This window comes from Lissotriton helveticus, chromosome 7, assembly GCF_964261635.1.
Source record: "Lissotriton helveticus chromosome 7, aLisHel1.1, whole genome shotgun sequence".
Taxonomy (NCBI): domain Eukaryota; kingdom Metazoa; phylum Chordata; class Amphibia; order Caudata; family Salamandridae; genus Lissotriton; species Lissotriton helveticus.
This window is the reverse complement of record NC_136068.1, coordinates 1,242,752,606-1,242,824,694: the sequence shown is the minus strand read 5'-3', so window position 1 is coordinate 1,242,824,694 and position 72,089 is coordinate 1,242,752,606.

Below are 72,089 nucleotides of genomic sequence, written 5' to 3'. Positions count from 1 at the left end.
CATCCCCACATCAATGAAGTGCTAAAGCAAGATTGGAACGATCCTGAAAGTATCATGCTTTTTAGATTTATGGCTAAACTTTACCACTTCAAGATATGTCTATGGAATTGCCTAACTCTATCCCGATTGATTCCTTTGTGGCTAGTCTTGCGGGTCGGACTTCCTTGGCTGAGGATTTGGTGCTTACAGATCCTGTAGACAAAAAGATGGATGCTTCCCTTAGGAAGGTGTGCTCTGGGCCTCATCTGGCTCTGAGGGCTGGCATTTATGGTACTTATTTTGCTCAGTCTCTGATCTTCGATATCAAGGCTTTGTATCAGTCCATGGATGATACATCTGACTGTTCTGGGCTGTTGGGGCACATTGAGTGGCAGGTGGAGTTCCTCTCTGATGTGTCTTTTGACGTGGTGATGGCTTCAGCCCTTTCCAATGGAGCAGGGGTGGTGATCCGATGCAATCTGGTGTTGAAGGATTAGAAGATTGATTTGTCTCAGAAGGCTTGCGCCTTGAGCTTGTCTTTTCAAGGGACTATGATGTTTGGGGAGGAATTGGAGGGCAAATTCCATAATCTGTTTAAGGAGAAGAAGCCTAAGTATTTCTTTCACCCTCCTTCTCGTCTGCAGTTTTCCAGGTGTCACAGGAGATTTTCTTCAGGTAGGTGTTGGGATAGGAAAGTGAAGACCCCCAAAAACCTTGTTCCTGGCTATATGGCTGGGGCTCCCATATTCTTGTTAAGAGGGTTTCTGCAGTTCTTTCTCCCAGCATGGCTGCAGTTCTGTTCGGACTTGTGGGTTCTGGATATTGTTTGTCAGGGATAACGACTCAAGTTTTCAGAGCCTCATCCGGATTCAGGGATTAATCTGACTCCTTGGCCATCCTGTCTGTTCAAGCAGTCAGAGTTGTCTCTGGGGGTCTAGTCCCTCTTGAAGAAGTGGGCAATTCAGGACTTTCCTCCTCTAGAAGTGGGGAGGGGTTTTATTCTCTGATTTTTCTGGTTCCCAAGGTGACGGGGGTTCCACTTGGATCTTGACTTGAAGACTCAACAAATTTGAGATCCATCTGCCCTTCCAAATGGAGACTCTGCAACAGGTGATTCAGTTGGTGCTTCCAGGTCACAGCTTGTCTACTCTCGATCTCCAGGACGCCTACTATCATGTTGCGGTTCAACCCAGCTTTCGTTGGTAGGTTTTGCCTTCGGGGTGTCATTTCCAGTTTAATTTGGCCTGAGGTCTACCCTGCAGTTGTTCACCAAGGTAGTCGCATCGCTGATAGTTTACTTGCATCTTCTGGGGATCCTTATTTACCCTTACCTGGACGATTGGCTGATACATGCTCCCTCTCTGGATCAGCTGCTGGTTGTTCAGCGTTAGGAGCTCATGGTTTTCTTTTGAATCTTCCCAAATGTCAATTGGTGCCCTCGCAGGGCTTGATATTCATTGGGTTGCGCTGGAGCACTGATCTGAACTGGGCGTTCCTACCTCTTTCTCAGACCGTGACTTTATGCTCCCTAGCTTGGAGATTCTTGGTGGTGTCGGCTTTCCAGTCCATCTGTGGTTACGGCTTCTGGGTCTCATGACGGCGACAGTGTTTATGGTGGGATAGGCTCGGTTTCATCTCAGGCCTCTGTGGTTGTATCTTTGGGCATGTTGGAATCCATTGTCCCGCAATCTGGTTCTTTTGGTTTCGGTGTCTCTGTCCCTCCTCCCTGCTCTGCGCTGGTGGACGTTGGCAGAACATCTTTCTCAAGGCCTGCCTTTGCAGTCCTCTCCACCAGCAGTTCTAACGATGGATGCCAGTGCCTTCATTTGGGAGGCGACTTTGGATTCCAGGTCTCTTCAGGGTCATTGGTCCCTTCTGAAGAGGCGGCATTCCTCGAACTGGAGGGAGTTGACTGCGGTGTCCCGGGCTGTCATGGGATTCTGCGACCAATTGTTTGGTCCTAATGTGGTGGTCTGTTTGGACAACATGGTTCCAGGTCCAAGTCTCTGAATGCAGTCTTGATTCCTTGATTTTCTGTTGGGAGGAGGGGCATCTGTGATCTATCTACTGTTCACATACGGGGTGGACAACAGTGAGGCGGATGCCCTCAGCAGGTTTCTCCCAGCAGCTCAGGAGTTGTCTCTGACTCCAGGGACTTCTGAGGCTTTTTGGCTTGTGTGCAGGAGATTTGGTCTACCTTATCTCCACCTCTTTGGCTCCCAGGACATGCCCAACTGCACCGGTTCTGCTCCTGGGTTTGGCAGGAAGGGTCTTGGGGGGTAGATGCTATGTACGTTCCTTGGCCTTCCCGTCTCATGTACGCCTTTCCTCCTCTGGCTCTGATCCTCTGGTTTTTGACTCGCCTTTGTCAGGTGTCCCGAGTGGTAGTTCCATTCTGGCCTCACCAGTCATGGTTCCCCAATCTGAGGTTCTTGTCTGTGCAGGGTCCCTAGTTTCAGCATTGCTTTCCGTCCCCTATCCGGTCATCTCCAATGTTGTTTCTTCTGTGTTTATGCCCGTTGGTGTGGAAGTTGAGAGTCAGGGGTTGCAATTTATGGGTTTCCCAGAACATTTAGCCCTGGCTCTACAGCAGTCATATAAACCTTTAACGTTGGCGTCTTTGGGGGATTTTCCAGTGCTGGGGTGGGGTTCTGAGTTTGTCCTCTCTGGAGTGCTCTTTGCGGGAGATGCTTCGGTTTCTCTGTGAAGGTTTTGAGAAGCGGTTGGCTGTTTCCACTTTGCAGGCTCAGTGGGCCATGATGAAGGCTTTTCGTTCCTCTTGGGGGACTTTATCGGATGTGGAGGATTTGGAGGAATTGCTCTGTCGCTTGTTGCGGAGTTTCTCATTGTTCCTTCCTGTGGTGCACATGTATTTTCCTTTTTGGGATCTGCTGCTAGTGTTGTGGGCTCTTGTGGCTCCTCCATTTGAACCTTTGTTTGAGATGGACGTCAAGTTTCTGATGTTGAAGGTGGTTTTCCTGGTGGCCATTACTTTGGCTCGATGCTTTGGGGAGTTGGGTACTCTTATGACCTCCGGTTGGATTCGGCCTTTGTCCCCAAGTTTTCTTCTCAGTTCCATAGTGCCCAGGAATTGGTGTTGCCTGCTTTAGGCGCTGCTCAGGTGTCTGCAGGTGATCTTCCTTGGTCTTTACTGGATATGTGCAGGGTTTTGCTTATCTATCTTGATCATACTGGCTCCTTTCGGAATTCCTATTCCTTGTTTGTCTCCTTTGGAGTGGCCTCTGGTGGGGGGAAGGATTCTTCTTCTTCCATTGGTTGCTGGCTGAGCGGGTCATTAAGTTGGCTTACTCTCTTCAGGTTCGAGGGCAGTCAACCCGTGGGGTGGTGGCTTCCTGGCGGAGATTTGGGGGATGTCCCTGTCCGATGTCTGTATGGCTCCTACTTGAGCTTCCTCTAATACTTTTGTGAGGCATTATCGGATCCAGAATTTGTTGGGGGATAATGCTAATTTTGGTTTCTGGGTTCTGCTGGCTGTGTGCTCCTGAATTTCTCAAAATGTGTATTTCGATAAATCACTTGATTTACAGTCTGTTTTGTCTGGGTGGTTTGTTGTTGATGAATGCCGGTGTTTGCTTGGGTATTGTTACTATTTTGTGAATGGAACGAGGACAGAAGGGACCTGGGAGGTAATGCCCTATTACTTACCGGTAATCTTCATTACTCCTGGTCCTGTTGTCCTAGTCCCTCGTCGTTCATTACTTCCCTCCCTCTCTCCCTCCCGGACTTACCGGCCTTCATCTGAGGCTTGGTATTTCAGGAGGAATGCTGGGATAGGTACTTTTTGTACTCCCGGGGGGAGGGGGTGGGGTAGGGCCAACATTCCTTCATTCTTTTTTTCTGTCATGAGATAGTATTACCTCACTATTTTATGAATGGGAGGAGAACAACGGGACCAGGAGTAATGAAGATAAACGGTAAGTAATAGGGCGCTGCCCAGAGACCCCTGCAAGAGCAGGATACCACCCTCCACTGTATTTACCACCACAAAACCAGTGTGCATGTGTATTATAATTGTAAAACTGTGCAGGGATACACAAATCACTTCACATGTACAGTATGTTTGTAGGACCATACTGTAGACAGGCTAAAAATTGGCCTTCCTACTCATCCATACATTTGGCTCAACTATCTATGTGTATGAACTCTTTAAAGGCCAGAGTTATGGCTCTGACAGCAATCAAGCATCAACATAGGGAGAGGTGAATTGAACACACAGTTTTCAAAGTTTTGAATAAATAGAATCAGCAGTGCAAACAGATAGCCCGAATGTAGTAGCCAGGAATCCGGCGGTAACTATTACTTTCCAAAAAATGTATCATTCTAGTGGGTATTAGCCATTGTCTACACAGCGTAACTTCTCTTAAACTGGGTTGGCCTGCAGTGGTTTCTTCATTGCCAAGGAAAGGAGAAGGTACTGTTAAGGAACTTTCATCATCTTGCAGAATGTTTCTCCAAGGGCTTGAACTTGTGCTTGCCTCCTGCTGAAGTCTCAGGGCCACAAGACTTCACCACCGGCTCCCCCCTGAATTTCCTTGCTGGGAATTATGTCTGCAGAAGCCTGCATGTCACTGGGAGATGGAAGCACGACTCAACGAGAAGCTGCGTGTCGCCATCGCAGCTGTTGCCGTCGCTTCGCCGAAGAACGTGTCGCTGCTGCAGAGGCCGCTGCCGCATCACCAGAGAAACGCGTCTTCATCGCATCTGTTTGCCATTGCATCACCGGAGATGCTTATCGCCACCGCAAGGGACGTCATCGCATCACCGTAGAAGCATGTCGCAGGGCATGTCGCGGCTTCAAAGTTACAGAGCTCGCCCCACAGCCGTCGGGCGTGCATGCATCATCTTCACATCGTTGTATCGAATCAAGGGTGCAATCCTATCGCATCACAACGGATTGTCGCATCGCATTGAGGAGCCACCGCAAACACAGTACGAGAATCAACGCCTATCCTCCTCTCAGATAAGGAACAGATGCATCCCATACTCTGCGCAACCATTGAGGCGCGACGCGTTGCCTTCCCCGAAGCAAGGAACCGACACCTCACCCTCCCTGCGAACCTTTTGTTTGTTTTGCGTTATGCATCCAAGGTACTTTTGTGAGAAGCGTGTTGCATTCATCATCAACTTGAACTAAGTTACTTCTACCACCTTTAAGTCTAGTTTGAATTTTTGTCATTTATGGTCTTGTGTTAAGTCTATATAAAGGATACTTATTTTTATAAAACTTGTGTGGTGTCCATCTGTAGTGTTTTCACTGTATTACTGTATGTGTTCACAAATACTTACCACACCGCCTCTGAGATAAGCCTGTCTGCTCGTGCCAAGCTACCAAGGGGGTGAGCAGGGGTTATTAAGGAGTGTAATCGCCTTATCCCGACTTTGAAGTAAGGGCCCCTATTTGGTCAGAGGTACCTACCTCTGCCAGCTAGAGTCCCCCAGTTCTAACAATGGGTAACAGTGAATATTGAGGATTTTTTCACAGTAGAATTTTGAGTTACATCAAATAGACAACAAGGCAAAGTTCGAGTTGTTTATGATGTCACTCAGAACCCCGAGATGAAAAACATCCCCATAATTCACTTTTTACCCAGGTCTTCTAGTGTCCACTTCAGTTTCTAAATCTCATTATCCACTGCTATGACATAGAAACAGTTGATAACAAAGCTGGCTACTGTTAGAAACGGGATCTCTGGCTGGCCAAGGCTTGTGCCAAGGTCAGTCAGAGACCACCACTTCCACGTCAGGGCAAGGGAGTCACTCACCAAGATGACCCCTGCTCACCCTCTAGGTAACGTGACGCGAGCAGCCAGGCTAAACTTGGAGGCTATGTAGGTTAAGTGTTTGCGCGCGCACCCAGCAACAACACCCAAGGCCCACCACAAAGGAATCTCCACACAAGGTTATATAAAAATAGCCTTTGTATTATACCAAAACACATTAGATAAGAACACACATTTTACAATGTGCCAAGAGGCACGGGCAGAATTTACAGGGGATATGTACAAGACAGGGCCACCTGGACCACGGTCAGGAAACATCACTTTTTAGGGATAGTAATTAGCACATAGAACACTTTTAGAACAAGTTAGCACACAACCAGTAATTACTGGTAAAGGGTAAGTACCTCCTACGCAACCCTAACCACCTTAGGAAAATATTGCGCAGGGAACCAAGACCTCACTAGCAACAACTGTACTAGGAGAAAACGACCACCTAGTATCACCAACATTTAGGGGTATAAGCATAGGAACATTACACATGATGCATTAACATTCAGTGGTGTAGGGAAAGAAAACACATGATGCATCAAAACACATTCAGAGGTGCAAGTACAAGCAATTGCGCAAAACTCACATAAGCCACAACCTGTGGCAGTCCCTATGCCCTCTGGCGTTGTTGGGGCTAGGACTCCCTGTGTCCCAGTGTCAGGGGCATAAACGTGGAAGCTGCCCATGAAGTGCTGGACAGCTGTGACAAGGATGATGGGGCCAACGTTGGAGCCTCACAGTCTCTGGCGAACTGATTGCCACCCGAGCCTCTCTGGGCTCTAAACACAATGTGGGCGGTGAGCCTCTCTGGGCTCTAAATGCAACATGCCCTCAAGAGCCTCTCTGGGCTCCAAGCAAAGAAATGCGGCGTCGTTGGAGTCCCCCACTGGGGACTCTGAACTCACTATGGCCTCCGGAGCCCTCTCGGGGCTCTAAAACAAGAAATGCCGCCTGGAGCCCTCGTGGCTCTAAAAACCAATGGCCCCTTGTTCAGCCTCCGGGGCTCTGCAACCAAAATGCGCTCCGGAACGATGGAGTCACTCTCGGGGGACTCGGAATCACTGAAATGCCCCTCAGGCTTGTAAATACAAATGCAGGGTCGTTGGAGCCTCTCAGGCTCTACAGAAAATTGTGAGACGACCGGAGGAGCGGCCCGCTGCCAAACGGGGCCGCTCGAGTACTGCCACTGCAGCCCCTGGGTCTCGTGTGGCCTTCCCCCCGCCCCGGCCTTCTCGACCTACCGGCTCTTGGCGGGGGAAGGCTGGGTCTTCCTCGGGTGGCGGTAGCGGAGCTCCCCCGATTCCCGGGAGCTCTGCCCAACAGCGCCTTTGCTCCCCCGGTCCCCCATCTCGGGACCGGGGCTCAGAGAGAGGAGACGGCTTCTTCCCTCAGCGCGGGGCTTCCTTCGTCGTGGCTGCGGGGCGGGACTTCCGGTCCTGGCCGTGCCGCAATTGGCCGGCCGAAAATCACTTCCGGGTCGTCGCGGGCAGCGCGGCGGCCCTTCTCAGACACCGCAGACGGGGGATGAATTAACCGAGGGGTGGGCTCCCTCGAGCTAAAATATAAAAATAGCGGCCAGGTCCCCGGCAGAGTGGGCACCTGCCAGGGGACAACATAATGTCAAATAAGCGAGGTGGGCACTCGCTAGGGCCACCATAAGCAGGGTGGGCACCTGCGAAGCAAATAAAGCGTTCCCAGCGCTAATGGCAAGATAAAGCGCTCCCAAGCGCTAGAGCAAAGAAAAAGCGCTTCCAGGCGCTTAGGGAAGGAATCCAAGGCCCCCAGGCGCTAGAGGAGCCAACAGTCCAGCAAAGTCCTTCAAGAGTCCAGGGGCTGGGCAGGGCCCAGGGGGGGCAAGCCTTCCCCCGGGCCCAAGCAGCAGCACGCCCCTGGCAGGATTCAAGTTGGCAAACAAGAACATTTTAGAAGAGGTCACAGCCTCTTTTTATACATGAAATTCCTTTGTCTAAAGGTGGGGGAAGAACCAGTCGCAGCTGGTTTGGGAGCACCCTTGATGTGCTCAGCCACCCCTTCCATTCACTAGGCAGGACAGGTTCATCAGTCGCACCACAGGGGACGGAGCCAGCATTGTGTAGGGAATACCCAGCCCCATTCAGGACCCAGGTGCACTCCTCCCCTCACATCAGCATGCTAATCTCAACACTCACCACTGGGCAGACCCATCCAGACTTCCTGGAGCCAGGCTCCAGCCAATCGCGTGTCAGTAAACTCACTACACACTCACACCCATGTCTAGAAGGGGCACTTCCCCACTAGACACATACATGCCGCATACATCATCACGCAGCATTCAATCTCACGAGTTCGCACATACCAAACTCGACCCTGCACTCCCCACACATCAGGAACTACCATGGTCACACAGATTCCCCATGCAGTCCTATGGGAGGGCAGGTCACTCACCACACATACACAGAAAGCTCACGCACTTTACACTGTACCACAGTGAAAAAGTGCGCAGAGACCTAAAATCACCAACACCAGGTTACAGAAATAGTCTACACAAAAGCAAAAAGTTGTGGGGTGAACCTGCCAAAAGGGCCAGGTCCAACAGCTACCAATGGCTGTGAGGTCAAAAAGAACTTCCAGGCCCAGATGACAGACTTTCCTAAGGGCCTGTCAGCACAGCTCTGCTTGTTTGCTTTGACTGAAAGCAGAAAGCACAGTTGCAGTAGGGTGAAGGTAGGCCATACATAATAGAAGCCATGCTATGTATGGCTCTGCCATTGCTCTTCTGCCACTGTGTAGCAGTTGAAAGCATGGAGAGATGATTTTGGGGGCCATACATAACATAACATTATTGGTAGTTAAAAAATGCAGTATGTGGATGTTTCCCACTTCGGAATGCTGAGTTACATCATACACAACAAAACTTCGCTCTCGCCTTCATTTTGATGTCACTCAGAACCCCTCGGTGAAAACATCCTCATAGTTCACTGTTACCGATCTATAGTTCAATGCATTCGAGCTAACTGCTTTCTATGAGACACACACATAACACATATATTAAACCTCTTACACAACCCACCACAAATGGCGATGACCCATGCTCAGCCCATCTCCACCTTAGACTCCAACTGCTTCTTGTGGTGCATTGCAAACACAACATTATTTGTTTTTAACTCTCTTTTACCTTGCTTCCTTCCTTAATCATGTTCTACGAGTTTTACCCCCTGCCCCCCCCCATCTTTCATCTATACAGTGCATTTGAAAACAGACCCTTGCTATTGCACTGTGAAGGTTAGACATTGAGCAAATATGCGTGTGTTGTCTGCCTGCATGATATATTAACTGTTTTCTAAATGAAACAGCGGAGAGGCCGCCTTTGAGTTTATGTTAGACTTTTTAAAAAGGACTTTGGAGCAGACAGCTTGTTAGTGACTCTTCTGACGCTCAGCACAACGATGACAGCCAATGAGGCATTTCCAATCCAATTGTAGAGTTTACTTCAGAGAAGGGAGCGAGGCAATTACAAGGAGACCGTCTGCATCCACTCATTATTGACTGGGCGCGCTTTGATTGCATGCGTGTAACAATGATAAAGCGGGTTAAGTATTCCAGCACCAGATTTTAATTCTAATCAATACGGAAGAACTAATCGTCCCTCATTGACCCGTGTTGCTGCAAGGCTTTCATGTTTGCAAAACAATTAACAGCAAGCATCCATCCTGACCCAGCTTCATCTATCCTTCTTAAATCGGCTTGCACCCTCTCCGAGGAAGCAGTGTGCAAGCAATACAAAAAAAACGGCAGCATAATCAGAGTGACGAATGGCGGTCACGTTGCACGGTCTGCGATCATCAGCGAGCCTGACGTGCTGCTGGAACCTCACTACAGAGGGCCGAGTAGAAATGCATTTCTTTTGCAGGTTTTCTCCAAGGTGCAGTATCTCCGCCGTGCATGACTGCGTTTAAGAGCTCGTAAAGGTAATGAAATTATGTTGTCAGCAGAGTTCCGCTTTAATGAGCCTTTAGTTCAGTGCTGTTGGGCAGATCCATCTTTCTTAAGCTCTGTACTGTATGCTCTTCAGTACAGCGCAGTGTGATAACATTAGCTCCTGCCTGGTGTTATATCACCTCTCGTTAGACACGTTCATCCTTCACACAGAAATCTTAGAGGAAATGTTCTCATTAACTACTACCATTAAAACCACAGCAGCCCCCAGGTTAGCCTGTGAAAACTAATTCACACCTGATGTTAGGGGATGATTAGCCGGCCACGACTGAGCAAATCTAAGGCCAAGACACTAAATGCACTAAAGACTAAAAAGAGACCTGTATTAACCTCCTAAAGGCATTTTCTCTGGGCAATGTCCCTCGGTAGATGTACAAGTAAATATGCGAATATGCAGCACATGGGCTGTTGAATGTTGCAAGCCAGAACCTACACAACAACCAAGATGACAGTTTATCTTGGATTGTTATCCATACTAATATTATAAAGAGAGAGCCCAAACCTTTGAGGCGGGTAATCTCAGTAACCACAGCACCAATCACAACACCCAATACAGCGTTGGAAAGGGCAGTTGCAGCAGAAGGACATAGGCTATGCAGACAGATAAAAAAATGTATAAAGAAAATTGCAAACAATCCATACTATACTATCCATACTACTATAATAAAGAGAGAACTTTGAACCTTTGAGGCGGGTAAACTCAGGAACCACAGCGCCAATCCAAACACCCGATACATCGTTGTAATTGTCAGGGTCTGCAGATGGACATAGGCTATATAACAAAATAAAATATACGTTCTTTAAAATATTTACGATTAAAAAAAAGTAGTCCCTTGGAAGTAGCGCCGGCCGTGACGTGCGAGCTGACATCAGGAGCGCGGGGAGGAGCGGCGTACAGGAGTGCAAGGAGGAGCGCGGACATGAGCGTGGGGAGGAGCGGCGGACAGGCGGGGAGGAGCGGTGAGGAGCAGCGGACAGGCGGGGAGGAGTGGCGGCTGAGGTAGGTGAAGCGGCTCGTGTGCGGCTCATTGGGCGCCCTGAAAGTGGCGAGTGCGCTCCGGGCGACCCACGGACAACGTCGGGGCAGGTGGGGGCCCTGAAGCATGAGACAACGTCGGGGTTGGCGGGCGGGGGCCCAGAAGCGGGCAGGGGCCCTGAAGCATGAGACAACGTCGGGGCAGGCGGGCGGGGGCCCAGAAGTCTGATTGCTTCCAGGGGCCCTGAAGCATGAGACAATGTCGGGGCGGGCGGGGGCCCAGGAGCCTGATTGCTCACGGACAACGTCGGGACGGGCTGCTAGTCCTAGAAAAAGGCTTGTACAAGCTATATGGCTTGTTGAGCATCAGACATTGTAAAAGTAAAGAAAAAATACCCCAACCATCTAGCAGTGACGTAGCAAGGAGGGGAATGCGGTCCACCCCAGGCGGCATGAACAGATGGGTGACGGACCCCCCTGCTCTTACCTGCGGCCATCGCGGGGCCGCAATCGCCCAGAACGCCATGGGCGGCTAAAGGTCAAGCTACACAAATGCCCTCTAGTCTTTGCATCTCTACCATTCCTCCATTTTTAGGTCTCGCCTAGCAGCGCACATGCGTAGCTAGGCAAAAGACCTTTAGCAATCGCATAGGGTTTTCAGCCAAAAACTTGCTCGCATTCCATTGTCTTCAATGGCAACTCGTGCATGTTTTGCGATTCCCTTGCGGGAGCAAGCTTGACACCATATGTTTGTAATTAACTAACAAACACATGGTGCCACTGGCTCGCTCTTGCAGGGGAAACGCTTTGTGTGCTCTGGGCCACACTCCCCCCCCCCCCATCCCTTCCACTTTTAGCGCGAGGTGCGCGCGTGCTTGTTAACTCACTCTTAAATCCTGCCTGCTGCGAAAGTCATCACTCCTTTCCAGTCTCCTTGATATATAGTGTCGCATTTCTTTAATGATAGTAAACAAAGGCGTGTTGGTTTCACGCTGAGGTGTCTGGATGCTACAGCACATGAATACTGCTTACTCAGACCGTAGGGTGAATAAAATAACTGCTACGGAGTCTGGGAACTAAACAGTAGCAAAGAGACAGAGAGTAAAATGAGCCCATCAGTTCACCACTTTCTTATTATTAGCTTGAAACATGCCCTCAGAAAAGGATATTTCACGTCTCCACTCTGCATAAAATGGCAAGATATGTACAGAATGTAAACAATTAAAGCAGGTATCGCAAAAAAAAAATCAGAAAAGCAAGTCAAGAAATCAGTAGGATTGGGCATCAACCCTTTTTTTTTTTTTTTTGATCCAGACCTTTATTGTTGGTATGCACATATCGTACACAGCTTAGTACCTACAACCTTGAGTAGGCCGGCAGCGTGCTGTTGCGGTTATACAAAGGGAAAAATGATCCAGTAGCATAAACAACAATTCAGGAAATACACAGCATGTCGCCTACAACCACTTTGGGCCGGCCGCGTTTTCAAAATCAGTTGGTCTTAGTTTTTACAGTTTTCTTTAAATAACAGTACATAACTTAACCAGATCAGTCCACTACCGCATTCCATATCCAGCCCCACCAAGCTGTGTTTTGACGTGGGTGAAACCTCATGTCAGCATTACTTATTCTAATTATCAAGGGTGTGTAGTAGTCCCGTGTGTCCTTCAATCCTCTACTTGTGTGTTTAAGTATGTTGTGAGGTAGGACCAGTAATTTCTAGGTCTAGATCTCGGGGGAAGGGTCTCCTCGTATGTGCGAAGAGTGTCCTGACAATATGACATGTCCTTCATCCACTGTTTTATCAAGGGCGTGTTTGGGCTGCCCCAGCACATAGAAATTCTGCGTTTGGCTAATAATAATGCTATAACGCAAAATTTACGCTTCGTCGCTTTCACATTATGTATCAACCCCAAGAGACAGCTTGTAGCCGTGCACACAATCTGTACTCCTACCATTGCAGTTAATCTTTCCACCACTTCCACCCAATAAGCCTGTATTTTCGCACAGTACCAGGCTAAGTCTATAAAATCAGCTTGGTCCTGACCACATCTCCTACATCGTGCTTCCTCCCGTAATCCGTATCTACAGAGTTGAGCCGGTGTGTAATATACTTGATGTAGGTATTTGAAATGGATTATTCGTAGATGTCCATTTGGCGTGAGCATTTCCGTGAGTGTGCAGGATGTTTCCCATTCCTTCTCCGTGATCGGTGTGTCAAGTATTTCGTTCCACTTGTCTTGTGCTTTGGTCGCCCTGAGGCCTAATTCCGTCTGTGCTTGTACATAAAGTCGTGAGACCATGTGTGATGTGTTCGTGGAGGTGATCAATAATTGCAGAGTGTCCATTATTGGCGGTTCGTTCGGGAAGGTCGGATAGTGTTGTTTTAACGCCCTTTTAAGCCTGTGGAATGTGAAACGAAAGAGCAGTGTCTGGTTCTGAATAAATGCTAAGTCGCTCTCTGTAATAAATGCACCGTCTTTGTAGACATCACCCATTGTGTAGATGCCCACCTGTTTTAGCAGATTCATGCCCACTTCTTCCCTAGTGACAGAGAGTTCCGGGTGGTGATGTAGAGGTAGTGCTGGAGTATAGAGTGGCAGCTTATGCATCATGCTGCCTAAAGATCGCCAAGCTGAGTTGTGGTATCAATTGTGTTTATGTCGCATTCATGAAGTGGAGGCCTGGCATGTGTGATTATGGCATCTAGTGGGATTGGAGCTGCATCACCTTCCTCAACTGCTACATGGGTTAGATATGGAGTCGTGTGGTACCAGTGTGTGGCAAATTGGCTTGAGCACAGAGGTAATACAACCAAAAGTCAGGTACACCCCAACCCCCCTTGTGAATGGGTAGCGTCAACGTTTCTAACTTAATCCGTGCTTTTTTGCCCGCCCATATCAGCTTCAGTACCATCGACGTAATGCGTTTAAACACCTCTCGTGGGGGTTGGATCGGGATGTTATTGAACAGGTAGAGTATTTTAGGGAGTATCACCATCTTCACTATCGCCATTCTATCAGCCAGCGACAATGGGAGTTGGATCCACCTTTTTACTTTATCTTCGAGTGTGTCAATTGCCCTGCCATAATTGGTTCTGATGACCACCTCTGGGTCACGGTGGAACCAAATCCCCAGATATCGTACGGGGTCAGTCTGCCACTCCAGTGGGTATTCAGTTGTGTGTGGTCGTGTGGAGTCAGTCAGAGGGAATATAGAAGACTTGTCCCAATTGATTTGCAGGCCTGAGAAACCCCCAAATTTAAGGTACACTCGTAGGAGTGAGTCCAAGTTGGCAATTGGATCTTTGACGTACAATAACATGTCGTCTGCATATAGTGAGATGTGTAATGGTCTATTTGGAAATTGGATTGCCAAGTGATGGTGTTTCTGTCAACCTATGCAGGCTAGAGGTTCTAGCGCTAGAGCAAACAGTAAGGGGATAAGGGGCACCCCTGCCTCATCCCTCTTTCAATGTTAATGGCCTCCGATACATAACCATTGATTTTAATCCTCGCTATCAGTTTGGTATACAGTAATTGTATCCATTGAATAACGAGTCGCATAAAGCCCATCCTATGTAGAATTGTTGTCAGGTAGGACCATTCAATGGAGTCAAACGCTTTTGCAGCGTCTAACATAACCGCTGCTGCTTTAGTGGACGGTGTGAGATAATGTGCAGTGGCAAAGAGTGTTCTGGTATTGTGGGTGGTGTTCCTAGAGGGGATTTATCCTGATTGATCTGGAAGAACTAGTGAGGACATAAGTGGTTGTAAGCGCGTGGCAAGGACCTTGGCTAATATTTTGGAATCCACGTTTATCAGCGACAAAGTGCGGTACAAATTGCAGGTGTCAGGGTCTTTGCCTGGTTTTAATAATGCTATTATCATGGCATCTCTCAGCGTTGCTGGAAGAATCTGAGCTTCGAGCGCTTCACCGAACATATCAACTAGATATGGTGATAGTATGTCGCTGAATGTTTTGTAGAATTCACACGTGAATCCATCAGGCCCCGGTGCTTTTCCATTTGGTAGGGACGCTATGATTTCAATTATTTCCTCTCTCGTTAATGGTTGTGTCAGATATTGTCGCTGGTTGTCAGACAGCCAAGCAATTGCAATATCATCCAAGTATTGCAGTGTTTCATGTTGTGAGGACACTGGGCGTGATGTATATAAGTCTTGATAGGTGTGTACGAAGTTCTGTAAAATGTCTGTCTGATCAGTGTATGTTAGCCCATCAGCCCCCACAATCTTAGTGATGATGTGTTGTTTGTGGCCAGTGCATATTTTAGTAGCAAGAGCTCTACCTGGACGACCACCCTCTCCGTATGACCTAGCCACGTGTTTCTTGTTTAAGTATTTGATCTCATCCGCAGCAAATTGCTGGTGTTACGTAAGTGTATTTCTAATGTTGCTCAGTATTGTCGGTGTTGGTGTCAGTTCATATTGGTGTTCCAGGGTCCGAAGTGTGGATTCACAACGCGAAATTTGTGTCCTCATGTCGTTGAGAATGCCAGCTGTCGTGCTTATACACACCCCCCTTACGGTCGCCTTGAACGCCTCCAACAATAGTCCAGTGTCATCCGTGGTGTCTGCATTAAGTCAGAAGTATTCTTTTATCGCTTTTTTAATGGTGTCTACGTATATGGGGTCTGTTAGTGCGCCATTATTGAAACGCCAGCTGTAAGGTGAAGGTACATAATTGGGAGACCTTACTTCACAGCGCTAGCTGGGACGCGCTCACCTCTGGCTGGTCACTGAGAGGAGGACTTTGTGAACAGCTCGCCGCACCCGCTCCGCGGGTGCCGCTTCGTTGCCAAGAGAGGAGGAGCGGGAGACCAACATCACCGGAGGGCTGCAGGGCTGCGAGCGTATCAGGGACTCCAACTCCCAGGAGTCCCTGAGAGACCGCTGACCACTTCCGGTCCGCTCTCCCTGCCGGCCCGCCCCCCGCCCACCTGAGGGATTGTTAAAGCCCCACCAGCGGTCCTATCAGTTGGGAGACCTTACTTCACAGCGCTAGCTGGGACGCGCTCACCTCTGGCTGGTCACTGAGAGGAGGACTTTGTGAACAGCTCGCCGCACCCGCTCCGCGGGTGCCGCTTCGTTGCCAAGAGAGGAGGAGCGGGAGACCAACATCACCGGAGGGCTGCAGGGCTGCGAGCGTATCAGGGACTCCAACTCCCAGGAGTCCCTGAGAGACCGCTGACCACTTCCGGTCCGCTCTCCCTGCCGGCCCGCCCCCCGCCCACCTGAGGGATTGTTAAAGCCCCACCAGCGGTCCTATCAGTTGGGAGACCTTACTTCACAGCGCTAGCTGGGACGCGCTCACCTCTGGCTGGTCACTGAGAGGAGGACTTTGTGAACAGCTCGCCGCACCCGCTCCGCGGGTGCCGCTTCGTTGCCAAGAGAGGAGGAGCGGGAGACCAACATCACCGGAGGGCTGCAGGGCTGCGAGCGTATCAGGGACTCCAACTCCCAGGAGTCCATGAGAGACCGCTGACCACTTCCGGTCCGCTCTCCCTGCCGGCCCGCCCCCCGCCCACCTGAGGGATTGTTAAAGCCCCATCAGCGGTCCTATCAGTTGGGAGACCTTACTTCACAGCGCTAGCTGGGACGCGCTCACCTCTGGCTGGTCACTGAGAGGAGGACTTTGTGAACAGCTCGCCGCACCCGCTCCGCGGGTGCCGCTTCGTTGCCAAGAGAGGAGGAGCGGGAGACCAACATCACCGGAGGGCTGCAGGGCTGCGAGCGTATCAGGGACTCCAACTCCCAGGAGTCCCTGAGAGACCGCTGACCACTTCCGGCCCGCTCTCCCTGCCGGCCCGCCCACTGTCCTCAGACCTTGCTATATCTGGGACCACTCCTCCCGCAGCGCGGGACGCAGCCCGGAGCGAAGACCGGGCTAAGAGCGGGCCGTTTGAGGCCGTTCGAGGACGGCAGCGGACGGCCCTGGGCCACCCCCCTTGCTACTCCCACCCCGCCTGTTGTTCTATCATTGTGTTAGGTTAGGCCAGCTCAATAGAGGCAACCTTTCTAGCAGGGTGTGTGAGGGCCCCACCTCATTATGAGCACTAGGATGACACGTAGCAAGGCCGCCAATGGCGGTTCACAAGTTAGTGGCCCTATGGATGACTTCATCACTCGCACTAATATTGCTATTGATGAAGAAATATCCAAACTCCAAACTCGGGTATCCCTAGAACTGGCAGCCGCACGTAGGTTGTCCGAGGTAATGGCCCATTCGAAAAAATCATCCTTAGGCCATATAGCCCTTGCAGTCACCCCTGCTCGCCCTGTTCGCCCAAATAGCATCATGACTCAGGCTGATTTACACCATCCCCCGATTATTCCCTCTCTCACTCCGCCCTTAGAGCAAACACGCACTTTAGAAGAGTTAAGTTTCTCTGCACTTCCCCATACTCAGTCCCCTAACTCTCCTGCCCAAGTAATTCCAACTACTTCCTGTGCTAGTGGCGCGCAACCCAAAAGAAAACGCCAATCACGCTCAGCCTACTCCCGCAAAAAGGCTAAAGTGGCAGTTTCTCACCATTTCACAATGGCTAATACTCAGGCATGTACTGTCTTACCTGAGGGTCCCCTAAGATCGCAGCCAGTATGCCAAAAAATGGGAGAGGGCCCAGCTTCCATCATCCCAGAGGTTGAGGGGTTGCAGGTGCAGGACCAGGGACAAAATGAGAAGGAATTTATTGACCAAGTCTGGGAAACACTAAAAAAACTTCTCTCACCACTCGACCTAAGATTGTCTAGGATAGAAAACAATCTGCTCGAGATGGAGAAGAGCATTATTGCTCTGGCCACTCTAGGCCTGAGAAATCTCGAAAACCAGGGCGTGTCCCTATCCGACCCACAATTGCCAGCTCCTGCTGTACAAACTGAGCAGCACCCCGCTCCAGTACCCGCTGTTGCAAGGCCTGTTCCCAAGCCGAGGACGGTGGCTGTGGACCAAATTTCCACGACCGCTAAACCTCAGGCTTCCAAACCGCAGGCTCCTGCACGGTATCCTAAGCTGCAAAAAACCAATCCAAATTTGGTACCCCCCGCTAGACCCCACCTCACTGAAACCCAGGGCCCTCGCCCAAAAGAAAATTTTAGAGGAGGCTATATAGATCTTCCTCCAGAGGCCAATGAATATGTAGTTGTGTTGACAGGTGTCCCTGTCCTCGGCATTGACCAATATGAAAACCATTGGTCATTGACAAACAAAATAATGCACTGGCTTAGTGTTAATAGACCAGCTCCTAATGGCAAGAGAAGCCGGGTAATGATGGTCCGTAGAATACCCTGGGTGGGCCCAACAAAGAAATCTAAGCAAGGGGACTGCGTAGTTGTAACTTTTGATGACCCGCATACGGCACGCCATATTTGTTCTTGGCCAACTAGCGAAGAATCCCTTGTCATCCCGAGGCCACTATCCTACTTTTACCCTCCACGTCAAGTACGTACCCAAGTGGATAACTGGTCCTTGGTGCAGCACCATCCATGGAAGATCCATCCCACGAGGCCAATGGACACCCTCTTACATTGGAATGGCCTTTCAACCCACAACAGATTTGGAGGCCTGGAGGAGGTCGATTGACTTTTTGTGCCCCCCGCTTCCTCACAACTAGTAAAAGCTTCGTCTCCCATGGATACAGAAATATCTGGAAACCAAACTTACAGCCCACAAAATAACGACAATGGGCCCCTGACTCGCACGCCACGTGCCTTGGATCTAGCTAAAATGGCTACTCCAGATTGTATAAGGATGGAATCATGGCCTGACAGCCATTGCCTGACCCCACCTCCTTCCGTTCAACTCAATCTAATGGAGATCAAACTGCCAGATAGTGCTGCCCCCACTGAACTTTATCAGACTAAGATCCCCCCAACACCAACTATCCCGGATGAAGGAAACTTTCCCTTACCCACTCATGTTCCTAAAATCTCTTCACCCGGTGAATCCTCACTAAAGTTCTTAAGCTGGAATGTGGCTGGCCTTGAACGTAACCTTGACAACCCGGAATGGAACACCTTCTTGGCACCTTACGACATTTGTTTGTTACAGGAAACATGGTGCCAGGAACCTAGACACAGAGTGGGGTTCTCGACCTTCTACGTCCCGGCTGTTCACCATCAAGGTTCCAAAGGACGCCCGTCCGGCGGTCTTCTTATTTGGATTAATATAGCTCTAGACCTCAGTGTTCTCCAAAGACCTACTGAATCTCCCGACCTCCAATGGCTAACTCTCCATCGCAAAGGGGGAAGGAAGCTAGAACTATTTAATATCTATTTAAGGGACAGCAGGAATGGAGGATCTTTAAACTCACTAGGTTTAAGCAATAACCTGGCTGCCTGCAACACTGACTCTCTCGTTCTGCTGGCAGGCGATTTTAACTGCTGTTTTGAGCCTTTAGCTAAAGAAGATATTCTGGACACTAATGAGGAGGATAATAGGAGGGGAATCCCCATCTTGAACCTTGACCCGATCCCGAAATGGACACAAAGGGCGATCGACATAAACGCTCTCTGTATGGAGTACAATTTGAGAGCAACAAATGGGCGTTCTAGGTCAGATCCCATGGGTGCCCACACATATAATAGGACGGGCCACTCCTCCAGAATTGACTTTGTCATGCTCAACTATACCCTCTGGTCATACCACCAAGACATGGAGGTTATAGAAACCTGTGATAGCGACCACAACCCTCTTGCTGTAACCATTTCTGTTCCCTGGTTCCAGGGCTCTCAAGAAACCACCAACCAGATATGGAAATCCTCATGTGAGATCCTCCCCTCGAACTGTGGGAGACGTCTCAAGTGGGCAAGAGTCGCAGCAGACGAAGCTAGGATGACACAAGCTGAAACCATCCTACTACAGGCTGAATCCAAGTTTGGTGCTTCAAACGGTGATAGTAAGAAGTTCCTATCACTATTTTTAGAGACAGTAACAGCACTAAGTGGGCTATTCACCATTTCGAAACCCAGCGCCAACAGCGCTGCAAAAGGCGTCCAGAGAACAAACGGAAAGTGGTTCACAGCGAATTGCCGAAATGCTAAGAGTGATCTCGTGGCCGCAGTAAAAGGAAAAGACCAAGCTGCCATCAGGTCTGCAAGGAAACTCTACAGGAAATCTGTGACTGAGGCCAAGCGGTCATATGACTTCAACTTTTGGAGTGATCTAACGGAGGCAAGCACAAGGAAAGATGCCAAGGGGTTTTGGGACTTGCTAAGGTCAAGAGACAAGCCCATAGATCACCAACTGACTTGTAATATCCCGGGTGCTGCCTGGTTTGCCCATTTTTCGAACTTGTATACAGCGCAAACAGGGTCCCCCCAGCCAGATTTGCTATTACGGTTCAGTTCCACAGACCTCCCACCAAACGAAGTTGCATTCACCGCTGTAGAAGTAGCGAAGGCAATTAGTTGTATTGTTCCCAACAAAGCGGCAGGCCCGGACGGGATCCCGGGCGACCTGATAAAAAATAACCCCCCATTTTGGAGCAGATTAATTGCTGCACTTCTTAATGAGGTTACGTTGGGGGGATCTTTCCCTGACTCTTGGAGGGGCGCTGAAGTCGTCCCCATTTTCAAGAAAGGCAACAGGGAAGATCCAGCTAATTACCGCCCCATCAGTTTGTTGGACACAACGCAAAAGGTGGCGGGGAAAGTGGTATTGGGCAGGATTCTGGAGTGGGTGGACGACAACCAGATATTATCTGATTTCCAAGCGGGTTTTAGATCAGGGACAGGCACCGTCGAGCAGACTTTCCGCCTTTTAATGCTCTATTGGAAGGTAGTGGTCCTAGGAGGAGGCAGTTTATACTTAGTCTTTATAGACTTAAAGACGGCCTTCGACCTGGTCCCACGAGCATTATTGTGGAAAGTCCTTGACGGTCTAGGTCTACCTCCCTACCTTCTGGCCTTATTGGTAAAATTCCATGCAAACAACTTTGCTCAAATCAGATGGGGTGCCCTGGGAGAAAAAACACCGTGTATCCCAGTAGACAGGGGCGTCCGCCAGGGGTGTGTGCTTGCCCCCACTCTGTTTTCGCTGTACGTAAATGGAGTGGTGGAGCATCTTTTACAACATCCTGCAGATGCACCATCCCTGGCCGGAAGGAAAATCCCGACGCTCCTGTTTGCGGATGACACCCTCCTGATTTCGAAGTCACCCACAGGCATACAGGCGCTACTTACCAGCTTTAAGGCGTTTTGTGATACCCAGGGCTTAGCAATAAATATTGGCAAGACCAAATTTCTTGTCCTCAACCCCCCGAAGAAAACTGTTAAACCCCCCACTCTAGACTCCGTTCCATTAGAACGGGTCAAAGAATTTGACTATTTAGGCATACGCCTCTGTGATAGCATGAACTGGAAGGCCCACCACCAGAAAGTGTTTCTAACCCACAAGAGGGTTGTTGGCGCTCTACTTAAAGAACAACGCGCCTCCTCAACAAAACCGATCGGGCCACTTCTTGACATTTATAGGGCCTGGGTTGTGAGTGCAGCATTGTATGGCGCAGAACTTTGGGGAATCCAGAGAGTGGACACTTTGGCCCACCTAGAAAATAAATTTCATAAAGACTTGATGAGGCTACCCCAGAGCACTCCCACAATCCCACTCTTGCTCGACGCAGGTACCCGCTCTATCTGCGAGCAAGCTAAATTACGTCCCTTATTGCTGTGGTCCAGAATTTGGAACGTTCCTGAACTCCACAGCTATGCGGATGCCCTAAAAGACGTTTTGTCCCTCCCTGGCTGGCACAAGATCACCTGGCTTAGAGAGGTTAAGAAGGCACTTATCTTGCTTGGTCTAGGATCTGCGTGGGAAAACAAAACCGCACCTCCCAAACAGGAATTGAAGAGGGCCTATTGGTCTTGGGTCGATAGTGAGAGACTGGGCAAATCTAACCATCCAAAAACTGTTGCCAACTTCCTGATGGTAAAATGTAAACCCTCCAGAGAAGCTTATATGGACCTGATCCACAGTCCTTATGATAGGGCTTTATATTTTAAATTCAGGGTTGGGGTTTTACCTTTATGCCAGTTCACTTGTACCTGGAAACCACCCTTGCAAACTGTTCCCGACTGTCCATTTTGTGAGCTGAAAACAGAATCTGTTGCACACTTTTTATTTGAGTGTCGAGCCTATTTGGCTCCCAGACGGAGGTGGTTGAAGCCTCTTTTCAGGAGCCTAGGAACCCGTTCACACCTGGAAGCTTTGAGAATACTGCTCTCAGACACAAGTCCCTTCTTTGCCATCTGTTTGGCAAAATTCCTAGGATGGGCTTGGCGTATAAGAACCACTAAAAAACTGATGATCCAATAATGTCTCCCCCTTTTTAACATGTTTTTCTTGTCCAAATGGACAGATCTTTTTTAAAGGTACAATGAATTGTAAGTTGTTTGTTCGATTATTGTTTTATACTGTGATGTTTCGCTTTTATGACATGTTTTTTTATATCGAAATAAAGCTTACTACTACATAATTGGGAAGGCATAACGACAACTTGACAGGGTTGTGATCTGACAATGTCCTGGGTAAGTGTTTTATGAAATGAAATGAAATGAAATGAAATGAAATTAAATGAAAATGAGTTTTATAGAGCGCAAATAGCTGCCCAGGGGCGTCTGGGCGCTGATGCTAACAGTGTGTAAACAGCTGAGTTGGTGAGCAGCACAAAAAAAAAAAATCTATTTGTTAAACAAAAAAGTTTTCAAGTGTTTCCTAAAAAAAAGTAAGATCTGAGTTGGACCTTAAATAGAAAGGTAGACTGTTCCAAAGCCTAGCTGCATTCAGGGAAAAAGAGCGACCTCCAGATCTAGACCGCTTGACCTTAGGCACAACAGCATGTAAAGCGTTGGTAGACCGAAGCTGTCTGCTAGGGAGGTAAGGGGTAATTAAGGGGCGACTGATCGCTGGGCCAGTTTCCCAGAATGACTGGTGGGCAACACAGAGGGATTTGAAACTGATCCTGTCCTTCACCGGGAGCCAGTGCAGTCTTGTTATTCCAGGTTTAACAGAGGTCCTGCGGGGGATTTGAAACAGGGTCCGGGCCGCACAGTTTTGAATCACCTGTAGCTTCTTCAGTGTGAAGTCTGGGGCCCTGAGATAAAGCGCATTTCCAAAATCCAACCTGGAAAGAATCAGTCCCTGAACAACAATTTGTTTGGCCTCAAATGGTAGCAAAGGAAGAATCTTCCTCAACATTCTAATGAGGCCAAAACAGGTGGCAGATAGTACAACGGCCTGATGGTCAAACGTCAAGGACTTGTCCAACCAGACACCCAAGCTCTTGATGGCATCCCTAGGGACTGGAGGAGTACCCAGGCAAGCTGGCCAGATCTGGTCGATCGCAGATGGAGCTGAATGACCCAACAGCATGACCTCTGTCTTGTCCCCATTAAGTTTGAGACAAGACAGGGTCATCCAGCTGCTGACCTCACCCAGGCAGCCCACCAGATCCACTGTACCCGCAGGGTCCTCGGCCCGCACCAGAGAGACCGCCAGCTGGGTATCGTCCGCATAGGTCATGATCTTAATACCATATGGACGGACGATCCCAGCCAGCGGCCTCATGTATACATTAAACAACGTCGGGCTGAGTGAAGAACCCTGCGGAACTCCACAATCCAAGGGCCTGCTGGTAGAGATGGTGGTTCCCTCAAAGACCTGAAAATTTCTACCGGTTAAGAATGAACGAATCCACTCCAACGCTCCTCCTTGAATCCCAATGTCCTGGAGACGCTGCAATAGGATATTATGGTTTACAGTGTCAAAAGCGGCACTTAGATCGAGGAGGATGACTGCCACCGATCCTCCCCGATCCAAGATGCCTCTTGTTTCCTCCAGGACCGCCAATAAGGCCGACTCCGTCCCATGCTTGGGGCGGAAACCGGTTTGCGAGGGATCAAGCAGACTGTTCTTCTCTAGGAAGTTGGTCAAGAGGCTGTTGATATATTTTTCCAGTAGCTTACTGGCCCAAGGGAGCAGGGAAATTGGACGATAGTTGTTAATATTCAGATTGGGCTTCTTAACAAGTGCCTTTACCCTAGCCTCTTTCCACGCAGATGGAACTGTAGTGGTGGAGATTGAGGCATTAAGTACCTTCAGTATGACCGGAAGGATAGTTTGACTAACGGTCCTTAAGAAGCTCGGAGGGGCGGGGTCGCTGGGAGAGCCCGATTTAACCTGGGTCATTAAGATGGCTAATAGGTCCAAGTGCAGCAAAGGAAAACTCTCCAGCACTGGTGACATGTTATGTGTCATGCCATGTTTGGATTGCCCAGGAGTGGCTACTGGGGTGTCTAAATGGGCGATTGGAAAGGCAGAGTATATAAGGTCTACTTTATTATAAAAATAATCTGCCAGTTCATTACAACGGACTTGTAAATTATCACTGTTTATGGGGGTCTGGGGAAGGACAGTCCTGTATATTTCCTTAGAATTAGACCCAGCTACGGTGATCTTTTGCGTATAATGCCGAGATTGAGCTTTCTTAATCTCCAGCTTATAGTCCCTGATGGAATTTCTATATACAGCTTTATCTAGATCTGTGTAGTCCAGACGCCATTTCCTCTCCAGCCTTTTGCACTTGCGTTTAATCTCCCTAAGCTCATCAGTGTACCAGGGCGCTGAAATCCTAGATCTTTTGGCCCTTGTTGTCTTCACTGGGAGAATGGTGTCCAATGACTGAGTTATCCAGTTATTAAAGGTATCATTGGCTACGGTAGGATCTGTAATAATAAGAGGTATTGTGGCCTGGAGAACAACGACGACCGCAACACCACCACCGTGCTGGAAAACCTCGCAAACCTGGGACTCAAGCAACTGGTGACCACCCCCACCCACCTCGCCGGACACACACTCGACACCGTCTTCTCATCCAGCAAAGACATCGCCTTCAGCCACGCCACAGGACTCCACTGGACGGACCACAGCTGCGTCCACTTCACCTTCAGAAGAACGACGACCCACCACCACCAGCAACAGGTTGCCCGAAGAAGCTGGAACAAGATCACAGCCGACCAGCTCACCGCCTCCCTGAGTCAGCACCCTCCCGCCAGCTCAGCGAACCCCAGCCAGGCCGCCGACAACCTCACGAAGTGGATCAGCAACTGCGCGGACGAACTCGCCCCTCTGAGGACCCCGCCCAGCAGACCCGGCAGCAAGAAAGCCCCATGGTTCACCGACGAACTCAAGAGCTCCAAGAAGAACTGCCGAGCCCTCGAGAAAGTCTGGAGAAGGGAACCTACACCGGACAACATGACCACCCTCAAGCTTGCCACCCGGAAGCACCACCAACTGATCCGCGCCACCAAGAAAACTGCATTCAAGGACCGACTGGACAACAACGCACACAACTGCAAGGAACTCTTCAACATCGTGAAAGAGCTCTCCAACCCCAACGCCGGTAACAACGACATCACCCCATCGCAAGACCTCTGCAACTCCCTCGCCTCCTACTTCCACAACAAGATCGCGGACATACACAACAGCTTCAGTAGTCAACCATCGCACACAACGACCGCAGCAACGCCACGCACCACCACCCTCCGCGCCTGGACTCCGATCAGCACCGATGACACCGCCCGCATGATGAACTCCATCCACTCCGGATCTCCGACCGACCCCTGCCCTCACCACGTCTTCAACAAGGCCGACGCTGTCATCGCACCCCACCTGCGGGACACTTTATCAACACCTCCTTCGACACCGCCACCTTCCCGGAGAGCTGGAAGCACGCCGAACTCAGCGCTCTACTTAAGAAACCAACAGCGGACCCCACCGAACTCAAGAACTACCGCCCCATCTCGCTCCTCCCGTTTCCAGCCAAAGTCATCGAGAAGACCGTCAACAAACAGCTGGCCGCCTTCCTCGAGACGAATGGATCCCTCGACCCCTCACAGTCTGGCTTCCGAGCCAACCACAGCACCGAGACCGCCCTGATCGCTGCCACCGATGACATCCGAGCCCTGATGGACAACGGAGAAACAGCGGCCCTCATCCTCCTAGACCTCTCCGCGGCATTCGACACTGTCTGCCACCGCACCCTAGTGCAGCGCCTCAGCAACGTCGGAATTCAGGAGAAGGCACTGGAATGGATCATCTCCTTCCTCGACGGAAGAACACAGAGAGTACGCCTACCACCGTACAAGTCAGAGGCCACCGAAGTCATCTGCGGCGTCCCTCAAGGATCCTCGCTGAGCCCCACCCTCTTCAACGTCTACATGAGCCCCCTCGCGGCCATCGCACGCCAACACAACCTGAACATCATCTCCTACGCCGATGACACCCAGCTGATCCTCTCACTGACCAACGACCCCGCCGCTTCCAGAGCCAACCTTCACGAAGGGATGAAAGATGTAGCCGAATGGATGACGACCAGCCGCCTGAAACTGAACTCAGACAAGACGGAAGTCCTCATCCTGGGCTCCTCGCCCTCCGCCTGGGACGACTCCTGGTGGCCCCCCGCCCTGGGCACCGCACCCACACCGTCAGACCACGCACGCAACCTGGGCTTCATCCTGGACTCCTCTCTCTCCATGACCAGACAAGTCAACGCCGTCTCCTCGTCATGCTTCAACATCCTGCGCATGCTACGGAAGATCTTCCGGTGGATCCCCACCGAGACCAGGAAGACGGTCACCCAGGCCCTCGTCACCAGCTGACTGGACTACGGCAACGCCCTCTATGCCGGAACCACCGCCAAGCTCCAGAAGAGACTCCAGCGGATCCAGAACGCCTCAGCCAGACTCATCCTCGACATCCCCCGACGCAGCCACATCTCCGGACATCTGAGAGACCTGCACTGGCTCCCCGTCAACAAGAGAATCACCTTCCGTCTCCTCACCCACGCACACAAAGCCCTACACGACCAAGGCCCGAGCTACCTCAACAACCGCATCAACTTCTACGCTCCCAAACGCCACCTCCGATCAGCCAGTCACGCCCTCGCCGCCGTCCCCCGCATCCGAAGATCGACAACAGGAGGAAGGTCCTTCTCCCACCTGGCCGCCAAGACCTGGAACTCCCTCCCGACCGACCTGCGCCTGACCCAAGACCACCTCTCCTTCAGGAAGAAGCTCAAGACCTGGCTGTTCGAGCAGTAGCAGCACCCCCCCCCCCCAAGCGCCTTGAGACCCTCCGGGTAAGTAGTGCGCTATATAAATGCCCATGATTGATTGATTGATTGGCTTGAAGTTCATCAACCCACTTATCTATTGGCAGTTTGGACCAATTTTGTGCGTCCCGTAATCCTGTCAGAAGGGTGGGCGGTTTATGGATATACCAAGTTAGCGGGACGAGTCGATGGTCGGTCCACGGGAGTGCAATAGGGGGTTCTATCACTAGATCCGGGCAGTTGCTAAAAACAGGGTCCAGCAGATGCCCTTTCACATGTGTGGGTGAAGAGACGAGTTGGGTTAACTGTAGTGCAGATAAGCCGGCGATTAGTTCTTGGGCAGCGTGATCGTCAGTGTCCTCAAAATGCATGTTTAAATTGCCCAGCAGCGTAAAGTTAGCCGAAGAGGCGGCAAGATCTGCGACTGCTGAGGGCGCGGAGTCTAAAAACTGTCTAACCGAACCAGGAGGGCGGTAGACCAGTACTCCGGAAAAATTTGAGTTTGGTGACAGTTCCAGACTAAACAACATGCTTTCACAATTCAGAACAGAGGTAGAAGTGCATCACTATAGCTAAACCTCCTCCTTTCCCAGATATGCGGTCTGTCCTGGCTATTTGGTAGCCCTGTGGTAATGCTTGAATGAGGTCAGGCTCAGAGGACGGGGTTAGCCATGTCTCAGTAAAGAAAACTGCATCCGATTATGCTCTTCGAGCAATAGGGATACTTCTGTTTGATGCTTGGGTAAAGATCTGCAATTTACAAGAAGCATCCTAAAAGAGTGCCGGTAATCAGTAGTCATAGTGCCTCTAGGGTAAAGATGGCAGTGTTGACAATAAGAGGGCAGATTCAAAGGGTGATAGAGATGGTCACATTTTCCTTTTACCAGAGGTCTCAAGCTGAGCAGCTCATTGAAGTCATATCTTCTATGAGGGCCATTCAAATGGACAGGGGTCATGGCCCCTGGCCCCATCCGGTCGCGGACGGCGCCGCCGGCGCGCCCGCTGCACCCGCCCGCTGCACCCGCCCGCTGCACCCGCCCGCTGCGCGGACGGGATGACAACATCCTTTTATACAGGTTAGAGGCGGGTGGGAGGCGACCAACTGCTCGAGCGCCAACCCTGATTCCCCCCAATATGGCCTCCTAGAGCCCAGCCTTGCACAGCGTCAGCGCTGACTCTGCTGCGCTGGGGGCGGGGACAAGTGCAGGAGAAATCCCTGGTCTGGTGAGTTAAAACGTAAATGATAACGAATGTTTAAATCAAATATTCAAATGCACACAATTAAAAACTAACAGCCCCCGGCTCACGCCTCAGGGGTCCAACACACGCTAGTAATCCATGTAATCCTAATAATGTCATGTGTCCATAATATTATGTCGTCCGAACCCAGCCAGTAGTCAATTCTTGACCAACTTGCATGATGTGCTGATGTGTGTGTCGCTTCTGTGATCCCGGGGTGTCGTACCCTCCAGATATATTTCAGGGACAGGTCGGACATAATATCTAGCAATTCGGTTCTGGTACGTGTGTGGCGTTCTGTTGTGTCCCCTGACCTGTCAACTGCATCGTCTAGTGCAACATTAAAATCACCTCCCCACAGCAGTATCCGATCAGTGCCGGTATGTAGGTGTCGCCAAACTTCCCGGAAGAGCTCTGGCGTGTCCGTGTTTGGTCCATATGTGTTTACTAGCGTTATCTGCCTGCCACGTAATTTCCCCTTCACTATCACATATCTTCCATTAGTGTCTAGTGTTGTTGTGTCCACTCTGAAGTTCGTGCCTTTTTTCACTAAGATAGAAACTCCCCTGGCATAGGATGAATATTTAGAACAGTGTATTGATTCAGCCCAACGTCTTCCCACCTGTGCATGCGAATGTGGTGATCCATGCGTCTCTTGAAACATAACAATGTCAATATGCCATCTGTCTAGACAAGCAAATATGTGATGCATTTTCTTGGGATTGGTATACCCTCTAATATTCCATGATAAGACATTCAGTGCATTTGTTGAAGAAAGAGGATCAGCCATTAGAACGTCTATACACAGGTATAATAATCTCCCCATCATAACTGAGGAGGAGCCACTGTGCCTTGCATAAACAGTACATTAAGGTTTTGTGCGTATATTTATGTAAGTGGTGTGGCTGAACGTAGGCAATGCATCTCAAGCAGACCAATCTATAAACAACAGGAACAACCCCCCCAACCCCCCCCCACCCCACAACAGCAGCCCAATTCTGCTGATGCCATACCCTTGATGAACATCCCATTTGCATTCAACTTTGTTGGGGAACACCCATGTGGGGGTCCGCCTGGACAACACATCAACATCCGGTCTAGCGGATGTGGACGGTTATAGTGTCACATACAGTCATCAAATGTTTGTCCTATGTAATCTCTCAGTGTGCAGCAGTCGTCCTGTACCAGGAAGGCCTTGAATTCACAGTTCCAGTGTTCTGTGTTCGCTCCTGTGTGCGTGCAAGTGCTCGGCCACATCTGAAAAACAGCCTGTCAATTCCTGTGTACACATTCAATAAATCTCCATGTCTATGTGCGGCTCACACTCTTCCCCATCGTGCGAAGAATATGACGTAAGCCGGCATCCTACTTGTAAGTAGTAACAGTACACATCATAGATCATATAAGCCCCTGTGAGAGCAAGCAATCCCCCAGCCTCGTCTAGTCAGAGTCTTGGCAGTGCTGCAGTGTCTTAACACGTGTTCACAACGAAATTAGCTGTACAAATAAACCAGGTTAGTTACCACGTGCCATGCACCGGTGGGTGTGGCCTATCCGTCAAAGTCAAAGATAACATAAAATTAGTTCTTACCCACCGGTGGTGTGGTCGTGGCCACCCGCTGGCGCTTGAAAGCCAGAGATAGTCCCTCTCAACAGATGTAAGACACAGGATAGAACACAACATCTACTGTCAGTTATCCTCTTGTTCCTGTTGTTGACGAGTACGGTCTTTGCGGTGATTTGCGATGATTTTCTTTATGAAGTCGTTCGCCGCCTTGGGAGAAGTGAGAAGAGTCGCTTTACCTTCCCATGTCACTTTTAGTCTAGCTGGGTAGAGCATGGCATACTCCACTTGAAGTTCACGTAACTTCGCCTTTGCTCCATTGAATTCTCTTCGGGCTTGTTGAACTGTTTGTGTGTAGTCAGGATAAAATGCAAGTTTGTTGGATTGGTACTGAAGATCCTTCTGGTCGCGTGCCATGCGCAATATCGCATCTCTGTCGCGGTAGTTCAAGACGCGTGCTACAATCGGCCTTGGTGCCGTACCCGGAGGAGGTCTTGGTGCCAGTGTTCTATGTGCTCGTTCAACAATGAAAACATGGGATAGTTTGTCTTTGCCAAACATAGAGAGGCACATTTCTTCCACATATGTTTCCATATTGCCAATGTTTGTTGATTCTGGTACGCCTGCTATATGTATGTTGTTGCGGCGCGATCTCGCTTCCAAATCTTCTGACTTAGATTTGATAACTTCTAGCAGCTTCTCGAAGCCCGTGCATTTAGAGGTGCTGGCACGGGACTCATCCTCTACTGCAGAAATTCTGGTCTCCGCCTCATCCAATCTTTCGCCATGTCGATCGATTTTGGCTGCCATGGTGTCCATGCGTGTCGTTAAGTGGTCCATCTTGCCATGCATATCTTGCAGACTGTCTTGGATTGCTTTCAACATAATCTCCATGCCGCTGGGTGGGGTGCGTTCTGATTCAGCTTCGGTATCTGAGTGCGTTTGCAAACCTCTAGTTGGTCGTCGTTGCTCAAAGTTGAGTTTTGGTTGTTGTTTGTCCGGTTTCCCCATGGTATGGAGTTTCTAGCACTCGCAGGTTTGAGGTGGCAGTGGTCGCTGTTTGTGTCTAATCGCAAATCCTGAAGTTTAGTGGCAGGGCGTTGTGCCGTCGTCAGTGTCACTCCTGTTTTAACATTCGCAGTTTTTGTAGTTGCGCTTACACCCTGCAGTCCTTGTCTGGAAGGCGTTGTGCCAGGGCGGTTAGAATTGCGTGCCGTATAAAGACGTAATGCGTGGCAACGTTGGTTCAGTGTTGGGCGTGTTGGTTGATACAGTCACGTACACTGTTAAGGTGAATTGGATGTATCAGCGACATTGTACATTTGGTGCTGGTGCAGTGGTAGTGTCCCCGCCATATACAAAGACCGCACAGTCCAGAAATGTCGACACCCTTGTTCAGCTATGTAAATGGCTAGTCCTAAATACAGTCGCATGTTGCTGTGACTGGCGATTGGTATACGATTATGTAACGTGGCTTCAGCCTAGATATGAGCCGTGTCTCGTGTGTTGTAATGCATAATCGGCGAGTGCGGCTGAAGGCAGGAGGTAGTTTCGTGTTCTTGTTCACTCGCCTTGATATTAATTGCAACGTGCTTCACGCTTGTAGTTTGGCAGCGACGTCGTGATGAAAAGTGATGTGGGGTACATATTTTTCCTCGGTCCGTGAAATACAGCTCGCATGGGCAGTGTGAGGATCAATGCGTAGATCGGCGCCTTTGTAATTCGCACACAACACCACACTCCGCGTGTCTTCCAAACGAATCTGTGTTCACATAGTTCAGATCATGTAAAGTATGCGCAGTAGATATGTCTGTGGCGTGGGGTACTATCTTGCCTGCACGTAGCTATCGCATCAACTGGTTCAGCGTTTGCAAATTATCTTACAGTACTGGGCGCCGCCATTTTATCGTTCCTTTTGCGTGCGTGTATCCATACATTGTCGCGCCTAAGCTAGAGTGTTCTATGTCCTCTTTTCCACCAGCCCGGTAGCGTGCAACAACGATCCTGGGCTCCGGTGGCCTTATATAACACAAATATGTCGGGTGTCTGGCCGTGCGCGGTTCCGCTACCCACACGCCAAATCCCGTCTGTGAGGCACTTTTAATTTATTTCAGAAGCGCAATCCCCGCATATCTCATATCGCTGTCCGCTCTGCCCAAAACTGCAGTTTGTATTACAGTTTCACTGTTGTAGTTACTCACGAGTTTATGCTCGGGCAGTGGCGTACTTCGGCAAAATGTGATCGAGAGTTCTCCGTTACTCCGAGAAGTCCCGCGGAGGCGCCATCTTGTCCCCACCGCTCTCGATCATCGGAAAATCTCTCAAGGCAAATTTCTTTCTTTCCGCGGTTCGTACATCTCCCAAATGTACTTTTTTGTGATCATGACATCTTCCGACAGCATAATGTTTGTCTTGGCATTAGGTTTTCGGACTGTATATCCGTTATTTCAGCAGAGAAAGGAACCGTCCGGCGGAGCTGCCTAATTAGCCAGCCATTCCGCTGTGCACCCTCTAGCGCCCCCCCGGGCATCAACCCTTAACGTTTCAAAATTTTATTGCGTGCTATGTAAAAACAAAATTCTGCCTCTGTTTCTTATTTATGAATTCATAGCCCGCCTTAAAAGTCTGGTTATCTCTTTTGTGGTCAGTCACTAAAAAGTCCGGTCTGTGGGTAGATCGCATCTGCGTTTCTTTGACCACGCACATAGGCGTAACTCATGGGACTACTTGCTGCTAAAACGGTGTAAGGATGTCAGGGATAATAATAATAACCTGGTATTTGTAAAGCGCCAACTAATCACGCAAAGGGTCTCAAGGCGCTGGGAGCCCTTGGGAAGATTAGGCGAGCTATTGCCCCGAGCCACATGGTACTGGGCTGAGCTGCTGTCGGCACCGAGGATTGAACCCTGGCGCTCACGCCCGAAGTCAGCCGCCCTGGCCATTGCGCCATACCTCACCCGCACCTTTGTAAAAACCTATGTACTAAAATCCTGTCAAAGCACAGCTGCTAAAATGAGCTCGAAAACGCTCCCTGTGGCTCCAAGATTACTATTAAATTGATTGTGTTGGCAAGACTGCCATCATTGCAACATTAAAATGCAATGTATAAAGGACGTCTCTCTACACCAAGAATGTCGGACTTGTTGTATTTCACATAACATTTTCATAATATCAAAGTAACCAACCATGTCGCGCTTGCGCTGCCTGTCACTCGGGGCCCCTCGCTGCGGTGCCGTCTTGCTCTGGACAGTAGAAGGTCGCTCCTCTATGCCAGGACACCAGGGGAGTTACCGCCGCTTTTTCGGTACACAACCAGCGCACACCGCCTCATTTTAACAAAATCTCACTGGCGGATTCATTATCGTCACCATCTTCAGATGATCCCGCGCTCCCCGGTACATATAGCGCCACCGCGCGCTCGACGTACCTCCCAATTCTGAGAAACACAGGGGTTTAATCACCATCAAGCTCCTGGGCCGGCTCCATTGAACCGCCTGCCTACTTTCCACTACCCTCACAAGGGCACCCGGCTGGGTCCCCTGTGAGTTTCTTTATTCACACTATTTTCACGGTGCCACTGAGTCTCATCACCAGGCAGGATAGGCCCCTCCTTCAGGTGTCCCTACACTGCCAAGTCCTGAAGAGACCCAATATCCTGAGTGGCTCCAAACGCCATCAACAGTTTAAAGAGGCGAACCAAAAAGCAGCATTTTTTGATTGTTTAAAGTGTTGTTCACATGAATATAATTTCCATTGTCGCCGAATATGTTCTAAAATTGAAACCTTACTCATATGTCACTTTTAATGTCATTTTTTTAGCGTAGGCTCAATTGTAGTTTCACTGGGACACCATACATTATTGTCTAAACGTTTAGCTTTTGTACAAACATATTTGAGTACCTCAATACTCATATATGTATTGTGTTATTTACTTGATTTCTATATAAATAATTTCACTAATTGATCAAATCTTGCATGTGTGTAGTCAGCTTTTTTTCTGACATCCCTCCAACCCTTTGCATAGCCATTGTGCTTAATCCTATTAGAAATATTCCTTACCACTCCACAGGAGCCATTGTTTTCCTAAATAGCTATCTTACCCAGGCTCCCAGTGAGTAGGGTCCCCTTGTTTCCTTCTTCCTGGACAGTAATGTAGCCCAAATTCTATAGATCATCTCTGCTTCTCCTCAGCGAGCATGCTTAGGGTGGATAATCTCTCCACATAATCTTTTCCCAGCAAACCGCTTATTAATTTCGCTGTCTTTTGTGCTGAAGTTTTTTCTTTTCCTCATCTGTGGAGGCAAATCAACGTTGAAGAATTGTAGCTTCTGAGGAGACGATGTTTCCTCGTTTACGGCTCCTGAGAACTGCTGTAAAAAGTTCTAGGGTGCACTGTGCACCAGGGGACTCCAGTGTTTTGACATCTACATGGATTGCAGTTTGTAATATAAGGATCAGACCTCTGCTCGGCGTTTCTGCAACGAGATAGGTGGATGGACGAGTGGGTGGATGGCCGCCTTATGCTACACACGGGCTGTGCACCCGGCTACCTGCTGCGGTTCCGGGTCGCAGAGTGCCTCCTTAGCACCAAGGATGTGGTGGTTACTTCGTTCAGCGTCATCTCCCTTCTCCAGCATTCCAACTGTACAAAGAAGTATGGGGTGACTTTTCCTGTGAATCGTCTTTTGAGAAGATGCTACATGTGTGAGAACTATTTTATAACTAAACTTCAAGAAATCTGATTCTGGGTTATGTATTGGACTTTAAAACTTGAGTTCCGACCTTGTATTTACATTATTTGCTAAGGGTGCTGCTGTATTATTAACATTCTTACTCTAATACAAGACGGCCAAACCCCTTCTTGTATGATGTCACCTCCTGTTTTCCCCTATAGTGTCGCCATTGTTCCTGAATCATTGCTCACTCACTTGAGGGACAGATAGATACATTATCGTATTTCCAATGTATATCTCATGATTATTTATTACAATAAGTAGATATTCATATTTACAATATATATCTCATGTTTTACTATAAGAAACTCAATGGAGATATATATTTTTGGGTAGCTATTTGGTCTATTGAAGGATTGGCCTGTATGAGGCTTTATTTAGTCCATATAAATGTCGGAGCTGGTGTTGCATATAAATATAAACATGTTTTTCGCTTCAGTATTACCTTTTAATTGTAATTTAGAAAAATGCACGGAATGTCTGAGGTGTGACAAGAAGCAGGGTGTCCGATTTTATCTACAGCATGCCCCTGTATATCTTGCCGAATTTAGGCCCTGAACCCAAGCTGTCTGTTTAAATGTTTTAGGAGCTCATTCCTGAGCCTAGTACTTCCTCCAAGAATTACAGGTCACAGTGGTATAGCTCATTTAAATTAAAGGGTGGATTAGTAGGGACAATGATCTGTACCCCGCGGGTATCCCCAGAAAGGGGGAATTACCAGGGGAATCAGTAATTCTGCCCTCAAATTCACTGTTAATGCCCTATTTTCACCTGAAGTTGCACCCAGACACTTAACAGCTGATGTCTCCTGATGACACGCAACAGTTCTGAGGATTTACTGGGAATCAGTTAATTTCAGTGGGGTTGGTATCTCTTGTTAAAGGCTCCTTTGGGATTACCAGAGAATTCATAGGATGCCCCTACTGGCAGTGAGCTATGACATATGTAAGCATAATGTTGGCTTGTTGCCTAGAAGTGTGCTTATGTTTTAAAAAAAAGTTATCACTTTATTGAAAATAACGCGACTGAGTTTGATATCAAGTAGATTTTATCAGACAAAAGTTATACTGAAAGTAGTTTTATTTTTGACAATATCTCTCATTTTTTTTTTTTAAATCTGTTTTATTGAAACATTTGACATACAGTTACATTTCTTGTGTGTGCAGTTCAAAGGGGAAACAACAATTTGAGTAGCTCGTACAATAACTGAGCGAATGTTGACGACAGTTGGAAACCCAACAAATACACTCAATAGCAAATAGCACCATCAGCTGTCCTGGGGACAGTCACTGCATTCACCATATTGGACACTCCATCATTGTATTACAGCTTATTACGCAGTGTCGACCCTACCAGTATATCCGGGCCTACCCTCAAGGCGGACAGTCTGCTGGCTAGCTGTACCCCTGCTGTCTACAACCCTCCGGCCAGTGATGTAGTGTGTTGTTCCTCAACTACGTACGTAACCAACCAGTCCCGGTTCCGGGCGACGTATATAAGTGTCGTGGGCGGCCAGTATGTTCAGAGTGTAGTCGCAGTGTGGTAGAGGATTGCGGCAGGGGCCGCCATGTGTGTTACAATCTCGTGTCTGGTCGTTGTGTGTAAAAAGTAAAAAGTTTGCATGAGAAAGGCAGATCCAGCGCGGTCAACTGGGGGGCGACTGTTGCTGCAATTGCCTCTGATCCAACCGGGGGAAATTGGAAAGAAATTAGGGGTGTAATGAACCTTAACTCGGGGAGGGGGGAGGGGGTGCTGGGTCCGGGTGGAGTGGCCTCGCAGGGTGCTGGCATCTAGTGTTCGTGGGGTGGCGGTTCGGGCGGTGTGTGGTAGCTCCAAGGCTCTGGGTGGGGCTGCACTGTTGGAGTCGGCTGTGTGTGTGGTTCCTTCCGGCTAGTATGGGGGGGAGGAGGCCGGGGGGGGGGGGGGGTCGGGGGGCGAGAGTGGGGTTGCAGGGTTGGTAGCACATGGCCGGACGTGTGCGGCTCTCGTTTCTCCCCATTGCCACGCATCTTCCTACCCAAACGTGTCCCTTCACTCCATTGGGGGGGGAGGGGGGGGGGGCGAGTTGGCTATCATGCTATCTTCTCACATCACCCCTTTATCGTGGCAGGCCCTAATGAATGCTTGTAGGAAGCCCTCCCAGATCTGGGCTATCGGTATGGCCCTCCGCCCTGCTGTTTCTTCCCTGCGTAATACTGTGCCCTCTGCGGTTGCCCAGTAAATGAGGGAGGCACTCCAGTGTTTCGTCAGTGGTGGGTCCGCGGCTTTCCAGTGACGTGTTATGAGCCTTTTGGCGGTTATCAGTCCCAGATCCCAGAACCTCGTGTGGGCTTTGTTGTGTTTCGTTCTGGTAAGGAGGCCCAGCACACAAGTGTCCCAGTCGTGACGAAGTTCCATTGCCGTCCCTTTCGTCAACAGTGTGGTGACATCGTGCCAGTACGTCCGTATTTTGGGACATGACCATAGCATATGTAGGAGATCCGCGTTTAACAGCGCGCATCGTGGGCAGCTGGAGGTATCCAGGCCGAAATAGCGGTTGATCTTGTCCGGGGACAGGTATGCCCTATGTGTGATGTAGAACTGTATTATTCTGAACCTCGAGTTGCGGGGAATGTGTTGTGGTCCTTCCAGGATCCTTTCCCACTCCTTGTCTGACCAGTCCCTCCCCCTGTCAGTTGTCCACCTGTCCCTAAGTGACTGTAGTGAGCTTGTAGTGTGGGATCTCAACGCTTGTGTTAGCCAGTGTATGACGTGCGACCCTGCCCCCATAACGTGTAAGTATTGTATCAAGAGGTGTGTTTTGGGTTCCTCAGACATGTCACCCCAGTGTTTCGTTAGGACCCGGATCAGTGATGCATTGAACAGGAACTGTCCCGCTGGCAGTCCGGGATTTTCTACTAGCCCCTCAAACCGGACCAGGGTCCCATCGTCATATAGGTCCGCCATTGTCTCAAGTCCCACCTGCACCCAGTCGTGCAGACGCGCTGCAGTTACCACACCCCCAGGCCTGGGCATTCCTTCCAGTGGAAGGGCTGGGGCGTAGGGCGTAGCTTCCTTGGTTAATTTTAGTGCACGCTTGTAGCATCGTAGTGCTACCGCGAGGTGCAGTTGCGTCTCGCGAGTTGCGCCGCTAAGGGGGTGGAACTTTGCGAGAGCCTCCGCTTGAGTCAGGGCTGGGATCGCCGAGGCCGTGTCATGCAGGTTTCTACCCGCGAGCCAGGCCACCACCCATTGGAGCTGCGCGGCGAGGTAGTAATGTTCCTGGTTCGGGACCGCAAGTCCCCCCTTAGACGTCGGGGCATACAGTTTCTTCAGGGCCACCCTTGGTCTCCCTGCATTCCATATGAGTGCTCGCACTAGGGTCTCCAGGTCTTTGAAGACCCGAGCAGGGACATACACCGGTATGTTCGAGTAATAGTAGAGGAGTCTAGGTAAGACTATCATTTTCGACAGGGTGATTCTGGCCGGGACATTAAGCGGGAGCGTGCTCCAGAAACGAATCTGGGCCCGTAGCAAGTTAATGGCCCGAATCAGGTTTCCATCCAAAATATCCGTCGCATTTCTGTAAATGTGAATGCCCAGGTACTTGAAGGTGCCGGCATACCATGCCAGCATCGTGTCTCCTAACTGCACTGCGCACTCCTGCATATCTGGGTGAAAGGGGTAAACCCCAGATTTCCCCCAGTTGACCCTCAGTCCCGAGTGGGTTGTGAATTCGCGGAGGGCACCGGTGAGCCCCGGGGGTATCCGCGTGAGGTCCCTGACGTAGAGGAGCAGGTCGTCGGCATACAGTGAGACCGCGTGTACGCCATCTGTCAATGGGATGCCCCACTCGGCGCCCTGCATCCTCAGCAACTCCGCCAGCGGCTCCATGGCCAACGAGAAGAGCAGAGGCGATAACGGGCAGCCCTGCCGCGTGCCCCGCCTTACCTGTATGGCGTCCGATAGGAGGCTCCCTATCCGGACCCGAACGGTGGGTGTTTGGTATAGTAGTCCCACCATGTCCAAATATGCATCGCCCAGACCAAACTTCTGCAGAACCGCTCCGAGATACGGCCACTCTACCGAGTCAAATGCTTTTTCCAGATCTAAGACTATGCAACCCGATTGTGGCCAAGGTACCCTCGCGTATTCCTGCACCCTGAACAACCGGCGGATATTGAGTGATGTGCTGCGTGTAGGTACGAACCCGTTCTGGTCAGGGTGGACCAGGGTAGGCGTATATTGGGCCAGTCTCCTCGCTAGCGTGGAGGCTAATATTTTATAGTCAGTGTTTAAGAGGGCGAGTGGTCTATACGAGCCCACTAGCGACCCCTCCTTTCCCGGTTTTAAGAGGGAGACCAAAGTGGCTTCACTCAGAGAAGGAGGCAGGGAGGAGTCTTCCAATGCCGTCTCATACAGTTTAATGAGTTCAGGGATCAGGAGGTCCTTGTATGCTTTATAGAACTCCGCTGGGAGTCCGTCGGGGCCGGGGGACTTTCCGTTGGAGAGCGCCGCTATGACCTCCCGGAGTTCCTCTGCGGCAATGGGCGCCGCTAGGTCAGCGCGTTGGGCATCGTTGAGTGACGGTAGCGTAACCCGGCTGAGATATTCCTCCGCGTCCGGGGCGGAGGCAGGCAGACAAGAGCGATACAGTGTTTTATAATGTGCGGTAAACGCTCCATGGATCTCCGATTGTGTGTGTAAGGGCGTCCCATCTGCACCCAGCACTCTCGTGACTGGTTTCGTCCGGTCCTCTCTGGCGATGAGCCATGATAACAACTTACCGGGTTTGTCCCCCCTATCGTGTGTGCGCGTCGCATGTGCCGCATAGTTCAGACATCTGAGCCTCTCTAGTAATCCTTCGCGACTCGCCTGTGCAGTTTGGAGCCCAGTGATGTTCCCTCTAACCGAGTCCCGTTCATGTCGGCTCAGTTCCTCCTCCACCTTCTGTAGGTACCTCTCCACCTGTCGTTTGAGATTCCCCTGCGTGCCCAGGCATTGTCCCCTTATGACCACCTTGAACGCCTCCCATTCCATTTGTGGAGAGGTGGCAGAGCCTGCATTTTCCTCGAAATAATGCACTATATGTGTAAACAGTGAATCCCGGAAGGGTGCGTCCAGCAGGAGGTCTGGCTGCAGTCTCCAGGTGGGGACAGGGGGGCGAGCGCTTGTCCGTGAGATAGTCAGCACGTGTGGATTGTGGTCGGAGTGTGTCCTACCCATGTAGTGTGCTTCTGTTACTAACGGGAGTAGGTCATCAGTGATCATGAATCTGTCTAATCGGGTGTGCAGGGTATGGGCTCCTGAGTAGTACGAATATATCTTGGCTGTTGGATTCCGGTGGCGCCACGCATCATGCAGGTTCCAGTGTGAGGCCCAGGCTACAAGAGCTTTCATGGCACCCACTACCGGAGCATTGGGTAGCGGTGGGAATGAGCGGTCCAGTGTGGTGTCCAATACGCAATTGTAATCCCCCCCCAATATCCAGGGGATCCCATGCCTATGTGCCAGGGTCGTGGACACTGTTTCGAGGAAACCCTGCTGGTCTGTGTTGGGGGCGTAGAGCGACGCTAGTACCAGCGGTCGCCCATCTAGGCGTCCCTTCACTGCCACCAATCTCCCCTCCTTGTCTATGTGCGAATCTACAACTTCAAACGGGATCCCCGGTCTCACCCATATCAGTACCCCCCTGGCGTAAGAGGAGAACCCCGTCGCGTAAATCTGGCCCCGCCATCGCCTGCGTAGGGTATGTACCTCAGGGGCTGTTAGGTGTGTCTCCTGAAGAAGTGCTATCTGCACTTTGTGCCTCTTCAAGTATGAATATATCATGTACCTACGTGAGGGCGTATGTATTCCGCGTACATTCCAAGTGCACAGTATGACCTCAGCCATCAGTATTCAACAAAGCAATTACACCCGTTCTCCCCCCCGTTCCGCACACCCACTCAAGGAGCTCTCCACCGTCCAATCCCAGAACATCCCCACATTTGTCCGTATAACACCGGAAAAAGTCTAGCGAGCACCTCTTCAGGCCATGTATGCAGCATATCACAATAGGGGGAAGGAAGGTTAACATTAACTGGGGAAAATACCATAGGGTCGGTTGCCAAACGTGCAGCCGTCCAAACATTCTACAAAAAGTACTAACAATCCATTCTGGGGGGTTGCTGCCCATCACGCAGACTAGGAGGCTAACGAGTTTCAGCCGAACGTGAAAGCGTGAGTGCCCTTCCAGGGGGGGGGAGAAATATAGGTCCAAGCGGCCATCGGACGGGCCCACCGCCTGTTAAGTAGTGTGTCCACAAAGTCACGAGGTCACTACTCTATCCATGTTTGGAGCCAGTGACCATCGCCCACCCAGAGGGACCCCTGCAATGTTGTGCCCCATGAGGTGTGAATGCCACAGGGTGTCTGTTCCGCTATAGGCTACTGCAAGTGTGGCATAGTCTCAACTTACTGCGTGGTCAGCGTCCGCCTTCACCTGTAGGAGCTGGGTCAATGCTCCCGCCTCACTCGACTGTTCGACATCACCCGGTCATCTCCCTCCAGTGCTTCAGGACTGTTGATTTGCAGGCGTCGGGGCAGTGGGTGGGAGAGTGGGGCAGGGCACTGTGAGTGCCGGGGTGTGGCTCTCCATCAGCCATACAGGTCCGACGTTTGTGGGGTGATATCCGGCAGTCCTTTTGAGAGTTGTGAGTCCGGAAGACCATAGACCTCCTCGTCGTCGCTCGGTGACATCCTAGGGCTGGTGGCAGGCGGGGAGCGCTGGGGCGAGGAGCCGCTGAGCTCCGAGACCATCCGCAGGGCCTCCTGTTGTTCCCGTCGTATCTCCTCCACCGGCGGACTCGCGCTGTGTTGGGTGTCACCGGCCGTAGGGGAGGGTGACCTGGCGCCACGTCTCCTTTTGGATCTCCTGCGTCTCCTTGTCCTGTTCGGGTTTCCCGATCTCTCTGTGTTCTTGTCTGTCCCATTGTCCAGCCAGGCTTCCACATCTTCCGAGGAGTCAAAGAAGTGCGTCTTTTCATTTGCTATCACTCTGAGCTTCGCAGGGAAGAGGAGGGAGTACGTAAGCCCTAGTTGGCGTAGCCTCCGTTTCACCATCAGGAAGGAATGTCTCTGGCGCTGCACCTGAATCGTGTAGTCCGGAAAAAACATTATATTTGCATTTTCCACTTGTATGGTGCCGAGTTTACGGGTTTCTCTCAGGATAGCATCCCGGTCCCTGTAGTTCAGGATGCGGATGAGAAAAGGGCGCGGGTTAGAGCCGGTTTGGAGTGGCCTGGTCGGGACTCTGTGCGCTCGCTCCACCACGAAGTGTGGCGAGAGGGTGTCTTCTGGCAACAGGGTGCGCAGCCATTCCTCCACATGTTTGGTCGGATCTCTGCCTTCCCATTTTTCGGGCAAACCCACTATGCGGACGTTGTTGCGTCTCGCCCGTCCTTCTGCATCCTCCGCCCTGTCTTCCAGGAATTCCACCCTGTTAAGGAGATCTTTTATCTGTTTGTCTGACTGGGCAACCCGAGGCTCCAGGCCAGTCACCGAGGTTTCCAGGGTTTTGGTGCGCTCAGCTAGTTTCTTGTGGTCCTCCTTCAGGTGCGTGAGGTCTATGGCGACTCCGTCTATTTTCGCCTCCAAGGACGTCCGAGTGGACTGGATGGAGTTCTCCAGGCGTTCCATGGCTGCCAGCACCGAGTCCAGTCTGGCCGTTACCGGGTCTGCGTCCGTCTGCTTCTGCGTCTTGTCCATTTTGCCCTTCTGGGACGTGCTCCCCACTCCTGTACGTTTCCCCGCACCTCCAGACATGGGCGGGATCCGGCTCGTGGAAGAGTGGTTGGAGTGGTGGTCAGTGGTGGCGCTGATTGCCAGGGCCACTGGCAGGGATGTCGTCAGTGTTCCCTGAGTGAGAGGTGTTGGACGTATCCTCTGTGGAGCCTCACGTGGGGTCTGGCTGCGCACGTCGCTGTGTGGTCCAGTGGTGGCTGCGATTCTGCCCGGTCCAGTTTCCGGTCAAGGTAATGTGCTATGTTGTTCTGCCCCCGCGGGTGTATATAGCTCGGGATTCGTGTCCTCCCCTTGTCGTGCCGGGCACCCAGTGATGCCGTGACCTCAAGGGCTCCGGAGTCTACAAGTGTCCAGTTGTGTGTGTCAGTGGCGCACGCGGTATTCAGAAGGCAATGTCCCCCTTCGGCGCTCACCTCATCAGGTAGTCTGTATGGCTCCGTGGACGTAGTCAGCAGTGGGACCCCCTAGCAAGTCTCATCAGTGGTGGTCGCCTCGGGTAGTCAATTCCCCGGCCTATAAGCTGGTCGATGGCGTCCCCAGGCGCCTCCCCACCGCTGGCTTATCGTGTGGGTTATGGACGCAGCCTCCAGGGCGCCCTGTCAGTGGCGGTTCGGTTGCCCAGCGGTTGGATCGGGCTGGCGGTGCGTTGAGAGCCGGAGCCCGCCGGCTCCGCTGTGCCAGGAGGGGGGAATCCACGCCCGGTGCCAACCGGGCTCAGGGTCCTCTGGACAGGCCTCGCGCCGCGTCACTCACCGCACGGGGCTGCTGCAGGCAGTGTTGGGCGCCCGAATCCTCCGGGTGCAGCTCTGTGGGATCCGGGTGGGCGGTCAGCGCATCAGGCGTCCAGACATCCCCCAGGTCCGCTCTCCTCACTGTCGATCCGCTCCGCAAGCGCAGGCCGGGGGGGGGGGAGGGGTTCCTCCTCGTCTCCGATCCGAACATGGCAGCCCGGATGTCGACCTCAATCCTCTGCTGTTGCGCCACTCTACCGTCGTCTGGGAGCAGCCAGTCAGGCCGTCGCCGCCTCTCCGTGGCCGCCGAGGACCGGTCACTGGTTGTGTGTCCCAGCGCCGCCACCTCCGTCCAGACCTCCGGGATGCCTCGTCCGTGCGGCCCTCACTTCCGGTTCCGACCCCGGACTTGCCTGGCTGGTCTTGCCGTGTCTGTGACTCCCTCCTCGGCTACGGCGGATGCACAGGTGCCGGTGCGGTTCCGGGGCTAGTCGGACCTCAGGACTCGGTCCGATGCTGGATCATCGCCCCATGGCCACTCGCTACAGGTTTGGGCCGGCCAGGCGGTGATTTTATCGGATAAATGAACCCCAGTGTGTGGGATCACGCCGGAGCTCTGCTAGAGTGCAGCCAGTCTCGCTGCGCACGTAGCCACGCCCCTTTGACAATATCTCTCATGATAGCTTCACGGATCCTATTTACACATAATAGCAAAACACTGATATAGTTACAGAAGAATTTACAGTTTAAGCTGCAAATCCATACTGATATTTCCAGTGTTCCGTGAAGAAGTGACTTGCAAGGTAATTATCTTGCTATTCCATAGTGATGTTTGACCATATCATGCCACTAAGGTTTGATTGTAATTGCCTAAAAGTGTGTAATTGAATGTGGATAGAACAAGGTGGAAAAACAAGGGAGGAAGTTTGTTTGGATAAATGCTACCACACACTTCTAGTTACCTCCATCTATGTAGGCTTTTGCAAATAAACCTTCAGATAGTAGCCTGGGGTCACATCTCCTCATGGATGTGTAACAACTTGCTCAAGCTCAATGGTGATAAAACTGAGGTCATGATTCTGGGTAAGAACTCCGCTTACTGGGGTCCACAACATTGGCAAAAATCTCTGAGAGTTCTGTCAACTCCATCTCAGAAGGTCAAAGATCTGGGCTTTCTTCTGGATGATTACCCATCTATGAAGCCTCGAGTGGCTAAGGTGACTGTCACTTTCTTTGCAGTGCTAAAGTGGCTGAAAAAGATAATTTGATTGATTTTCGGTCTTGCCCAAAGAACTGTAATTCAAGCTCTAATCTTACCTAGTTTAGATTATGGCAATGCGCTATATTTAGGTATCGGTATCGATAAAGCCTCAATTTGTTGGCTGCTGATTGTGCAGAACACTGGCTATGCTTTTTTACCGACTTTCAAAATTTGCTTCGGTCTCTCATCTTTTTTGTTATCTGCACTGGCTCATGATTTCTAATCACATGAACTTTAAAGCTCAATGCTATATGTTCAAGGATAAAGTTGGACTTGGTTCATGGTACCTGCAGGACTTGGTAGTGCTTTATCACCCCGCTCAATCTCTGAGATCACTAAAATGCGCTTTGTTTACTGCACCTATGTGCAGCTTGACTCACATGAAGGGACATTCCTTTCAATATTTAGGCCCGAGACTCTTGAGTTCTATTCCAGAGTCATTAGGTCTCACGCTGCGCGCATGCACCACTTAGGAATGGACCTCTTGGAATCTATCGGCTTTTTTGCCCAAAAAGTTGCACGCTTTGCATTGCTTTCACTTGCAAAGCGTGCACATTCTCTTTCGGGAGCCGCTTTGGCGAGATCTGTTTGTAATTATCTTGCAAACAGATGGTGCCCCTGCTCGCTCCAGCAAGGGAAACGCTGTGTGTGTCTGTCAGGCAGTGAAACGCCAAATGTGCTTTAACTTTCGCGGCCACGGGGCTGCGCTTGTTTTAATTGCTCCCAGGTCCAATGTCAAGCAACTGCATCAGCGTTCAACCGCATCAGCGTTCATGGGGAAGGGAGGGGGGGCTTTTCAAAATGGAAATGTCCCGCAGTGGCTGGGATTGCAAAGATTTGTGAGAACAACTATTTACATTGCTTTTCATTTATGCGCTATCGATGCTCAGAGAAAATCACTACCATTACAATTTTTAGTATTGCCCCAATTTAAGATGGCAGCCGTGCGACATACATTATAATGATGCTGTCTTGCTGTCAAGTGTTTCTGTCTCCTCGCATACATGCTGCCAGATTGAGTTACAGGAGGCTGATAGATTATTTCCAGTTAAGCGCTGCAGCTACATTTTTTTTCTTAATTTTGCCCCAGTTTAAGATGAGAGCCGCAGGTCATGCGTAATGACATTGTTAACATCACGTGTCATGACAAGCCATCTTGCCATTAAATGTTTTGTCTTCTCCCATGCACGCTGCCAGATTGAGCTACTGGAGGGTGATAGATTTGGGGCCTGGATTGTGCCCTGTGTGCGTCTTTTTACCGATGATGTCTCTGGCTGGACAGAGGTTGCATGCAAGCCTAGTACACACCTGATGGCGGGACAGCTCTGTGAACTGCTGTCACCTGTGTTTTGTGTCCTTTGCTTTCCTGCCCTTATTGTCCATCCACCAGCAAGCACCGTTTGCTGATTCAGCAGCAGCCGCATGCCAATGGGATCCCCTACCGTGCCATGTGAGCATTAAGTGTGAGAGATGCTGTGACTGTTCACATCCCTGGGCACACCCATTCTCGTCCCTGGCTGTCACAGCTGTGAAGATGGGAAGTTTGGAAGATTAAGATTCCCTCAAGAAAAACAGGGCCTTACACTGCTCTGGAACACGTGTCATCCTATTTCAGTAAACTTTGATCTGTATGTCCTAGAATACGTTTTTTTGTTAAACTCTTCAAATTATGATAGATTGTGTGGCAAATAAATTGTTATTCGAAAAACTCAGCGGTCGCAGAGTCGCATGGGCCTTCAATAGAGGGATAGTCAGTATTTGAGTGCATACCCATGCTTTGTATGCATATATTCCATATGCTTTCTCATTTCCATATTTGCATACTTTACCAATGAGTCGCGAAAACGTGCAATCTGCTTCACATTCGTTACAGTAGTTTATCCTCTCATGTGATTATTTTGACTGCAAATGATACCGTCTTCCCACTCAAATCCCATTGAATCTGTACAGGCTGTTGGACTACCCAACAGTTTAAGCACTGCTTACCACTGAGAAATTTAGGTGTAAATTTGGTGGACACTTTTTAATTGTGGAAACATGCACCCCTGTGTGTCTATGAATACACTAAAGGTTAGTACATTGTGGGTGGATATTTAATGTGCAAATCATTTCACTGATAACTCCACTGAATAGCTGGCTTTTCCTACCCTAGTCTGTATTCACTTGTGTGTTGTTCATGCAAACGTGGTGCATAGTACGTTCATGCCCACCTCTCCAGCCGTGTGTATCATACAGAATGTAAGCATAACTGCATTACAGCTTTTTAAGGCATAAATCTCATTTAAAATGTGAGAAAATATTTGCAAATGCTTTCTTGTGTAACACATCAATGAGGCAGGGGGCTGCAAAGGGGGTGCCAGCAATGCACGGTTTCTGAGAGTCTTGCTTGCTTGTGTGTGCTTGTTGTGTTTTGTTTCCTCTCACAAAACGTTACCCACCACATCCTATAGAATAGAACAATGGATCAGCCAACTACTGCCATTCATTGGGTCTCTTCACTAAGTGACATTTTGTTGTTGCACATTTGCACATCCACCTACAAAGTCCAGGACTGTTAGGTCAATCTCTGCTTTTGTTTACTTTATTAATGTGATGGGTCAACGTTTAGTGTTTATGTTTTGGCAAACATAGGCATAACCACTTTCAATAGCAATACATTTGAATGGTTTTTAAAAGTTAAACATTTGAAAAACATGAATTGAATAAATAAATTATGCAGGTTTGCTAGTGCCAAATCTTTAATCGCTGTTACCGAATGTGCTGCATGGCTAAACACCTATAAGGTCCAAGAGGCGAGACCTATTGGCAATGCCAATGCTTGTTTAAATTTTCTCCTGAGGGCTCCCTTGCTTTTCCGACTTTTCATTGGAAAATGAAGCGGGGGCGAAGGCCTATCTGTCGAGAAACAACAAGCCAGCACGTTGAAACTTAGTATCTTATGTATCAAAATCAGATTTTGAGATTCTCAAAATGCTAATTTTTGCAAATCAATTTTGAGAATCGCTATACCCGATGTAATTAAAAGTTCGCTAAACTATAGTGATTTCCAAAAATGTACAGAATTTTAATGCGAATACCAAATTTACGATTCCTTAATTGCAAAATCGCAATTAAGGAATCGCAAATCGGCGAATCGGAAATTCAGGTGCATCTTGATGAAATCACAACCAGGAAGTATGACTACCATGCTGCACCTGAGTTTCAGAAGCAGAGTGAGAGGCTGGAAGGAGGGCTGAGACACCAGTGCACTGCTACTGAGAGAAGCAGCAGGGGGACATGCCCAGGAAGACAAAACAGAAGTTCTCTGAAAGGGAGCAGGAGGTACTCATCCAGGAGATGGTGGTGAGCCATGAGCTGCTTTTTGGAAAGAAATCTTTGTGTGTACCAGAGACCCTCAAATGCAGAATCTGGGCAGACATCCAGGAAAAGCTCAACTCCATTAGCATCACCCACCTCAGCGTAGAATACCTGCGAAAACACTGGTACGATTTGCACCAGAGGTGTAAGGAAAAGATTGCTGCCAGGCTGGAGGAGGCAAAAAAGACCAGTGATGGGACGTCTACTGCCACTGATTCCACGCCACTGGAGGATTTGGTTGAGGGGACCCTGCTACCGGAGAGTGTGAGTGGCATGGCAGACCTTGAAAGCTTTGAACCCCCAGATCCCAGACAAGGTAAGAAGCATGCCATCATACCCCTGATACCTCCCTACTTTACCCACACACCCAGGAGAGACCCAGGCACCTTACAGAAATGCAAGTCTAGTGCATGCACACAAGCACAAATAACAATGCATTATGGGAGATGTAGTCACATGCACCAAACAGTGGATCAGTGAGGGTCAATCAGTATGTGTGTATCAGGAAAGGCAAAATACAGACAGTTAGTACCCATGTAACTCCAAACAGTGTAATTTATTGCATGACAAATGCCAGGCAGGGCACCAAATTAATATGTGCATTTACGTCCACAGCACCACCAGAAACACAGGGACTGATGGCAGGAGGGGAGGATGAATCCCACAGCGCGTAAGTGTCAGGGCAAGAGGAAGAGGAGAAAGGCAGCCCAGTGATCCCAGCAAAACGCCCACGGCGCATTACAGTACCACCATTGCCACCACTGGAGGTAGAAACACTGGACACAGATGAGGATGGGCATCAAGTCCAGGGCCAGTCTGACCCACACCACAGAGTACAGTCCCCTGCACGTCCCATTCCAGCTATTCCAACCAGGCGCAGGGCATGGCCGTCCACTAGCCCAGCTGCCGCAGGAGAGGACACGGTCTTCAGAGGGCTTGAGGGCAACATGCTGGAGGTCTAGCACCTGCAGGCAAAAACAATAAAATCAATTCAGCGACAAATGAGGGTGGGCTTCATGGGCCTGACAGGTGCCCTGGAGGCACTGTGCACTGAGATGCGAGAAGACAGTGCAGCCAGGCGCAGGGAGAGACAGCGCCTCCACATACACCTGGACTTATATATGAGGGCTGTTAACCGGCTGTCCTCTGCCACAGCAGCGCTGTCACATCACTGCTTCAGCATGATTTGGCACACTGCTCCAAGGACATGGCCAGGGGACTAGTACAGGTCACATGTGTGGTGGATCAGCTGCAGGCAGCAGTCACTGCTGGCACAGGAGCCCTTAGCTCATTGGAGGAGGATGGGCAATCGAGCAGGAGCAGCATCACTCCACCCCTCCCTCAGGACAGGCACCATAGTGTGTGTCAGGGTAGGGCTGCCAATAGACAGGAGAGGGCACTGTGCACTCTGAGCGAGGGGCTATGAGCCGTCAACGCTAACTTTGAGGTGACCTGACTAGCCCATGGCAATGGATGAGTTAACCCATTGCACACAGACCTATGTTTATGAAGATTTGTTTGCACTGTCTGTTCAACATGTGCTGGACATTTAGACCAACATAGTGTGCAACACAGGCTGTGTAATGATAACTTTCTTGAAAGTAAGGAAATAAAAACAGTCTTGCACCAATCTGCAGCATTGTGTCATCAGTTCTCACCTGGAAATAGTTCTGTGTGATCTCATCTCGCCTCTGGCACCCGGTAGCCACGCCAATAACACTGGCTGGCCTTCATCTTGGAGCTGGCCCCTCCTCATCTGATGATTTCGAATCTGCGAGCTCCACTGGGATGCCTTTCCTGGTGGTGATGTTGTGCAACATGGCACACGCAACAACGATCTTACAACAGGCCTAGAGATGTACTGGAGTGGCCCTCCACTCTTATGTAGGCAGCGGAAACGGCTCTTGAGTATTCCAAAGGTCCGCTCAATGGTACAGCGGGTGGCTGTGTGGGCACTGTTGTACCTCCACTCCCCAGTCAATATGTAGTCACGGACCGCATACGCACTGTCACCTGTAGGGTGTGAAGAATCAGGTTAAACACTGTCCTGCCGCTTCTGCGCTTCACTGGTGTGTCCTTGTCACTAATGTGTTTACCTAGTAAGTAGCCATCAGAAAATTTGTCGGTGAACAAACCAATACATATGCCTTCACCAGACACGGCCAACCTTATTTTATCGCTGTAACTAGATAAGCCCCACAACACACTGACTCCTGCGCAGAGAACGCCCTCTGAGTGTCCTGTCCCTATTGAACTTAGAAGTGCCTCCCTCTAGCACTCAGTCGTTATATCTAACACATGCTTGATAGGAGCATCTGACTAGATGACAACTCCATTTTTGATAACAAAATAAGACATTTTTAGGAGATCTCATGTCCGTGAGACACTATGGCAATACACATCACGCACTCATTCCAAAGGCCCAGGAAGACAGCTTGGTACAACTAGGCGATAGTGGCTACCAGTAAACACACTCCAATTTTTTTATGAGTACCATACACAATTCAGGAACTCACACCAGATAGCAACTGTGGCCACAAATGATCGTCGCATTTATATACACTCTATAACGTTACTCAACCTAGATGTTAACGTATTTCACAGATGCAATTATTTATATGAGCTAAATACATAATGCAGGAACCAGTATCAGTCAGCAATTACGGCCACAATTGTCCTTCAAATTGCACATACACTTAATAAAGTTTGATTCCACTCAACCAATATGGTAGTGTAGGTTAGCGTCCTAGTCTATGGATGCATGCTCAAGCACAAATACCTGGATGCCGGAAGCAGCAGTCACGGGGCCCAGAGCAAGGGTAGGATCTGTGCTAGTTGCCTGCCACCCAACCGTGAGTATACGCTGCCATCGCTTTGGAGAATGTCGGTAAGACTTGTAACTAATTTGTTTCCAAAACTGGAGTACTTCATTTTTGTTACAGCATCAGAGCAACAACTCTCCTGATGCCCTCGTCCGGCCGTAGACTTCCATACTGGGGGTGGGTAGCCATGAATAGTGACAACTATACCATGTGTGCGCCACGCTGTGGCAGTCCCCCACATCTCTGCCAATAAATGTGTATAGCAGATGTATGCAGTTGAGATATATATATATACTTTTAAAGTTTGTCAAACCCTGCAAACCATCACGTAACTGTGAAATGTGTATTTGTAACTGAGTGTATGCCACTGGTGTATATGTCCTGACCACACACGGACCACCACAGAGCATGCATCCAAGCTCTAAGACATACCATACTTTTAAATTGAAGTGACCAGCACCGTTCACTACAAGGGGCACCATACCCAATCACTGTAACTATTGGTGTCTGTGAGTGGCTCAATGTGACTATGCCTTCACTAAATAGGCACTTGCATGCTATTACGTTCTACCATCCAAGCATGCTTAGGACCAACCACCACCTAGCCAGTTGCTAGGCCCTATACTCAAAAGAGATACTCCCTGTTCATTCAGGCCTCAATGTTAACCTCCATTTTTGTTGTGTGTTTCTCCCCTTGCATCCCCTTACAGGTCTACAACTGCCCAGTATAAGTCTACTAGGGTTCCACTCTATTGTGTCTGGTTACCATACCACACCCAGGGAACCAGACCTCTAGTAGTGCACTATTCACTCACTTAGGTCCTGATGACTCGTTAGGAGCAATAAGGGCATGTAACATGTTGACCCATCACATGGCAATAGCCCTCTAGAAACATTGCATCCATGTAGGGCATCCATATTTTTAGCTAAGCTGGAACTACTTGAACCATTAAAATTGTTTCTGAACAGGACTGCTCCAGACTTCTTTTAAAACCCACTACCTGTGCACTACACTATCCTTGGCCTCCTACCTGCACCCACCCCAAGGCTTCTCCAAAAGATCTCTGCCAAAGAGCCCCGTTTACGGGAGCCCATCGGGCATTGCCGCGCCGTTCCGTCAAGGAGCAAAGCCCAATGATGAAGCATGACGTCCATTGGGGTGTGTGAGGACATCAAAGAAAGACCTGCCTTTCCCTTTTCCCCTTTAGGAACTGCGTACCCCTTTGTAGCTCAGGTAATTAGGAGCCTTGTGTGCAGGACCTGGTTTAAATAACGGCTCCTGGTCCCCCCCCTTTTTTGACGTCCAGATTAAGGTAAACAGAAAAGTCAAAAGGTAACAGGTAAAAGAGGAGCTTACATGAAGGATGTGACCCGCTTAGGGTCACCCGGATCACTCGCGACCACCTCTCAGCCATCCAATGAAGAGTCGGTCAGACAGTAGAGAAACAAACCAAGATATGTTTATGCAGATACATTTGAGTGGAGCCCGGTCTGCCCAGTCTCTTAGGAGTGCTGCAGAGGGACTGGCATCAGCAAACATGGAGATACATTATGTACAATTCAGAACCAATGTAGACACACCCATAATGGAATTTTTCGGGCAGATGCAGCTAAACAAAGAAATACAGAAGGATTAGTTTTGATTCCGAGGCCGGGCACACACTATCTACAACTCAAGGTCGCTCCGTCAGTTGCTGCCACCAGACTGGTGGGAAGAGCCCTCTATCTAGTGGGAAAGGTAGGCTCTAACAAGAACAGAGTATTCATTAGCAAAGCAATGCCCAAGCTTGGAGAAATGAAACTCATGAGAAGCTGTTTCTTCGATAGACATTAGTTCCGATCATGGTTCAAAATAGCGGCCAAACATAAAATGGTGCCGCAAATGCTAACTTACATAGATTAATGCACAAACAAAGGTAACAGAACCCTCCTTTTAGCATGAGCTAACCACTGTGTATAGTGGACAATTAAAATATAAAATTTCCCAGAACAAAGGAACATTAGTATGAAGAGCAGTCCATATATTCAATATCAGGAATAGAGGCTGCAAGGAAAGATGTAGCCTCAAAAATACCTTCATCTATCTGCATCAACTCATCAATATCCTTTTGGATCATAATTGGGGCATTAGTATTATGAATTGATAGTTTCTGTTTGGGAGTAAGGATATTGACACAATAGGAACAACAAGCTGAGAGTCATTGTATGCAGAGGCAACATGTAAAGGACAAGGTGACCATCACGCTGCGCTGCTACTATACTTGAAGCGCTTTTGCTGTAATTGCGCTAGCTTTTTAAAAACTCCTACATTTTGTATTTTCGTTGGATCTTAATTTCTTACCCTCGTTCTTAACTGTCGCGCCCCCTCCTGGCCCTCACTTGCAGCTTAAAATTACCTCAGAGCACCGCTACTTTGCGGGTCCGGGCTCCCGGGGTCACGAACTTAGCCGCCATCTTGGGAGGACATTTTGCACTTCCTGCACATCGTGGTGAGCGCTCTAGCGCTGTAACGCCACCAGCACGCCTACTTAAGGCGAGGAGCTGCTGCCGGTCAGCCTGGACAAGGTGACGATCACGCTGCGCTGCTACTATACTTCAAGCGCTTTTGCTGTAATTGCGCTAGCTTTTTAAAAACTCCTACATTTTGTATTTTCGTTGGATCTTAATTTCTTACCCTCGTTCTTAACTGTCGCGCCCCCTCCTGGCCCTCACTTGCAGCTTAAAATTACCTCAGAGCACCGCTACTTTGCGGGTCCGGGCTCCCGAACTTAGCCGCCATCTTGGGAGGACATTTTGCACTTCCTGCACATCGTGGTGAGCGCTCTAGCGCTGCAACGCCACCAGCACGCCTACTTAAGGCGAGGAGCTGCTGCCGGTCAGCCTGGACAAGGCGACCATCACGCTGCGCTGCTACTATACTTGAAGCGCTATTGCTGTAATTGCGCTAGCTTTTTAAAAACTCCTACATTTTGTATTTTCGTTGGATCTTAATTTCTTACCCTCGTTCTTAACTGTCGCGCCCCCTCCTGGCCCTCACTTGCAGCTTAAAATTACCTCAGAGCACCGCTACTTTGCGGGTCCGGGCTCCCGGGGTCACGAACTTAGCCGCCATCTTGGGAGGACATTTTGCACTTCCTGCACATCGTGGTGAGCGCTCTAGCGCTGCAACGCCACCAGCACGCCTACTTAAGGCGAGGAGCTGCTGCCGGTCAGCCTGGACAAGGTGACCATCACGCTGCGCTGCTACTATACTTGAAGCGCTTTTGCTGTAATTGCGCTAGCTTTTTAAAAACTCCTGCATTTTGTATTTTCGTTGGATCTTAATTTCTTACCCTCGTTCTTAACTGTCGCGCCCCCTCCTAGCCCTCACTTGCAGCTTAAAATTACCTCAGAGCACCGCTAGTTTGCAGGTCCGGGCTCCCGGGGTCACGAACTTAGCCGCCATCTTGGGAGGACATTTTGCACTTCCTGCACATCGTGGTGAGCGCTCTAGCGCTGCAACACCACCAGCACGCCTACTTAAAGCTCGTCCCTGCGCGCAGTGGATTAGCGCAGCGGGTGCGCCCTCGCTGTGCCTGAGTCGTGCCAGAGTCCTGCCCGTCTGCGCCCGTCAGCGCTAGGCAGAGCTAGGGCAGGACTCCCTGGTCATCTCTACTATGCTTTCTGCGGGTTATTTACACGGCCTGCGGAATAGGACAGGTATGTATGCTCATAGTGTGCTCGATCCCCTGTGCGGCCCTTATCAGTGCCCTTATTGCTTGTTTGTGCTTCCAGCACGCTCTTTGGTCATTGCCCCCAAGACCATGGGTAGAACCTCTGGGAAAGTAAACCGTTCGGCTGCTACTCTAGGTCTGACAACACTAAAAGTCCTCCACCTTAACGTTAGATCACTAGTATGCCACTATCTGGATGTTTTCTCTATACTTACGGACGAAAAACCGGATGTATTTTTTCTAACTGAAACATGGCTGCATGCCGATGCTACGGCAGCAATCAATCTTGCGCTACCTATGCAGTACACTATGTATACTCTAAACCGTGATTCGAGAGGTGGCGGGATTGCGGCCGTGGTTAAGGCATGCTACCCATGTTCTTGGAAGGCTACAGTTATAGTGGGTTGTGAAAGTGCTCATTTCGCAATCTCTATAAACTCTCAGTTTACCATCTCAGGTCTCCTTATATATAGACCTCCTGGCCCTGACACCGCCTTCCGAACCGCCCTACCGGAAGCAGTTTCTTCCTTGGCCCTTAAATCGGCGAATTTCAGTATAGTGGGGGATCTTAACCTTCATCTGGATTCTCCTTTATCTGCTGTGGCGAGTAATTTTCCTGCAGACTTCGAGGCCTTACAACTGCACCAGTATAATACTCATCAGACCCATGTAGGCGGCCACCTATTGGACCCTTTCTTGACGAACCTCACTAGTGTTGTTTCTTGTCCACCTAAACCTATGGCTTGGACCGATCACTATTTGATTGAAATACAGATTTCTTGATTGGGGCCCCTTTCAAAAGTACGATTCCTGCAATTTTCAAACGTCCCTGGAGGAAACTGAGGCTGGCCGACTTTCATCAGCTTTTGGTGCAACACCCGCCAGATCCTCCTACAGACGTCTCCTCGGGGTATGATTACTTCTGTGACTGGCTGACTCAGGCATTGGATTCTCTGATTCCAGCTGGATGGAGTAAAACTCGCCCTGGCCCATCTAGTCCGTGGTATGACGACTCTCTGAGGCTTCTTAAGACGGCATGTAAGAGGGCAGAAAGAGCCTGGCGCAGGACATATGACTCTGTCCTCAAGCAGAGTTACCAGGCCAGTATTAAGCTCTACCATCGTGCAATCTGCAAGGCCCGGGCCTCCTTCTACGCCTCAGAATTTAAGAAAAACCCCAATCCCACCAAACTTATTTTTAAAGTCATTAAAGACCTGACTAGTAGGAAACAAGCAGGCATGGAACAATGCTCTCAATCCCATTGTGAAGAGCTAGCAGCTTTCTTTGTGGAGAAAGTGGCGGCTATCTACCAGTCTTTTCCTTCTTTAACGAGTCCAAATAGTGATTCATGTCCCACACATCTGATTACTAGGCCGCTCTCATTAATACCTGAGCGATCTCAAGAAGAGTTCAAATCTTTAGTCTTGAAAGTTAAATCAGGGTCACCCGCGGACCCTTTGAGACCTGCACAATTTAATGAATCTGCTGAATTCTGCCTTCCTCCTTTGCTTGACCTTGTCAGGTTATCTTTTTCCTCTGGGATTGTACCTGTCAAATGGAAGCAGGCCACGGTCATCCCGATCCTAAAGAAGCCTACTCTAGACCCGACTAAGCCAGAACATTATAGGCCCATCTCTCTTCTCCCCTTGATCTCCAAGCTGGCTGAGGCCCATGCCAACAAAATCCTATCTTGTCATCTACAAAATCTGGGCGTCTTAGATCCATCTCAGAACGGCTTCCGCATAGGCCATAGTACAGAGACAGCTCTGTTAGCGATGGTAGAACATCTGCGGAAGTTGTTGGACTTGGGGCAGACGGCGGCACTGATCCTTCTGGATCTCAGTGCCGCTTTCGACACTGTTTCCCACACTGTCCTTCTCCAACGTTTAAAAGAGGCTGGTGTGGAGAGCACAGCTCTCGAATGGTTTCGCTCATTTTTGGCTGAGCGTACTTTTAAGGTTTCTACTCCTCCATTCGAATCGGTTTCTTGCCACATCCCTCAAGGGGTCCCGCAGGGTTCGGCACTTAGTCTGACCCGGTTTAATTTATATGTGCAGCCGCTAGCTGCTGTTGCTAAAAAATGGGGTTTAAACATGGTGTCATACGCTGATGACACTCAGCTAGCGGTGGCACTAAATGGGGACACGATGATTGAAGCCTCTAAGTTCCAGGCAGCCCTTAAGGACGTGGCTAGTTGGATGACAGATAACGGTCTCCAACTTAATGCTTCTAAAACCAAAGTTTTAGTCCTGGGCAAACAGGCTCATTTATGGGGAGACTGTTGGTGGCCAAAGGAATTGGGCCAAGCACCTACTCCGGTGACAGAGGTAAAGAATCTGGGCATTTGGCTGGACTCAAACCTATCTTTTACCCCCATACGAAAAGAGTTGCGGGGACCTGTTTTGGGGCTCTTCAGAGCCTTAGACCTATTTTTAAGTTTTTTGATGCCTCTACTAGGCAACTCATTCTCCAAGCTGTGATTTTGTCCAGATTGGACTATGCCAGCTCCCTTCTCCTAGGTGTCAACCAAGCTGAACTGACTCCGCTTCAACGCGTGCAGAACGCGGCAGCCAGAATGTTGGTCTGCTTGCCTAAATTTTGCTCTGCTAGGCGTACCATCTCCGATCTACATTGGCTGCCCGTTGGGCAGAGGATTAAGTTCAAAGCCTTGTGCTTGGTGTTCAAGATCCTAAAGGCTGCCTCGCCCCCCATTCTTGTTCAAGCTATCTCCTATTACACCCCGGCCAGAGCATTACGCTCTACTGGTCAATTCTTGGCTAAGATTCCTCGCTTTAAAAAAGCCAGAATTGGCAGCCGTTCTTTTGGTGTTCTGGCAGCAAAACTTTGGAACTCACTCCCTGTTAACATCCGTTCCATTCCCGACCTGCTGCCTTTCAGGAAAGCCGTGAAGACATTTCTCTTCACCTTGGTTTAATAGTATTCTGTTTCTGGTATGGTCCTTCACTGTGTTGTGTTGTTCTGTCTACCATAGCGCTGGTACGCCGCTTGGCTGTGGCAGCTACGCGCTTTACAAATAAAATAACATAACATAACATAACAAAGAAGATACCAGCACCCACAACCAAGAAAGCAAGGATCTTCCAACCCTAGGATGTTAGCGTGTTCCAAACCCATCCCAACAGTGTCCAAGTACCTCTTTCTTGATGCATTTCAGCCGATATTCTATGCAAATTTTGTACAGCGAATAAACATTGGGAGCATTATCAGGTATATAAACACAACAGCTGCTACCAATGATGCGTCAGGACCCGCTGCTATCTGCAAGTATAACATCTAGCACCATCTGGTTCTGCAAAGTGACTTATCTCGTAGCCTGGAGCTCAGCAGTGATATTTGTCATTATCCAAGCAATTGCATTGATAATCCCTTCAACAACTCTTGTTAACTGACAAATGTGAAGCCTATTAGCCGTGGGGCCCTAATAAGGTAGTAGGCCATTTACAGTGTCTGCAAATTGTTGTGTGGTGGTGTCTGTCTAATCTATATCATTTGTGTCAACAACCCTTTTGACTCGGGTCAGAGATGTTCTTCTAAGGTTGAAGCTGATTAGTTTTATGATAATTAGATGGGGAACCATATACGGGGGAAGTAGAAAGGAGAGATAACATGTGCCTGATCATCCTCTCTGGAGCCAGACATGAGCTAGTGACCCACAGACAAAATAGGCATTATGGGGCAGGATCAAATGCGGACTATTAGTTGTATTCAGATTGTAGGTGAAATTACATTTACTCTCCCCCACCTTTATCTCCCGGTATCCTGGACACAAAAACTAGCTGTTGTATTAACCACTAAAGCAGATATCGGTTTATCTATGGTAATATTTCGACCTTGGAATGATTGAAAGTATTCAGAGATGTTAAACCATTGGAAATCAGTCATCTCCCTGCAAAACAAGGGATTATCCTTTACTCTATGGTACGTTTTCAAACATGACTTAGAGGACTTGTCCCTAGAGTCCCTTGTCCTGCTGGTCCTATGGGGGTAAACCCTTGATAGAAGTGTAAATATTAATTCGCAGTGTGATAATCAGTGGATGTCATAAGCAAAGTAGAAAGTTGATATTGGAAGTAGATCAGTTCAAATGATTCATACCAACCCTTGCAGCTGCCAGTATATGACAGTGGCATTGACAACAAATTGTCACTCTTATGAGTGACTGAAGGAAGCAACCCACAAACCCAACAATTAGTTGTATTGGACACATTATGAGCATGATACAACATTTGTATAAATACATTGTCTGTGTATGACTGCCTATTTCTCCTCTAGAAACTAAGATATTCCAAATATTGTCGCTAGTGCAGTCACAACAATTAGTATGCAAACTATTTTACTATTTTACTCTTTGTTGACCAACCCCTCATTGAACGCGGTAGTGCAAATGGTTGTTCCTCCTCAGTAATAGGCTGATCAAAGGGATGAGAAATGCAACAAAAATGATAGTAAATGTAAGTGTTCCCAGTGCCCGTGAGAGCATCACTGGTACAGGCTCCTATTGCACCGGCGGTGGTGCTTGCTCTGTCTTAAGCTCTTGCTTTCACACATCGATCAGGATAAAGTAACCCAATGGGATACCTTTTGAGCTATCCTGTCCAATGTTTAAAACTGTGCACAAGTCTCACATCACCATAAACTAATTCTGTTGGTACTATAGTAAAGTACACCTGGCTTTCACAGTCCATCCTTATCAAATCTAACTTCTCCTTTTGTGCACCATTCCTCAAACGAGGGCGTAAATTGTACTTGGCAGCCCCAGGCTCCGTTGGATCACCAAACAGCGGCTCCTTAATAGCTCTTATTTCTGGAGGAACCGCTGCGTTTAGCACTTCATCATTTTCCAAATCCGTATGGGTCCAAGTCAGCCTGGCGTCACTGAAGGGGACTGTGATGGAACGGCCCGTAAACCCCTCCCCGAGGACCAAAACCCCCCTATCATGCCTTGTCCGACTCCCCCGGGACTGAGTTTAACTCACCGACACGCCACCGCCGAGAGAGGACGCCGAGCAACCTCCATCACCAACGAAACCCCGCCCTTCTCTCTCCCACAGGAGCTAACCCGAGCAACAGGAAGGGAGGAACCATACCAAGCTGACCCCGGAAGTCCCACCCCCCTGGCAGAGTCAGCACAGGATAAAAGCCCGGATTCAGCACAACAAGGCGTCGGAGTTTCGTGGCAGGACCCTCTGGCTGGGGACGGAGAAGGTGACCAGACGTGCGAGGAAGAAGTGTGGACGGAGGAGTGGTGGAGTCCCTTGGAGGTGGCTGGAGAGCGGCCGTAACTCAAAGGAGAGTTACGGCGGACCGCGTGAGTGCCTTTTGCCTCCTTTATCCCTACTCACTAGGAGTTCGTGTTAAAGCCCCTGTATATATACCCCCTCTCCATAGTCACACTCCCCATGCACTGTATTATAGTCACACTACCCGTGCACTGTATTATACCTATATAGCACTTCACTGTAGAAAGTCCTTTCGTTACTCGCACACCCCACCCCAGCACCCTCTCTATTACCCTGACCTGTGTTCCTTATTCCCGGTACCGTCCTTCCCCCACTGTCCGTTTCCGACCCCGCTCTTGCACTACCCGGGTGAAGGTGTACAGTTGAGACTCTCTGTCTACTCGATCAGACTAAAGGTCCCTTGTTTGTTTCCTCTCTTCCGGTCCTCCTGGGAGCCTCCCCGTCATCGGAATATATCCGGACCGTCCGAGGACATCACGAGGAGAAGAAGCAGCGCCTCTGTCTTCATCGCCTGCTGCTACCCCTTGGACCTGTTGGGACTATCTGTGCTGTACATCAGTAATAAAGACCGAATATTGCCAACTATATACGGCCTCCTCGCCTGCTTTTCCGGCCCGCTACACTCACTCCACGACAGGGACATACTGAGGCACCTTCTCGCACTCGGAGTCCCCAATGCTGTCCATCACCCATTGATCATAGGGCAAGGGCAGAGGTATCCTGTGTCAATAGGTGGCATGCACCCAGTTCTCTCAGCCAGCGACCTTCACAGCCATGCATGTAGATAGGAGGACCTGCTCCGTTCCCTTCCACTGTGGTTCCAAACTCTTCTTACGCTGGAAGTTTCTAATGAGCACATAATCACCAGGCTAGATATCGTGTTCGGGCCCCTTTGGTGTAGCTGGCAGAGCTTGCCTGACCTGTTGGTGACTATAAAGCAAACTTTGAGTTAACTATAAAAGATAGTTTATCAACAGCAGATACTCAATATCGGAGAACCTACGAGGGCATGGGACGTCCCAGACAGTTGCTGGGCGTCCAAACACGACCTGGTACGGTGACAATCCGGACCTAGAATGTGCTGTTGTTATAATTGACAAAGTGTTAATGGTAAAGCAGCTGGCCACTGTAACCCTGTGGTCTCCTGAATTGTTGCCATCTTTAGTTTGAGAGTGCCATTGTACTTCTCAACCAAACCTGCTGACTATGTGTGATTAGCAGCATGACATTTTTGTTTGATACTCAAGCCATCACAAATTAGCTGTATTACCTTAGCATTAAAATTACTTCCGTTATCACTCCAGATCTGGTATATGCTGGGCAATGGGCCATGGGCCATTGTGACCACAGGAAGAACATATGCATCTGGCAACATCCATCTCTGTTTCCCTAACTTATCAATCCTACATCCCTCATAATTCAATTGTGCTGTACTTTCCTGCCACACTGCTAACTCTTCTATTGTGGCCTCACTTTGTATCTCTTTCACATTCTCAAGCGTATCCTCAAACATGGTATCTTCAGGCAGCCACCTAGCAGGACCTGCTACAAACATTCACTTTATTTTAGTGCGTGCTGTCTCCTTAGCTGTTTGATCAGGAAAAGAATTCCCTCTACCTACATCATTAGTAATTTTCCTATGGGCGCTATACTTCACTATTGCCAACTTCTTAGGGAGTGTCAATGCAGACAAAAGCCTCAATATAAGGTGACAGTGTTGCAGGGGCGGCTAGTGACATTGGAAGGTGGTGCGCCGTGGAGGTCCGAGTTGAGTGCCCGGTGGTGGAAGGGGGCGGACTGCAAGGAGGATGCGGGGAAACTGCAAGCCCTGCACAGCCGAGGTGTGACCGAGAGACAGAAAGGCAGAAAGCAGCATAATGGCAAATAGCCATCCTAGGCAGCAGAGCTGGCTATACAAGGAACCCAAACCCGGGGAACACACAGAAACAAGCAGCGGTGACAAGAGTTTCAATGAATACAGTGACACCCACTCAATTCTGCGCTGTAACACCAGCACAACTAAATCCTACGGGAGCCATCTCAACGGTGCCGGGCGTGTGCCACCCAAAGACCGACCAAACACAGCCAGGCATGGGGGACGGGAGCCAGACACAAAGTAGATGCCAGAGACACCAAAATGTGAAAATTAAAGTTTTTGCACTTGCCTTCTGTCGCACAGTAGCACCCGAGTCTGTCGGTATTTTGCAGTGCTGTGCTGTGACTGCGGCCGGTTCCGGTGTCTGTCCTGATCAATGCACCTGCTGCTGCTGCTGCGTGTCGATCAGTCCTGGTGGTGCCGGAGTCAGAATTGCGTGGCGCCCAGCGGGCTGTTCCGCAACTCACTCCCTCAGCTTCCGCCTCCCATGCATTGTCCAATCAGCGAGGCCTGGGACTAGCGCGTAGGCAAAGGGAATGCTCTGGCTGGTGCCACCCACTACTCTGTCTTGAGGGGGTCAGCCCTGCCATTTATTCTAGTGGCGTGGGGCTGAAATCACCTGGGGCAGAGCATAGGCGCCCCATTTGAAACCATCCATTTTCTGCTTTCTTGGGCCACTCCCTTCAAGATGACGTCACTCTTTCAGCATGTGCTTCGAGGGCGAGCAATAGTTCTCGTCCCAGCCAGGACATGAGTAGACCTCTGACCTGTGACCTCATCTATCCTCCCCCTTCTAGAAAAAAAGAAAATAAACAAAACAGAATTTCACACAGGGCAGGGACGTGAGCACTTCCATTTCACTTGAAGCTGCTGCATTGCGTGCGGTCAACTTGGTGTCTCTCTTCATGTCTCCTCCCTGTTCCTTGTCCCAACTCCCGAGGCTAGTGGGGCAATGCCCCTTTCACCCCTATGCACCAGCCGCCGCTGCCGTGTTGGATCTTTGTACCATGGTAAGTAAGGTGCCCTCTCTTAGCCCAGAGTCGCCCAAAATTGTGTGCAACCCCAAAGGCATACTGGCTGTCAGTATAGATATTGTCAACCAGCCCCTCACTCAATCTTCACGCTCGAATGAAGGCAGCAAGCTCAGCAGCTTGAGCCGACTGATAAGGGACTTGTGATGTCTCTACTACTGTAAGCAGTGTGGTAATAGCATAAGCCGCAGTTGTAGTGCCATCTGGTAATTTGAAACAAGAGCCATCAACATATAGTTTCCCTTGTAGGTCAAAAAGGGAACGTCAGTCAAATTTACCTGTCCTTTCGTCTCTTCTTTAGTCCGGAAGATACAGTCATGTTTGTTTACTTCATTGTTCTCAGAAAGGAGGGGTAGTAATGTGGCTGGATTCAGAGTAGCACACCTTTTGATTGTGATATGTTTAGCAAATAATGTCAATTCATAGCCGGTAAGACGTGCAATGGTGAGGTGCTGTGTCTTTGTCTTATTTAGAAGTGTTTCCACAGCATGGGGTACCATGACTGTGAGGTCAGTATCCAGTACAAGTCCAGCTGATAGTCTGATCGAAGTGACCACGGCCGCGACCCAGCTTAGACAATTTGTGAGGGCTCTCATGACTGGATCAAAGACAGCAGATAAATAAGCACAAGGCTGTTGATTGTCTTCACATTTTGTGTTAGGACAGAAAGCCAACTCATGCATGTACAACATAAACGGTTTGTCGTAATTAGGGGTGCCAAGTACTGGAGCAGAACAAAGCGCAGTTTTCAATAGCTCAAAAGACTGCTGACATTCAGGGGTCTAAGGCAATGGCTCATGCACTGCTTTAGTTGTGAAGGAAAGCAAGGGTTTGATTAGTAGGAAGTAGTTAGGTATACGCTGCCAACAGTAGAAAATGATAACTATAAAAGTACACGCACATCTTTCTGAGTCTAAGGAATAGACATTTTAACAATGGTACTGATGTGGTCGGGGGTCAACCTCCTACCCTCCTTTGACAGTACGTGGCCTAAGTAGGTGACCTCCTGTCGACAAAACTGAAATTTAGAAAAAGAAATGTGTCCATGTTGAGCCAAATGCAACAATTATTTAACTGTACTATCTTAACAACCCTTCTCTGTATCAGAAGCAATAAGGAGCTCATCAACATACTGCACCAATAAATTACTTGCAGGAAGCAAAAGGGAACCCAACTGTTTCTTTAAAGCCTCACTGTAAATACTTGAACTCTCAGTTTAGCCCGGAGGAGATCGACATAATTTAAAGATTCGGCCAGCTAGTGTAAATCCAAACAAGTATTGGCTATCTGAATGAATAAAGAATAATAAAATATGCATTTTCAAACCACTCACAGAAAAGAATTTGGCAGTGGAAGAATCATCGTCAAAAGTGTGGTAATATATGGAACCACTGTATACTGGGGAATCACTATTTTATTAACTTCATGCTAGTCAATCACAAAACAGTAAACATCTTCTTGATCATCAGGAGAACCCAAGGGTGCCCGTTTGAGAATAGGAAGAATGGGACTATTAAAATATTGGCAGACGTCTCTTCAACCACTCCTTTCTTGCTCAAATCCTGTATAATTTGCAATAAGGCTCGTTCTCCTGCCTGTAGTATTTTATACCGAGGAATAGGAGGCAAAATAGCATTGTCTTTGACCTGTATCGAACCGGCGGTATATGTAGCAGCTCTATATCTGTATCACCTGTTGCCCACAAAGTGGGTGGCACAGCAGCAAATTCAACAGGAAGAGGCGTATCCTTGGACAAACACTGTTTAACGCCCATTGTCATATAGACACCTGCCGGGGAACAATAAATAGTGGCATGCAATTTCTTGAACAAATCCAAACCCATCAAATTCTCACCACAATTAGATGTCAGCAAAAATAGAGAATTCACAGAGAAAGGACCAATCGTCAACGCAAGGGGTCTTGAAATGGGGCTCACAACCGGTACACCTGAAAAGACTACTGAATCATTATTATGACGAGCCAGAGCCGCCCCAGGGACCATAATTTGAGAAACATAACTTTTTGTCGCACCTGTGTCCACCAAAAACTCCTTAGTCGAACATTGCAGTTCTGCTGTTACATTAGGACCATGCTGGTCTACAGGTATCTGAACTGGTCCCCCCACTTGGTCCCGGGCTGTGCTATCTGTAAGAAATTCCTGGTGCTTAATCCATATCATAGTCATCATGGTAGTACTGCCCATAGTGGGGGTCATCAAGATAAATATCATTGCAACAACCCTGTGAGGCAGCAGCAGCCTGAGCCCGATCTATCCCTCGACCTCATCCCCGAGGGCCTCACACTTGCGGAACCACCAACTTCTGCAAAAGCACAGAACACTCGCTACGCCAATGGCCCTCTTCCTTACTATATCCACACGAATTTGCCCCAAAGACTGTCTACTAGTGCGTGGAAATTGTCTCACAGGGCTACCACGTCCTCTACCATTCCCTTTTATCGCTTGTTGCAACAGCACCTTTGTTTTTAAATCCTTACTCCTTTTATCTGTCTTTTCTTTCTCTTCCTGATCACGATGCTCATAGTATTGGCCATATTCAAAATAACAGCGGGGGTAGAGGTGGTCCAGGTACTCTCAGATGCCTTCAAATGAGTCGCAATTTCTGGAAACAAACCTGTCAACAACCACTCAAGCACCTCCCTCAATATACATATCCTGCCCGCTATAATTCAAGAACATATCTTCAAATTGAGTAAAGAAATCAGACACACTTTCATCTTTCATCTTTCTTCTGTTGGCAAGCTGTCAACGTGTCCCAACTTACCTTCTTTGGGGATATAAGAGAGTGCATATATGTATTAATGCGACCTGGCAAACCAAGTATCTCAGCTTGAGGCTTATCACCTTGCTTTCTTTCCTGGTCCCATCCTTTATTCACATCCCATGTACCTCACAGCTCCGCAAAATGGTCTTTGGGTATGAACCTACCTCCAATTATCAACTGGAACAAGGAGACCAAAGAACAGTTCACTGTTAGCCAGTGTCATTACAGTGTAAGAGGCAGCTTCAGTCAATTCTTTAAATTAAGCAGTTGGATTTTTTCTAGTATTAGACAAATAAGCTTTAAGGGATTAAAACCTTGCTACCTTTCCATGAAGCATAACCCCACTGTTCTTGGAAACGGGCCACTAAACCACACCAGGTGACAATGCCATGCTGATCCGTTAACTCAGGTATTTCTGGTGATATATAGGATGAACCTCTCGTATCGGAAACTGAGACACTGGGGTAGGACTCTTCTCATGCCACCTATCTCTATAAGCAACCAACGTGGTAATGATCCCAAAAACTTGGCCTGGTTCCAAACCACTGGCATACATGCAATCTCTAATATAAAAACAAATTTGTGGCGCGTCGTCCCAAAATTGTTGCTGCCAAAGTCCAATCAACATAGAGGACATATGTTGGAGAGCATGCTGCTGTATAAAAGGCTCATAATCTTTCATCACACCCAAAACATCCTCCACACTGTAAATGGCATTATGATGACCCCACTGCACAACCTGATTAGCTACTACCGTCTTCTCCTTATCCCCCACCACAGACCATAGAAAACAGCCCATACGCTCATTAAATGTGGTCAAATCTCTATCCTCAAATCCACATGTTAACGTCTCAGCACCCAATAATGCTGGGAAATCAACCATCAAAAATGGAGAAGCAACAGAAGCACCGGGTAGGATCGTTGCAGGTGGGTGAGCCGAAGGAGAAAGAGCTGGAGACAGGAATGCCAAGACAATAGATGTGATAGGAGTGCTAACAGTCACAGTTGCCATGGACAGCAAAGGCAAAGAAGGAGGAGCCAAAGCCACAACCGTCGAGACGACAGAAGTAGATACAGGGACAGTGGGAACAGCTGTAACAGGCGGTTGTGATTGCACAAGGACGGTGGGATATATCCTTTGAGGGGCATATGGGGGCAGGGGCGGGCGTCTAACAATTCTTTCACAAAAGTATCAGCTTCCTCCTGGGCCATATAAGATTTATCAACATGCAATCAAAATCTCCTATCTTCACATTCAACGCCCTTCTTCTGTTGTTTTTCACTATCTTATGCTAGAGCTTTCTGAGTCAGCGTCTGCATCTTCCCTTTCCATGCCTCTTTCTCCGTCTTCAATCGTCTCTGCCTAGCTGCTTTCAGCCATGTTCTAAGGGAATCAAACATAGATTGTCTACTTCGACTCTTGAACAACTGTTCCTGTAAATACCCAATCTTTTGTTCATCGAAAGTGCCTGTCAACGGCCACTGCAACTCGGCATTGCCCCTCATATATTTGTACCATAATTGTACTAAACATAATAGGGCCAAGACCATGCTTCACATACATATTACAATTAGGAGTGCCTTCTGGAGGGGCTGGCTGAGCTTCTTCCAATCGTGCAGCTGCAGAATAACAGCGACAGCTCAAAGAAACCAGTATACTGATACCAGGCATTCTAAAAAGAAAACAAGTTCACTATTTATGCCTGGCAAAGCAATTGCAAATGCTTTTATCCCAAATACGGTCCTCAGACTGTACCAAATTCAAACCAAAAAGGTACCATATCCACAAAGATGCAAGATAAACTCACCTGATATATGCAGGTCAAGCGAACTAATTCTCCACTGCAGACTCTTCAGACCAGACGGTCATATCCAAGGGTTTTTCTGTGTAGGACACCAGTCGAGATGACCAGTGGACGATGCACCATCCGGCGGGACAGACGGGGCAGCTGTGAGTCTCAAAACTCTTCGTGCAGGGATCCCTGATCCGTCAGTCTGACCCGACGATAGACTTGACCTCCCCCGTTCACAGATGGTAATGGGTCACTCACCCGAAGGAGTCCCTGTTTGGGCACCAACTAAGGAAAGTGGCCCAATTAGGGTCACCCATGTCACTCACGACCACCTCTCAGCCTTCCATACCAAATGAAGAGTCAGTCAGACAGTAGAGAATACAAACCAATATCTGTTTATTCAGGTAGACTCAGAGTGGAGTCCAGTCTGCCCAGTCACTTAGGAGTGCTGCAGAGGGACTGGCATCAGCAAGCATAAAGATACATCATGTAGATTCCGGAACCAATGAAGGCACACCCATTGTGGAATTTTCCAAGCAGATGCAGCTAAACAGTGAATTACAAAGAATAAGTTTCAATTCTGAGGCCGGGCACACAGTATCTACTACTTAAAGTCGCTCCGCCCATGCCAACCACTAGACAAGTGGGAGAGGGCCTCTATCTAGAGAGAAAGGTATGTGCTAATAAGAACAGTGCAATCATTAGTGAAGCAAAACAGCCTTGGAGAAACACAACTCAACAGAGGCCTTTTCTCAGAAATAGCAAAGAATACGTTTCGATTATAACTCAAAATGGCACCGACATAGAAAATGGCTCAGCGATGCTAGCATACATAGAACAATGCGCAAACATTACATTTTCTATTCTAACAAAGTGCATCAATGAAATCATCAAATGTCTCTATCCAAGCAGTACATCTATCACCAATATTTTGCTTTTTGACTGTATTGAGCGGTGGTGGTGGTTTCAGGTAAGCAGCAGCGTCGTAACTATTTTGGGGTGTGGCTAATATTGAGGTTGAAGCTCTCTCCTGCTCCCTCTGTGGTTCATCTTGAATCGGTTTGTGCAAGTCATTTCTAAGGCTGTGAGATATAGTGGCCTTTTGATTATCCTAGATCACTTTTGAAATGATTGCCTTGGTAGTTGTATTCGTTCTCTCCCCCTTTTATTGCTCCAAAGATATCTTCAATATTTTCAGATTGTCATCAGCTTGGTAAACACAATCCCTTTGCTACCTGGGTTGTGGCTGAGGTCGTACCGGCTCACTTTTCTCAGGATCTGATGAGTAAATAGCTTTTGTATTCTTTTATGTCTCTTTGTCTTCACCACTTTCAAATTGTAATGTTATCTTGCAACTTGTGAATAAGAATAATAATCACTGTTCTTTGACAACCTGGTTGCATCTGCCTTCAGCGTCAACATTTGAGATTACAAATGACTGTATATTGCGTAGCAGTGCGGTAGCTATGTGTACGATCTTACCAACAGGGTCTCGATCCTTGAAATGTAGATTTCTCTGCAATGATTTCATTGTTTTTACCTTCTGTAGTGGCTGGAGTTGTGCTCTGACTCACATAGATTAAGAGATGCTACAGTACTTTGATTGCAACACATCTGGCATGCATGAGCAGTTTGCTTGGACCAGGGCAGACTCTCTGTGAGGGAACTGTAGAGCTTTCGGTTTCTTATCCCCTAACTCATCTTCAGTTGTACTGCCTTCACCAGCAGGGGTAACCACCAATGACTAAGCCACACACAGAGCTTAGTTTTACACATCTTTATTCATCTGTTCGTAACTGTGAACTCAATATTCAAAACCAGCCTTCAATGCATTCTGCTCTAAAACGTATGTCATAGTTCTACATAGTCTCTCAGGAGCCAAAAGGGTTCCATCATTTCTAACTCACAAGTAACTACGTGTGTTAATAAGCACAGGTTACGGGTAGTCATTATTCAGAAGGATCAGCTATTGAGCTCCTTCATAATGATCCCCTCTGTCTCAAACTGTAGTGCTGCATGTTCTTCAATAATGTTATTGATATTTACACTACTGGCTCCAATTTATATAGGCTGCCTGATGCAAAAATGAAGTTTATTGCCAAAAGAGCTGAATTTATGCCACCCTCTTATCCTTTAGCTACCAAGCCTGGCTTGTTGGTTAGCAGCGTCTGTGCTCTGATTGCGTCTATCCAGCACCGGGAGATGGATGTTGGGTTAGCCATGGATACAAATCCATTAACTGTTTGTTGTTAGATTTAAATTGTCATTTAGATAAGAAGAATGAGAATGATATAATTGAGATCATTAATGCACTTAAAGTGCTGGGCCTAAAGCAAGTTGGCTGTCAGCCCACTTATCAAGCAGGTCACATTCTTGATATGATTTGAATTTTCTAGATGCCTGTTTGACCTGCCCTCCAATACTGGTAATCTGTTCAGATCAATTCTTGGTTCTGTCCAGCATCATGCTCCCTCTTGGATCTAACATTCAAACACTTAACCTGGTTGATAAGCCACAAAGACCCTGTCACAAGGCCACTAGAAAAATACTAATATCTGCTTTATGGGCTACTACAATGAATTCTTCTCTGTCATTATTGTAAAACCTATGTGTATTCAATATTTACCTATTCAATTTCTTAGACATCATAGCCCAGAGTCAGACTATTAAAACTCACAGAGCTAACCCATCTGTGCCTTGGTGCTCTGACAAGCTCAGAGCAACTAAGCTGCTTTGTAGAGTCCTTGAACACCAGTGGAATAAGGATTACCAAAATGAGACTAAGGAACCCGTTAGACTTGGCTTTTTCACAGGGTATACCCCCAGACATTTTGCTTTTTGGCCTCCTGTTTCTGACCCTGTTTTTGTTGGTTTTAGTACTATGGGCACTTTACCACTGCTATTCAGTGCTAAAGTGCATATGCTCTCCAAATAAATTAGGGTATGGATTGGTGTTTCCATGATTGGCTTATTTGATTTACTGGTAAGTTCCTAATAAAATGCACCAGGTGTGGCAGGGACTGTAACTGAAATACTGCTAGTGGGCCTGTAACACTGGTTGTACCAGTCACATGAGCAGCCTCTAAATGTAACTCAGACCTGCCACTGCAGTGTGTGTGCACAGTTTGGTACTGCCAGGTCTACCTGGCAAGTGCACCTATTTGCCGGGCCCTAAGCTTCTCTTTTCTTACATGTGAGACACCCCTAAGTTAGGCCAAAGTTCGCTCTATTGGCAGGTGAAAGGTGGAACATGTATTGAGGTTTGTGACATGACCTGATAGTGTAACACAGTGTATTTCATTTTTCACTATTGAAAGGATATCTGTCCCATAAGATTGAATGGGAGTTTGCTTATAACACCTTATAAATATAAATTCCCATTGGGACAAGATCGAAAGATGGAGTTTAATATGCATGAGCTCAGAATATAAAAATTCATCTTTAAAAAAGATGATTTTTATATTGTGTGTTTGAAAATTCCACTTTTATAAAGTGGATATTTTCTTGCTTAGTCATCCTGTGTTCCTCTTCTGGTTTGTGGATTGACTGTCTGGCTTTGTGACAGGGGCTGGGGATGTGTATTCTCTGAGACAGCCACTGAGGGGATGTGTGTCCTGCCTTCCTGAATGAGTCAAGGCTGGGCTGAAAAGCCCTGTGCTGCATTCAGAGTAGTGGGAGGAGATTTCCATTGCACCTGAATAGGCCCTGTCTGCCTTGGAAATGCTGACACCATCTCCTGCCGGGAAGCTAGACCAGAGAGGACAGAACTGGTTTGGGCTGAGCACAGATACTCTCTGCCCAAAAGAACAAAGAGGAACCGAGTATGACTATTGGGGCCCTGACCCCAGAACTTTAGATTACTTCTGAACTAAGGAACGTGCCAGGGTGAAGGGCTGAAAAAGTTGTCAAGAGGAACTGCCCCTTTGCTGCGTGCTCTACTTTGTTGGCCTGCTGCTTGCTGCTTCTGTCTTGGGCAGGGAAAGGACTGGATTGTACTTTCATCATTCTGCTGTTAGAGTTTTCTCCAAGGGCTTGAAATAGAGCTTGCTGCCTGTTTGAAGTCTCAGGGAGATAAAAGACTTCAGAGAACTCGCTGGAATCAAGGAACCTGCCAAGAAGAAAAGCTGGAAGAACTTCAAGGAGGAGTACTGCCCGTTGCTGTGTTGTTGCTTTGCTGGGTTGGCCTGCAGTTGCTGCTTCTGCCTTGGGCAGTGAAAGGACTGGACTGAACTTTTACACTTATGTTGAGTATTTCTAAGGTTACGAAATTGAGCTTGCTTCCTGTTCACAAAGTCTCAGGAACAACAAAGACTTCACTGATCTCTGGGAACTGCTCCTTGAATCGTTGTTTTATTTGCCACAGAGGGGGGAAAGCAGCTGACTCCGTCACCGAGTCCGTTGCTGTCTTCATGTCCAGAAGGTACCACAGAGGGCACCGTCCGGATGTTGCACAGCAACCCTGGTCTTACCGACAACCGATGCCACCACCAAGCTGCTGCTTGCACCGTGACATGTGGGCACCACACTGTGCTCCGCCTTGCTTCAACTCGCTGCTCGGTTGCCACCGACACCGTTGCTGCACGCTGACCGCAACTTCTGCGACCACATCCTAGCTAGGGGGAACCGCTCATAAGTCTCACAATGCACCGCCCTGTCCCACATCACAATTCGGACTGACCGACTACAGCTCCCCGCAACCAGCTCTGTCGCATGCACTGTGATCTGTCAGCACCGCATTGAGCACTGCCTTCACTCTGCACCGCATCCCTGGTTTCACCGATGCCGCAGGACGACCGTCACCAAGCTGCTGCCTGCACTGTGACTTGAGGGCACTGCACACCACACTGCTCCCCTTCACGCTGCAACCGCAACGGTTGCCATGACCGGCTTGCACCAACATGTCAGCAGTAACACAAAAGATACTGTTTACGGGTCTGCCAACTGCATTTTGAAAGTATTCTTATAAAGTGCATATTTCTGGGAACTGTATGGTGGATGTTTTAATCATTTTTAGTCTTGTTTGCACAGATAAAACATTGGTTATTTTCTGGTGTTGTGTCCTTTTGTAGTGTTTTCGCTGTGTTCCTGTTGGTTATGTGCAAATGCTTTACACACTGCTTCTGAGATAAGACTGACTGCTCATTCCAAACTACCATGGGGGTGAGCATGGGTTATTTTAGGAGTGTAACTCCCTTACCCTGGCTAGGAAGAAGGGTACATAGTTGGACAAAGGTGCAAACCATTGTCAACTAGAGGCCTTCATTTCTAATAGAACCATACCATAAAACATCAAGCATTTTTATCATATCATCT